The 72,089-nt window shown below is 35.4% G+C and overlaps 1 protein-coding gene across 1 annotated transcript; it reads right to left on the bottom strand.

Annotated features, from left to right (window-relative positions):
* Positions 1–37,303: 37,303 nt before the first annotated feature.
* Positions 37,304–39,751, bottom strand: LOC145043834 (large ribosomal subunit protein uL23y-like). The gene is made up of 2 exons (XM_078992597.1): positions 39,463–39,751; positions 37,304–37,956 (listed from the first exon to the last, which is right to left on the bottom strand). The coding sequence occupies exons 1-2, from the start codon at positions 39,649–39,651 to the stop codon at positions 37,552–37,554; spliced, it is 594 nt and encodes a 197-aa protein (XP_078848723.1). The 5' UTR covers positions 39,652–39,751; the 3' UTR covers positions 37,304–37,551.
* Positions 39,752–72,089: the final 32,338 nt, after the last annotated feature.

The raw sequence follows: 72,089 nt of genomic DNA, 5'->3' as shown, positions 1-72,089 counted from the left end.
CTTAGCTTTTCACAGCCAAAAGTCCTTTTTGGAAAAGAAAAAAAAAGCAAAAGATGTTTGGCAAATTAGGTTTAAAAGCTACGTTTGAAGTTTTTACATAAGGTAAATGAACTTTTTGGAAAAGTCAGGAAATCCTGACTTTTTGTAACGTTTCCAAAAAGGACTTTTGGGGTTTGAAAAGCTAAGCCAAACAACCTGTAACTAAACTCATAAAGTAAGATAATATCAAATCAACAATTTACAAGTAACTTTGTTTATCATATAAACCAACAATTATCTTAAAACGTTGACAATTATCTTTTGATTGGATGAGTATAATCACTACCATATCAGAAAAACACATTTAATGATACAAAATAGTTTGTGGTTGTGATACTAATCCAATCTAGGCCAAAAAAACCCAAAAATCTTCCATCTGACAATGCAATCGTCGAGCCAGGCTTTGGACTCGTCGAGTTCATCATTAACTCATCCTGTTAATCTATGGACTCAACGAGCTCAATCTGGCAGAAATCCTTTTTTCAGTTTGCTTCAACTTTGAACAATGAACAATGAAACAATATAACTGAAAACTACCATAAACTCTGATACCACTCTTGGGTTTTGAGCACTATAACACCCCTATGGTGCACATGCAACCTTAAATGCTTTGGATCTAAGTTTTCTATATTATACATGCAATATTTTTTCCAAAGCATGAAGCCTATACTAGCATACAAAACTTTGAGATATATAACATAAAGCCAAAGTAGATGAATACCTCTTAGTGTAGCTTAGCGTTCTTGGCCTTTAAAAGCTTTAGCACCTCAAATGTGATGCCTCAAATGTGTCATAAACACCAAGTGCAAAAGGAGGCTTATGGGAAGTGGTTAGGAAGCTCAATATCGATTATGTTCTTTTTGGAAATGCTTGGGGGCCGATTTTGGTGACTATGGGGATCATTTTATAGTGTGGGAAAGTCTAGGGTTACATCCATGCAAACCCTAATTCACATTACTCTTCATATCGTAACCAACCATGGATCATTAGCCCAACTATAAGTATCATTGATTTACATAATCAGTACCCATATATTTAATCAGTCTCTTTTGATCACTAAATTAATTCCAAATTAATTCTTGATCAATACTAATTAAAAAATATGATTTCTCAATTAATGTATTATACTTATAATATATTAATAAACCATAAATAACCTCTCCTCAAAATTTCCATCATATCAAATTGCATTGGTGAAGGAAACCCAAAAGGACAATGCTACAATCGGGTCAAGTACATACCAATTATAGTTTTGGGCTTAGACACTTAATCCAACATAAAAGGTCATACCATTGAAAAATGTTACAAACTTGTTGGTTTTCTAGGAGATTTTAAATCAAGAAATTATTCTTCTAAGTATTTTCTAGTTCTCATGTTGTTGTTTCTCATGTTAGTGATACTTCTAGTTCTCCTTCTGTGTTTGTTGAAAAACTAATCAACAATATCTTACAAGTGAAGAATATTCAAAGCTTCTTTCTCTTCTTGGTGATAAAATTGTTTCTAAGGAAATATGGCATGTATTATTTGTAGTTTTGTATCTAGTAATAATGATAAATGGGTTGTTGATTTGGAGGCAAGTCAACACATGACAACTAATGAATCACAACTTCATGACATTTTTAATGATTCCAAGTTACACCATAAAGTTGATCATCCAAATGGGTCAGATGCGAAGATTCACAAAATTAGGAACATGAACTTATCTAATTATATTTCTCTTATTGATGTGTTTGTTGTTCCTGAATTTCATGTTAATTTGTTTTCTATGCATAAAATTTGTGGAGATAGAAATTGTGAAGTGGTGTTTAATGAAAATAATTGTGTTATTCAAGATTCCTTGTCCATGTTGACTGTGGAGACCGGTAATGAGTTAGGTGGGTTATACTACCTTAATGATAATATAGGTAGGGCATCTCTTGTGTCTAATTCTTCTACTTGCTTTGTAACTAAGTTGACATGGCATAATAGACTTGGACATCCAGATGATCAAGCTTTAAATATTCTAACAACTTCTTTTAGCTTTATGTATGAGTCTATTCATCCATGTGAACTCTATCACACACCTAAGCAGACTAGGGAACCTTTTCCTTTAAGTGAACATAAAACTAAACAATTTGGTCAATTACTACACTTCGATGTTTGGGGTCCATATAGAGTGATTGCTTCAGGATGGTTTAGATATTTTTTGACTACTATGGATGATTTCACAAGGGCTACTTGGGTTTATTTATTGAAAACTAAAGAAGAAGTTTTTTCATGCTTTAATGGTTTTTTGTGTTTTTTGGAAAAACATTTTAATGTTAAACTTAAAATTGTAAGGTTTGATAATGGATCTGAGTTTGTTAGTCAAAGAATGAAGACTCTTTTTTTAATACAAAGGAATTGTTCACCAAACCTTATTTCTATATAGTCCACAACAGAATAGTGATGTGGAGAGAAAACGTAGACATTTATTAAATGTTTCAAGATCTCTTTTATTTCAATTTGGTCTTCCTAAAAGGTTTTGGGGTGAAATTGTTTTAACTGTTGTTTTTTAATAAATAAACTTTCCTCTTTTGTTTTGAATGGTAACAGTCCTTTTGAGCTTGTTTATAAACATTCCCCTTGTTTTTATAACATAAGAGTTTTTGGTTATCTTTGCTTTGCAACTAAACGCAATATTTCTAATAAGTTGTCTGAAAGATATAAAAAATGTGTTCTACTTGGGTATTTTAGTGTTAAAAAGGTTACAAATTATTTAGCCTTGATAATTGTACTATTTTCTTTTCCAGGGATGTGCAGTTCTATGATTCTTTGTTTCCTTTCAAGCTTTCTTCCAGTTCTAAAGATGATACTTTGTTCTCTAATGCTTCCTTATCAAACAAAAATGAACCTTGGGATCCCTTTTCCTATGATGAATTAGATAATACTAATAGTCGTGTTAATAATACTAACATTAGAGAGTCTAATATTAGCAATCAGGATGGTAAGGATGGTGCAAACCCTCCTTCTGTTGTGACTGACACTAATTAGGATGGTAACAATGACTTTGGTGCAACTGATATGGGTCAGGTGGTAATAAGGTGTATGTAACCTGATATGGCTGAGTAAGACTCTGAATTCTCTTCTAAGCAAAATAGTCGTTTATCTTTCAATCATGAGCACCACTCCATAGGAACTAGGATATCTAGTCATGAATCTAGGTTTCTAAAAAGGCTCAATGACTATATAATTGAAGGCAAGTATAAATATGGTATTGAAAAATCTATGAATTATTTTTTTAATACTGAAAGTGAATGTTTTATTTTTAATCTTAATAAAATCATTGAGCCTCAATCTTATTATGAGGTTGCTTTTTTTATCCTAATTAGGTTAAGGACATTAATGAGGAAATGGAGGCTTTGTATAGAAATGAAACCTGTGTAATTACCTCTTAACCACCTAATAGAAAACTTATTAGGTCTAAATGGGTGTATAAAATAGAATATAAATCTAGTGGTGAAGTAGAAAGGTATAAAGCAAGATTAGTGGCTAAACGTTATAATTAGAGGGAAGGAATTGATTATGAGGAGACTTTCTCTCCAGTTGCAAAAATGGACACTGCTCGGATTTTTATTACCTTATCTATTAGTTTTAATTGGAATTTTTTTCAGCTTGATATTAATAATACTTTACTATATGGTGAGTTGAATGAAAGTGTTTATATGGATCTCCCTCCTGGTTATCATACTAAGAGTGACACTAGGGTATGCAAGTTGTTAAAATCTATTGATGGCCTTAAATAGATGCCTAGGATGTGGAATGAGAATCTTTGTGCTTCACTTCTTGAATTTCGGTTTGTACAAAGTTTAAATTGTTTTTCCTTGTTTTTGAAATTTAAAAAAGAATCTATTGTTATGTTATTGGTTTATGTGGATGACATTATTTTAACTTGTAACAACCCAAAAATAAGACCATAAAATTTTCTTTTTTAAATTAATAAACCGTTAATTAATATCATTTTCATAAAACCAAGGTAATCAAGTTTTATGAATACATCTTTATTATTAAAGTGAATCATACAATCATCCCGAGCTCTTCCCTTTGAAAATAGAAATACCTGAAACATAAACTAAAAACCGTAAGCACAAAGCTTATTGAGTTCCCCAAAATACCACATATCATACATACATAAATAAACACATAATGGGCTTTGTGCAATGAGTATAATGGACCCCACCCTAACTCGTGTAACGGGCCCCATCAACTGAGTATAATGGGCCCCACCCAATGAGTACAATGGGCCCCACCCTAACTCGTATAATGGGCCCTACCCAATGAGTATAATGGGCCCCACCCAATGAGTATAACGGACCCTGCCCAATAAGCATATAAGCACATACACATACAAGTGTCACACAGACAACGAGTATTAGTACCTTTGACCCACTAAACATAGTGAGGAAAATCACCTCGGATAACCTCGCACCGACTAACAATAAATACAATCTTAATCAATAATTAACCCACTAACCTAAAATACACATAGATCAAACTTGGTCAACCCTGGTCAAAGTCAAAGTCAATGGTCAATGTCCAAAAGTCAATATTTCTTCCCAGCAGAGTATGCCCTGTGTACCAAGACAGTACGTCCAACGTACTCTGATGTTGACCAAAAGTTAGGCGCTGACTGCATACACGCAACATACCACTAGGTATGCCTATCGTACTCAACCAAGTCCCAAAACTCCATGAAGAGCTTATTCCTTTAAGTTCTTATATCCAAAACACAGATTTAAGCCCAAAATGATGTCCTAAGTTGTAACACCCGTGTTTCTAGTCTAAGAATTATTATAATGATGTATAGTTAGGGTCAATAGTTGTAACCTATTTTGAAGTAATGAAGCATAATTATTTGAGTATTATGTGATTTGGGTGATTTATGTGCAACATAAGTGCTTATAACGATGTAATAAAATAATAATAAAAATATGCATAAAAAATAGAATGAATATTTGACCCAATATATTTAAATAAAGTTGAAGTAGTTGTACCAAGGATTTCGGGGATATAAGGAACGTTGAAATCCGACTTATAATGAAGTAGTTATGACTCGTCGAAGTTTTGTGACAAAACCGGCACGATACTATGTATCGTAAAAAGTGAGTTTGCGATAAAATACATTTTAGCCTTAGCAATCTAATATAAAGTCATGGGATACGTTAAACTGAGAAAATGCATATAGAGAACGTCCAAATCTAAATTCGTTAGAGGAAGTTATGGCTTTTCTAACATTTGGCATATTAGTATGCAGCCCGGAAATCGAAATTTACATGGATCAATTTTTAGCTGAAAAAATCTTAATGAAAAATAGAAGATCTTGTTAATATGATCTCAACGATATAAAGACAGACAAGAACGGACGTCGAATGACAAAATTATGAATTTTTAACGGACTTTATTTGTCTAAGCCTGGTAAATATAACTTTAAAATAAATTAAATATTAGTTAATGGAGTCTCCACAAAAGTTATAGATCACGTTGATACCTACGCGTGTATATAAAGAACATCAAAAATGGAGCTCGTATGCAAAAGTTACGGAATTGAGAAGATATATAATTTTTGGGTTAAGCTCCGAAGCTGACACGTGGCAAGATCTGGATCGTTGCTTCCTCCCCATGCCTTGCCACCGGATTGCAACACCTATCCCGCGTATGCCCATCGTAGGGCTTCACACGCCCAGAATATCGAGTATGTCAAATTTACTCCGAAGTTACATCCCACGTACTCCGAGTTTCCAGCCTATAAATAGACATGCAAATCATTCATTTTTTTCACACCTTTCCCATTCTTCCTCTCTCAAATACATTCCTGAGTCCCTCCCATTCCCTAGCACTTCCCAAGTGCTAGAGACGAAGCCCAGAGCACCAGAAGGTTCCGAGAAGAAGAGTTTTCGACTCAGAAGTTCTGCCCCACAGAGCCCGGCTCCAAGATAAAAACCTCGTGTAAGTGAGTTATGCTTACCCTACTTTAAGTATAACTTATGTTTAAGTTCATTATCATTATTATGAACCTATAAAAAAATACATGTGCTAAGTATTATAAATTATAGAAAATGGTATTATAATACCTTTTAACTGCTCACGGTATGGGGAATCTGGTTTGAAGGGCCGCATATGGTTGTTGGATTTCAGAATAGCTTAAATGCTAAAATGGTCCTGCCCTCCCGTGTTTCATGTCTGGCCTCTGTCTGTACATAGTAGTTTATAAGTATCGTTTAACACTTATATAATACAAGAAAAACAATATCACTCGTAGACCTTGAGTTAATGATAAATCTAGACTAATAATTAGTTGCAATAAATATTAGACTAAAATCTAGTGGTAATGATACTAGGTTTCGTCGAATGTAAATAAAATTGTTACAAGAGAAGCACTACCCAAGTTTAGAATCATCATTTTAGCAAGTGAGTGCATAGTTAGTTTCATCTTACACATAGATATGAAGTATTTAATATAAATTACGTGTTATGTGTGCATATTATCTGTGTTCTTGATATCTATGTTGGATGAACAAAATATACATGTTCTATTCGATTTAAACTGTATATGTATTATATACCTATATTTATGATGGGTAAAGATGGGTAGATGATATAGATGCTGAAATAAATGATGAGAGGCCTCAACGTTTAAGTTGATTCAGTCATCTAGCGGAGTATAGATGACAGCCACAGGCTATTGTAGACAGTCCAGTAGGACGATGACAGGCTCGCAACCTGTAGGTGTTTTTGAACTACATGTTCTCCAGGTGTACTCCATCCCCCTCATGGTTTCCTTTTTGTAAAATATTTCTACGGAATCCCCTAAGCAGTGTTGTCCATCCTGATGATAATCCTTAGGCTAGGTCCCTTAAATTAGATGTTTTAGGTACAAAAAGTGAGGATAACAGGAATGGGTAATCAGGTTGAATGATTTGATGAAATTAATAAACTTAATTATTGTGGGTTGAAAACCCTATGTGCTCACCAAGATCCCAAGCCTAACCCACTTAGTTTCTTGTATTACATGTAGTGGCAATAGAGCACAGGAGTGATAATCTGATGAGATATAAATGGATTATAAGCCATTAGAATAATAGATGTTGTAAGGCCTGTACTATTTATGTTTATGCTTATGTACTGTATTGACAATGACATTCCAACGTTTTTAACAAAATGAAAACACATTTATTTGGAAATACTTTGACAATTTAATTATCATGTTTTTGGGAATAAATTCTGCAGCATATTTCTTCAAAAGGATACTCTGATTTTCAAATAAAGCATAAACAAATTAGTCTTTTTTGGCAGTGAAATTGGGGATGTGACATACGTCATAAAGTTTCCAACTTTATGATTTTGCATGGCTATAAAATGCATAATGTCCAAAACCCTAAGTTCTTAACCCAATAAGACATCACAACTCTTGCATGGAAGGGACAAAAGGGCCAAGATCACATTTTTATAATTTATAATAGCTTTATAATGGATAAAGTTTCCAACTTTATCCATTAGAATGGTCCCACCAAACAAGATCTAGTCTTTAAGTCTCAAAGGGATCCAAAAGTTCATCTTTTTCAACTTAATCCATTAAGTACAAGTCTCCAACTTTCAAATTTGAATCAAAATGATGTTTATATGGATAAAGTTTCCAAATTTATCCATAACAAGGTCACAAACTTTCAAGATATATACTTTATGCACTCAAGTGACCAAAATCTCATAACATCCAAAAACTAGTTAGATCTAACAAATGCATCATCAGTTTCAAACTTTATACCTCTAGAAGATAGATCAAGGTGAACAAAGTCCAGATCTACAAGCTCCAATGCAGCTAACACTTCTCCAAGAAGTTCATTCTTCTCCACTGTGTACCATGCATACTCCATAGCACTCAAAAACACCTTCTTTTAGCACACAAGGCTCAACTAGGGTTAGGGTTTCATGGAAGGGGTGTTGGAGGGGTGAACAATGAGAATGGAGTGGGTTTTGGGGAGTTAACGAGCTTAAATAGGGATCAAACCACGAAAATAGGGTTTGAACACTGATTGCGTATGCCCAACAAACTCAAGGTGCCTCATTACGGCCAATGTACTCCCATATGTATGCCTAACGTACTCAGCATAACCCAAAACCGACCAAACTTCAAACGGGCATAACTTATTCGTTCTAACTCCGATTTAGACATTCTTTATATCCATGGAAAGGTAAAGAAAATTTCTACACTTCTATCAACTCATCCTTACCTTAAAACTTTTCGAAAAAATTCCATAATTCATAAAACCCCAAACTGACACTTTACCAAAATACCCCTTGGCGCCAAAACACAGACCAAACTCCCGAATCATCCAAATTACATTACCCACACCCAAATGGGTCTAAATCTCTTTTCCTCAAAGTCCTTAAGCCTGATGATACTCGGTCTTTGGGTCACCACCCCCACATATGAAATGATTTGGAATAGGGCGTTACATAACTGGAAATAATTTGACTGAAATTAAAAGTGTTAAAGCTTTTTTAAAATCAAAGTTTCTTATTGAAGACTTAGGAAAACTAAAGTTTTTTTTATTGGAATTGAGGTCATTGATATTGATAATGATGTATTGCTCAAACTTCTACATGATTTTGGAATGTTAGGTTGTAAAGCTATAAAGACTCCTCTTGATCCTAATGTTGTTATTAGGAGCAATGTAGTACATAAAAATGATTCTTTGTTGCCAAATGTAACTGAATTTCAAAAACTTATTTGGAAGTTAATATATCTTACAATTACTAGACCTAATATTCATATCGTGTTCAAGTCTTGAGAGAATTCATCCACACTCCTATAAAATCTCATTTAAACAGTGTTATGCATGGTCCTAGAAAATCTAATCCTGGTATGGGAATTAATATTAGTAAATCAAATTGTTTTCCTTTGAAAGCATTTTTTGATGTTAATTGGGAAAATGTTTGGTCACCAAGAGGTCCATTACTGGTTTTCTGTTTTTTGGGGAATTATCTCATTTCCTGGAAAAGCAAGAAACAAGAGACAGTTTGAAGGTCTGCTAGTGAGTTTGTGTATCGTGGTATTGGTACTTTTAGTTGTGATATTATTTGGATTTTAAAGAGTCTATGTATGGTGCCCTCTGATACAAATTTGCAACATCTGAAAATCCAAGGTCAAATTTTCATTTTTAAAACAATAATTCATACATGAATTTGTTCCCAAACAATTCAAGTGAAAAAAAAATAGTATTTAAACATCAAAGTAAAAATCATCAAGATGGAATAAACTCTGGGGGATATTGTGTAGTCACCTCGGGCCCTTCCCTTTAAAATTGGTAGTACCTAAAACCATAAATATTAAACCGTAAGCACAAAACTTAGTGAGTCCCCCAAAATATCACATACCATGCATAAGATAGTGAATGTTATGGGTCAAATCATAGTCTTACTGTCACTTTCTTCCATAGTCCATATCATGGTCTTTCCTTGTAATGTCGAGGGCCAAATCCCCATTTTACATACAAATTATCAGGGGCCAGATCATGGTCTTTCCTTGCAATGGCAAGGGCCAAATCCCGGTCTTAGATACAAATTGACAAGGGACAAATCCTGGTTTTCATAAAAGTATCACAAAGACAACTAGCATCCTACATAACATATCCTAGTGGACTGGAACTAGAGCCTTCGACCTACGGGTACAATGAGGATACTCACATAAATTGATGAACTCTGAAACATTGCGATACGATCCCTTTTACACTACTTGCTCCCGCGAACCAGCTAACTATCACAACCAGGTAAAACCTTAATCAACAGTCCTAAGTCCTTTAGTTTAACCCAACGTTAAACTTGGTAAAAAAGTCAACGGTCAATGGAAGTCAACAAAATTCAAAGTCCAAGGTTGTTGAGTACGCCCAGCGTACATGGCCTATTCTCACTCCTTCATTATGCAATTTATCCATTGAAGCCTTTTGTCCAAAGCTCAGATCTAGACTCAGAATATCAACTTAAATCATAAAGTTTCCAACTTTATGATAATAAAATTGTTAGCTTGAATATATAAGTATTACCTATCCATGCTATTCTAGATTAATTGTCATGATCATTGATAATAAATCTTTAGATCTATTCATTCATAATTCGAGTATTTAATTGAATATTAGGTTAGCTAAACGCATGATTATTGTGTTAGTTGTTTTATAATGAATTGTATTAGTTTATTGGAAATACTTTAAATCACTTGTGTTACATCAAGTTATTTGCTTCCATTTGTATTTGTTTATGTTTACTTAGTTGTTAATTAAGTTTAATCTAATTTAAACACCCCCTACCCACTTTACTTTCCTATTTTTAGGATAATTAATTGCTTTTATATCTAAATTAAATCATAATTGTTCCCCAAGAGTTTGACACAATAAAGTTATACTATAATTAATTGAGTCCACTGCCTGTTAGTGTGTTACTATGTGGTTAGGTTAAATAAGGATTTATAAATTTAATATCAGATTATATATATATATATATATATATATATATATATATATATATATATATATATATATAACATCATAGTGTGTAACTCAACAACTCTGTTACAAATAGTGATGACTCTTATATAGCTTGATATAGAACTTCAGAAGAGTTAGTTAATCCTTGCTTTGTTAAGGTAGAGGAAAGATCCTAAATTGTGTTAAGTTATTCTACGCAGAATATGGTCCAAAAGCTTTGGTAGAAAAAAGGTATATTGATTTCTTTTTCTTTCCGTGTGATGTTAAGTGAGCTCCAACGTTTGTTGTTTTAAAGCTAAGTATGAGTAATGGTGAGGTGGTATTTAGAGAGTGATTGTTTGTAAGTGTGGGTTGAATGGTTAGTGTTGTTTCCATATATCGAAATATTGGTAATGTAGGTGTTATGGGTGTTAATCTTAAAATGGGTAGCCTTGAAAGTTAATATTAAGTAGATGGGGGCTATCATTAAAACCACCCTTTTTTTACACCTAGGATTCATGATTTTATTATTACTAAATTGAAGAATCATGGAATAATTGAAGATTTGAAGTTCATTTTAAAATGTGTCACCTTTGAGGCTTGAATCACGTAGTTGCTCGATTTTGGAAGATTTGAATTAGGTAATCCATTCCTAACTTTGAGGGGGAGAATGTTAGGGTGCAAAGTTATCCATGTATGACTTTATAATGATTTGACTTTTGTAAGACCCACTTGCATGTGGTGCTTAAGCCTTTTGAATCATGAGATAGAGAGTGAGATAGAGACATTTAAACACCTCTATATAAGTTGGGTTTAGTCCACTTGTAAAGGTGTGATTGAGAGGTGTAAAAGTTGAGTGTGTAAGTGTGTGTTATTTATGTAGATGTAGACCTATGTCCCTTTTTGTAACACCATACATATTCAATACATCTCTTAAACACCGAAATCACCGTGTTCATTATGCAATCTTTAATTCCGCATGCCAAACCATGTTCTTTATAATCACTACAAGTAACACAACCAAATCATGGAGGGAAGGGTTTGATATGAGATGAGATGATAACTAAACTCTTCTTGCTTGAGTTTGGTGCTCTAGGGCATGTTGATAACAAAGAATGGATGGGGTCAGTCATAATCAGAGGGTGTGTCCTAGGATTACGCTTCAATGCGCAAGTTATAGGAATCCTAATCGAGATAGTATATAAAAGCTTTAGAGAGAATATGGTAGTGAAATGTTACTTGCTGATACCTCATATAAATGAAGTATTTATAATGATAGGGGACAATGTATATCACTGTGTACGGTTTATATGCCTTCACCGTGTATGCTTTTCTGTAGGTGATCATAGGTGACACACGATCCTCAGTTAGAATTAGGTGGTATGTTTTTTGGCATTTCAGACATTAATTTGGGTTCAAGTGTGTCTTCACTAGATATGACCTTTGTTTTAGCTACTAATGCATCACTACTCAACTTGTTTATGGGTATATGTTAGTTGAGTTAATGATCAGTTTTCAAACCTAATGGGTGGTACATTACTAGAAATATATTATTTTTCATAACTTACTTGTATATTTAAAAATACTCTTTTATTTTCAAATTTTTACAAATGTATCTTATACTTTTTGTTACAATACTTTAGAAATTAATTTATTAGAAAAATAGAACCAAATAATAAATTTGTATATAACTAATTCAAACTAATTATTAAAATAAATGTTTTATTAAACTAATAAAATTACATAAGTAATTAAAAACCATATATTTATTTAAAATAACACATATTTGAAGAAATATGCCTACATATTTAAAGAAGAAAAAACATCATAAATGGTCCATGCGGTTTATCCATATATGACGTATAGTCCTCATGATTTAAAAACATCATAGATGATCGTTCTACTTTCAAAACTTTTGATGATTGATCCTTATTGCTACCTCCATTAAGTTTAGTCCATTAACTAGTGGGCATTTTCATCATTTCACTACCACATGTAACACTGTAAATTTCCAAACAAAATTTTCAATTTAAAATTTTACCAACATCACATATAATAATTTTCAACATCTCAAGTGTCGATGTCATAACATATTTTAAAATAGTTTTCAAAAGTAATTATAAAAATCCAAGATCCCCATTCGTGACTCTTTTCTCTTGTGTGTACAATCGAATCACTGCCTTCCCGTGATCCTGATAAGAACCTGAAACACATAACACATAACACGGTAAGCACGAAGCTTAGTGAGTTCCCCAAAATACCACATACACATATTAGTCACTCAAGGCTATAACTCTGTAAGACCTTCCAGTCGATGTGTCTCAGTGGGACCTTCCGGTTCCATAACTCTGGTAGACCTTTCGGTCCTACCATGATTTGCCTTCCGGCCCCAAACTCTGACAACCTTCCGGCCACAACTATGATTGCCTTACGTCCACAATGCTGACTGCCTTCCATCCATAACTATGATTGCCTTCTGGCTACAACTTTGATTGCCTTATGGTCTTAACTCTGTTGACCTTCCGGTCCCAAACATACAACATATACATATCACATAAAGTCACATAACTCATATCAATACATTGGACCTTTCGGTCACATATAAATACCATTCTAGATAACGTATAGTGAGAAGACTCACCTCGTATGATGAACAACCTCTAGTAATGTTGCTGCTATACACTAGCCTCTAACTCTGTGCCAAAGCCCACAATTATCCCAATTACGAATTAAGTCCAACTCTCACTCCTTAGGTCTAGAGATATCCTACTGACCATCCCATTAATGATCTAAAACCCATTGGGCCCATCAAGGCCCAATTCTCAATCTAAATGGCAGACCCAACATTAGATAAACTCCTAAAGCCCACTAAATACCCACTTTGCTAAACTGGGCCCACTCCCTCCAATGGGCCTCACCCCAAGCATAAAATATATCCTTGGCCCATAACTTCAAACTATTGATGGCCCAATACCCCAAAGCATGGCCCAAAACACAAAGTCCAACACAAACAAGTTACGCGGGGAGTTCACTTATGTACGCTAAGTGTACCAACTCGATGGCGAGTATGTTGGGCATACCTGCACATACGCTCAGCGTAACCTTCCTGATAAGCCCTTTTTCCATTAAGTGCTTATTACTTCATTCCTAAGACTACAAATTCAGATCCAGGTCCTTATCATCCTCTTAATCATTAAAGTCATAATATTGGTGACTTGCAATCCACCAAATAAGCTGAAACTCAAAAGGCAACAACATATTTTCATAACAAGGGCTAGATATCATGCATGAACTCATTAGGACCATCAAGATTGAAACTTTACTGCTTATGGGACCATTTTAGCTCTGAGGGTGGCAACCCTAAGCTCAAAAATGAGATTCCAACATAAAGGTCCAAACTTGGGACCAAAATAACTCGAAAACTTCACTAAACAAGATTTATGCATTCTTAAATAAAGTTATGAACTTTATACCTCAAAAAAGCTCCAAATGATGATGTTATTCTAGATCCATGAGCTCCAAACTCCCAAGTTCTTCCTAGCCAACTTCCTCTTTTTCAAATCCCAATCTTACACCACCAAATGAAATTCTTGAAGACAAATTTTCCCAAAGGAAGAAGATATGAGGCTTTCAAGGGCTTCTCTGAGGTTGGGGAATAAACATTGAGGCTAGGTTTCGAACCATAGGGTTCTATATATAGTGGTACACCCTAAATTTAGGGTTTTTGGACTCTAGACACACGCTTGGCATACATCCTGTATGTTGGGCGTACGCTAAAAAGCATCCGCGATCATTTCCCATCATATGTTGGGTGTAATCCAAGCAAAGTTGGGCGTACCCAGCTGCTCACACGCCTGCATTCCATGCATGGATAGGACCCACTTGTCAACCATTTACATTAGGGCCAATATTGCCAAAACTTGAAAGTGCTATCACTTTTCATTCTAAGTCCGATTCTGATGAGCTTTACATCTGAGAAACTCTACACTTCTATCAACCTTATTCTTCCTGATGCCCACTCGAACTCAAATCCCAAAATTCATAAAAAGCCCGCACCAACGCCTTTAAAAATACATGTGGGCTCTAAATCACACACTGAACTCTTTTGTCACACAAACTACCTTACCCATATCCCAATAAGGCTTAAACCTTCATCCTTCAGAGCCTCAAAGCCTTCTCATACTCAGATTAAGGCCCACGGGGCTTAAATCAGAACACAATCTGGAACAGGATGTTACAATTCTCTCCCACTTAATTAGTTTTCTCCCTCGAAATCGTTCTTTCTCTGTGTATAGATCGAAACAAATAACCCGGGTAGCACAACCTGGAATATCTCTTAACATTCAATGATCCTCCCCAAGGACATCTGAAACCAAATAGAAATTCCTAAGCTGAAGAAGGACGAAACCCTTTTTCTGTGAAGGTACCTGCTCTAACTCTCCAGAACTAGAAACTATAGTGGTCGGTCTCTTCGACAGACCACCCATGCAGAATATCACCCTGATAATTGCTCATCGCATAACAGGCTCGGATGAAACACTCTCAACTCGGAGTACCAGATCAGCTCCCAACCCAATGGTCGAACCTCCAAGGCTACCCCTTGCACACCCAATAAAATGACTTCACGACCCTCCTACTCACAATAGCTATCTCAGCTCATCGCGACACACCAGTCATGCATTTCGCTTTACCCCAATAGAATACTACAACTTATCTGATGTGGTCTCACCTTCAACCTCTGTCGTCTACTAACCATTGATTCCATGCGTTTCGTGGTTCTTCCTATACCGAAGAACTAACTCACCCTGGTCTAGTATATATAATGGAGAACAATACTTCTCAAAACGAACCCATCTATGAATATGAAACCTCATCTTGCCTACTAACATATAAACGAATCCAGACTCAAGCTGGAGAGTCAGATTCAACAATATAATTGGAACCACGTAATTCTAATATGGTACCCAACTCATGACCCAAGATTCACAATCACCACTTCTCCAATTCTCTTTGGTTGCGATAACCACGACTCAACTCAGAATATAACGATCCCTGAAAAATATGGAAACCTCGGTCTCTCCCTTGGTTCAACCACCAAGATCCTATAGACTCAATTAATGAGGCTACACAAGCCTAAGAACTCTTCTGCATCATGCTCTGGCTGGTGAAAACTACGGCTCCCCGTAATTCTACAGCGCTCTCCCTCTGACCAGTGAAAGCTACAGCTCCCCACAGTACCATAATGCTCCCTCACTGTTTGGCGAGTACCACAGCTCCTCGCAGTATCGCCACCCCATCTTGCTTACTAGTGAATACTACAACTCCCCGCAGTATCACCACACCCTCTTACTAACTGGTGAATACTACGGCTCCCCGTAGTATCACCACACCCTCTCATAGCAACTCATGGATTATGCAGCTCCCTGAAGCCTTATAGTACTTTCCCTTATCATCCCACGGTCTCATCCTCAAGTCGACGCTACACTCTGCATCCATTAACCCATGTTCCGCGGCTAATCATAGACAGGTGATCACACACCCATCCAGAAATAAACACCACTACTCCTGACGGCCATCGCCATGACAAACCTCCTTCTCTTACTACAATTCACCTTCTCAAATAATCTCATATCTAATCTTCATTTCCCCACAGCACACAACTTTGGAATATTCCAACTCTTACGGATGAATCGTCAACGACTCAGAACAAGTTGACAAACATCTAAATCTTCCTCCTCTATTTCTCTAAACCCATGCAAGTATACACATACCGGACCTGGATTTGGTTGCCCAATCCACTTCTACCCTTTCCAAAATGTACATAACAACCCATACACTAAGCCCGAAGTTCTTCATCGCCGAAGTTATTCTTTGACCCAACCGCCTCAAATTTTACCATTACAACCTTGAAGAATTTCTAATCACCACATGGTATCTATCCAACGGCCACCTTCCATGGGGACACTCGTCCTTTTTTGATCATGTACCACATGCATTATCTCATTCTGCACCTCGCCTCGACCATCAATAACCCTGGTCTCATGAATCCGTACTGTAGGTTTCTATATCCAATCCTCTAACCGCTCTTGAACAAATCTCAGATCCCCTCAGTAAAATACCCGATTCTCCCCCGACTTAGGGTTCGAACCATCACCAATTAGCGCACTAACAATCTATCCCACAGACTGTTTCCATCAGTAAATCGCACCCACCCTTCGAATGTGCTACGCAATGCTCGATGATCTCCCCGATAGAGATCAAGCAATACCAAATACTCTGAAACACAGATAAAACCCTCAGAACTCCTCATCATGATTGCCTCTAGTCATCCTAACTGTCCAATATTAACCATGAATCTCAGTCTAGAAATAATGAGATATCCTACTCCTCATACTCAACTCTTCAACAACGTTTCATCACATGAATTATCGTAAGAGTAGAGACCTCATTTCCACACTCGATACCCAACATAGATCACGAGGACCACTGCCCTGATATACCCCTTCTATCCTCCGAAATTGCTAATAAAAGTACTTTTCCCCCAACAAGGCACCTCATTTTCCTCATCCATCTTAGTTCCACTGTTGAGTCTTTCCTGGTATAAGGATACCTCGTAGCAAACATATTGCCCAAATACTCTGGTGAAAAGGTCACCACACTTGCTACCCACAGGGTTTACCTCCAACTCAAACTCATATCCCTTCTGTTCCTCACAGAAAATAGCACCCTACGGTCACAAGAAGTAGCATCCCCACTATCGGCTGATTCCTCAATTCAGACCGTACTCCTCCATAGCTCACCATTAACTAGTCATCCCTGAGTCTTAAGAATCCAAATGATATCTCACCAAAAATCCCTCAAAAACTAACTCGATTCCCCTCTCAAGGTATGCTCCATTGAAACTCATTCAACATGTCCCTTTGGCCCCATACTCTTTCATATCTGATCTCAGTCTGGCCAACCACATCAAAATAACTGGTAAACCAGAAGCACTAACCATCACAAGTCTTGGTACTCAAACCATGTGACCACCTCTCGATTTGCTATGAATCATGGTACCCGAACCATGTTATCTCCCCTTAATCTGATATGGATCATCGTACTCGAACCATGTTTTCTCTTCTCAATGCCTCAAGTCATGGTACTCGAACCATGACATCACCTCACAATTTGCTACAACCCATGGTACTTGAACCATGACATCACATCTCAATCTGCTACTTAGATCCTCCAGAATACTCCCTGCATCAAGTATGGGTCCTCTGCTTTTAGTAGTACGGGCCCATACTACCTACCACATCTACCCATACTTTCCACACGGACAATCCCATATTTCCTAACTAGCTGCTCAAACTTCTTGTTCGTCCATCCCGTTACACGTGTTCGCTCCCCAGCAAAATTCTCTACCCTGTCAGCGCACTCATCTGACCACAGTCACCGCCTAGGCTCTTCCTAGGTGCTCACACTTCTCTGCTATCAGCTGCTAAAGAACTCCTAATGATGCTACCCATCTACCTCTTGAATATCATCATATTCACTTAATAGCTGACTCCCATCACCGAGAGTTCCAAAAATCACGAAGCAATCAGCATTTGGATATCGATTAACCTCTATGTCACACCCCTGAACCAGACAGTGGAAACGTCCGAGGGCTCACGTGACTTAAATTGAATAGCATCACAATGAATATACATGAATCATAACATAAACATCACAATGCATCAATATATTACAACTGGAAATTGTTCACATCAAGTACATTGTTTTAACATTACATATCCATACATAAATTGTTTGATAAATATCATAAACAAAACACCCTAACATTTAACGCCCGTAGATCCGGACTAGTCAATTTAGAGGCAATAGGGGTCGAAAACGACTTTTCCAAAAAATATTATTAAGAATAAATAATCTCAACCAAGTTTTATTATATGTTACAAGGTTTCCGTACATATAAAGAGCGTCGAAATCCGAGTTATAACGAAGAAGTTATGGCCCATCGAAGTTTTACAGCAAAACCGGCACGGCACCGGGAGACGTAAATAGTGAATTTATGATAGAGCTTCTTTTAGCCTTAGTAATCTAAATGGAAGTCATAGAATATGTTAACCTGAGAGCGTCCATAAAAAGAACGCCAAAATCTGACTTATTATGAGGAGGTTATGATTTTTCGAAGTTTCGGCTTAGCGGTGTACAGCCCAAAGTTCGAGTATTAGATCGAGCGGTTTTTAGCCGACACAACCTATACGAGAATCGAAGATCTAGTTATTAGTAGTGTAATGATAAAAAGATAGACGAAAATGGACATCGGATAAAGAAGTTATGAGATTTTAACGGACCAATCCTGTCCCGACCTGTTAAAAATATAACTTTAAAAATAAAGTCAAAATTAGCCGATGGAGTCTAAACGAAAGTTGTAGAGTACGTCTCCACCTACGTTTGGATATAAATAACGTCAAAAACGGAGTTCGTATGAACAAGTTACAAATTATAATAACATATTTACGTATTAAAATAAAGTATAAATTCATAAATACGTACACATATATATATACATATGTATAGATCATTAGAAAGGTATCGACGATGCGGTCATTATAAGACTAATGTTGAGTTATTTCGACATTAGTTTAGTGCAAATATCGTTAAATCTATTTAAAATAGTATTATGAATGGGTGTTTAGTTGTTTATATAACTATAAGGTCATTAAGTAATTATGGAGGATAGTTTTTGTAAATTCAATTACTATAAATAAGAGGTTTGTGCTCTCATATTTCTTGCACCATTGTCTTGATTCAAGAGTCTTTCTCTCCTTATCCCCCGAGCATTTCGGACCCTCGTGATTCGACTTCTCTTTCTGTAGTTTTAGTATAGTAAGGTGAGCGCTGAAGCGCTGCACGAATCTTTCTTAAAAAGATTCAGCGACAAAGTTCTGCCCTTGCAGAGCCCGACTCCTAGCTAAAATCCCCTTGTAAGTAAGTTATGCTTACCCTATTTTAAATATAGTTTATATTTAAAATTAGTATTGTTATTATAAATTTATAATAAATATTTGAGCTATTATTATGACTTATATAAGTGTCGTTGTAATATCTTTTAACTACACGCGGTACAGAGAATCTGGTTTAAAGGGCCGCATAGGGTTGTTGGATTTCAGAAGTGCCATACGCCAAATGGTCATGCCCTCCGGTGTTTTATGTCTGGCCCCTGTCTGTACATAGTGCTTGGAAAGTATTGTTTAAACGCTTATATAATAATAATAATAATAATAATAATAATAATAATAATAATAATAATAATAATAATAATAATTAGTCACGGTAATATTAAACTAAAATCTAGTGGTGATAATACTAGATTTCGTCGAAAGAAATTATTTTAAAGTAAGCGAAGCGTTGTCTGAGTACCGAGTTACCACCTTCTCAGGTGAGTGCATAGTTACTTTCAGCTTACACATAGATATGAAGTATTTTATATAAATTACATGCTACGTGTGCATATTATCCGAATACTTGCTATCTATGCTGGGTGAACGATTTTATACATGTTTTAAATGATTTAAACTGTATATGTATTTTATATCTACAAATATGTTGGGATAAAACATGGGTAGATGAAATAGTTTCTGTGTGACAAAAATAAAATGAGGAAGAGGTAATATAGACCATGAGGTAAGGGCGAGAGGTGAACCATGAGAGAAGCCTTTTTCCCAATTGATGGCCCCATCATCCAACAGAGTATGGATGATAACCACGGACTATTCTAGACAGTCCAGTGGACACTAGCAGGCTCGCAACCTGTAGGTGTTTTGAACTGTGTATTCACCAGGTGTACTCTAAAAACCCATCGACATGTATTGCGAGTAGAGTCTCAGAAACGATAACGTCGATAAACGAGATAAAACCCATTGACCTGTACTGCGAGAGGAGTCTCGGAAATGATACTGTCAATAAACGAGATAAACCTTGGGAACTATGGATTTAGTGCCTGTTGAGTAAACCTTGGCAACAATGGATTTTGTGCCTATTCCTTAGGATAACCCTTAGGAATAAATAAATGAGGAATAACTGAATTCTTAGAGTAGAATAAAGAAGAGAATGGTGATGGATAATTGGATTGACTGCTTAAATATTTAAACATAATAATTTATATTATTGTGGGTTGAAAACCCTATGTACTCACCAGGTTTCCCAACCTAGCCCACTCAGTTTATTTACATCACATGTATTGATATGAAGTCACATTACACTGAGAGATTAAAGAGATGTAGATCACTAGTGTAAATAAATGTGAGTTCCATTTATGCTTATGTTTCTATATTGACGATGACATCCCAAACGTTTTAACATAAATAAAAATATGTTTCTTCGAAAATGTTTTGATAACGTGTTTATCGTATTTTTCTGGGAACAAATTCCGCAACATTTTTATGAAAAGAAGTACTCTGATTTTTATAAAGCATAAACGAAATCGGTCTTTTCTGGCCGTGAAAATGGGGATGTCACATAACATACTTGGTACTTATTCTTGGCTTACCTGTTACCTGAGAATACAAGTTATTTTGAAAAACGGTCAACATATGAAATGTTGGTGAGTTCATAAGTATGTTGTGATAAAATGTTTCTGTGTAGTTTGTAAAACCCATAAAATCTGATATTTTCTGAAAAGACCATTGTTTATAAGAAAAAAAGTGTGAAGATCCGTACAACATGCAATGATGATTTCAAAATGTGTATAGTTGAAGAACTTAGAATTATACGTACAAGTGAAACTGTTGAACTTCCTCGGAAAACCCGACGTTTTCCAAATACATAAAATACAGTGATTTCTCAAATTGTTATACCACCACAATGTATGATTTTTGAATACTCTTCCTTAATTACTCAGGTAGTGTTGGATTAATTAATGTTTGTGAGTTGTTATAAGCATGCATTAGAAATGCCTAGTTTATAACTATAATTTTCAAACGATCCTTAGAGGTGTCGCTCGTTATAGCTCACTTAACCCAACCACCTTGATTACTCTTGATTATTGCCTATATCTGTTTACGCTAATTACTCATAAGCCTAGCAAACGAGGAAAAGGAGGGGTACAATCCTGCTACTTCCGTGAGTTTACTTTAGGCCATCGGGAATGTGAAAGACTCGTTGGCCCACCTCGCATTTGTCTACCTTGACCTTACTGACAATACTATTGGACCACTAAGACCCAAAAGCATTTGAGAGCCAATTAAGGTCCTTTTATATGGAATTGGACCATAGGAGGCCCAATAACACATAAGCGTTATCCCTTTGGGCCCAAAGATCGTGATAATGGACTTACAAGGTCTAACAAGCATGATTTGAAACTTCTAAGCCCAAAGTTTGAATAATTACTCATCTTAGATTTCACATATCTATTGGAGGGTTCGGTTTTTATGGTTGTTGTAATGGTATCGATTCAAGACCGATCGATTCATTTGTAACGATATTTGGAGTTAAGGATGTATTCGTCTTTTGATTTTTCGGCAGTCATGGTTTTTTCATTTTGACAAGATGAAACAATTTGTTTAAAAGTAGAGGTTTGCCCCTTTTTACCTTTCTTTTTATAAAAATAACAAATTTTTATATAAAAGAAAGGACATTTTTAGCCCTTTAAACTTTTTCTTGACGCTTTTGCATCATAAATTTGTTGAAATGATGGTTTTAACTCAAAATTTACTTTGTTAACTGTTTTAGTCCCTTTTAGGATAGAAATTTTCGGTTAAAACCCAACGTTTCACAATTTTTTACAATTTTGGCCCGAAATCCAAAAACTTTACATTTTTTATCCTTTTGGGAATAAAAAGCATTTTTGACCCTTGAAATAGTTTTATTACACTTATTATCCCCTGATTTGCAGAAAGTTTCATGTCAGCCCCTTTAAATGACATTTTTCACAATTTTTGGGCTTATTGGGTCGAAAAAGCCCAAAATTAGCCCATTAAGCCAAAAATTTACATTTTTAGTCCCTTTAAAATTTTAATAATCAGAAAAATAATTATTGAAACTATTTTGACTATTTTGACCCTTAAGAAACCGTGACTTCGCAACTTTTAAGCAAAGTTTGGTATTTTTGACAGTTTAAGCCCAAAAATGGGTTTTATGTTGGAAATATGTTCATCATAATCTTATAAGTTATCATTCTTGACTAGTTAAGTGTAACGTAACTTAAATCATGTTTGTTTCCTTTCCCATGTTCTAGATCTCGAGTTTTACCCCTTATTGGTTGCATGTTCATCATAGAAACACATAAAAACACACATACATGCATGAAATAACACATAGCATACACATACACATAGATCTACACATTTTTCTTGTATTCTCCCCCCATAAAACACATAAAAACCAAAAAGAGAGGGGTATGAAGCTCACCTTGAGTTGTGAGTTCGGTTTTGAAGAAGATTGGGGAAGTTTGATGTTATTTTCAGCCCTAGCAAGTCTTCTTGGGTTGATTTCGAACTTAGAGGGTTTCTAAGATGGTGATAAAGAGTTTAAATGAGTAGAGAAGAGATTTTTGAGGAAATGAAGTAAGTAGATCATAGATCTAAGCATGATCTTACCTTAGATGATGAATTTGTGGGGTAATCTCCTTGAAAAGCTTCCTAATCTCGAAAACTTGGTGAAGAAAGGAGAGAGTTTCTTTGAAAGTGTTTAAGTGAGATGTGTGTGTGTGTATTTGTGTTGTTTCGGCCGAGAGAAGAAAAGAGAGGGGAAGAGAGATTAAATGAAGTGATGGTTGCATGGAAATATGAGTTACATGCATGGAAATCCAAGAGAAAATAATGAGGTGGCATAGCAAAAGTCAACTTCCATTTCTTTTATCTTTTTTATATATATAGATATAGATGGGTCGAGAGAAAGGAAGAAATAAAAGAATTGTTGGGCCTTTGGAGCTTAAATCCAAATCATGGTCCCATGTTGATTGGGCTCCTAGGGTGCCTCGCGGCCCAATTTGTCAAAGAGAATAAATTTTATGGCCCATTTAGGTTAATTGGATTTGTTATGGTCCAGTAAGGCCCATTAAAGTATTTTATTTCATTATAGGCCCAATATGGCCCAAAATGTTAAAATAAATGAAAGTGGGTCCAATTAGAGCCCATTTAAGAGTTCTAAGCCCAAGATAGTCAAATAGGAAGCTTATTGGCCCATTGGGCCCAATAAAGAAATCCTAGTCCAAAATGGACTTAAACCAGGATTTCTAGGGTTTCCAATTCTTGTTGACTATTTGCAGTGCTTTAATGAAGTGTTTGATGGAAGTTTTGTTGTTATTAAATAAGCATCATACATGCTTTCACATTGTTGGTTCACATTTGTTATCATTGTTCAATGTTTACAAGGCACCAAATTCCTAGTTGTGACACTCTATCAACATGTATAACCACTCTACGTTACAACTCTGCTTTCTATACTCGTACTTAAAAGATATCACTGAGCTCAAGCAACTCCACTCCTCACGGGTATCTAACTACTCTCTCAGTAGGCTACTCAAATGCTCATCTATGGTATTTTTGGAAATCACCGTTCAGGCACTACCTGATTGTACGCATTGCTCGTTCCCTCTTTCTCTTAACATTCTCTTACTCATTTTTAGAAAAAAAAATTGTTCCTTTTGAAAACTTTTCTTAAATCCTCAGTTTGAGTCCAGACATACCCAAAGGTGTATCCGAATCCGTCAAACCAAGGCTCTGATACCAACTTGTAACACCGTAAATTTCCAAACAAATTTTTCAATTTTAAATTTTACCAACATCACATATAATAATTTTCAAAATCTTAAGTGTCGATGTCGTAACATATTTTAAAATAGTTTTCAGAAGTAATTATAAAAATCCAGGATCCCCATTCGTGACTCTTTTCTCTTGTGTGTACAATCGAGTCGTCGCCTTCCCACGATCATTATAAGAACTTGAAACACATAACGCATAACACGGTAATCACAAAGCTTAGTGAGTTTCCCAAAATACCACATACACATATAAGCCACTCGAGGCTATAACTCCGTAAGACCTTCCAATCGATGTGTCTCAGTGGGACCTTCCGGTCCCACAACTCTGGTAGACCTTCCGACCCTACCATGATTTGCCTTCCAGTCTAAACTTTGACTACCTTCTGGCCATAACTATGATTGCCTTCCAGCCACAACTTTGAATGCCTTCCGACTACAACTCTGATTTCCTTCCGGCCTTAACCTTGTTGACCTTCCGGTCCCAAACATACGACATATACATATCACATAACTCATATCAATACATAAGACCTTTTGGTCACATATAAATACCACTCTAGGTAACGTATAGTGATAATACTCACATCGTATGATGACCAACCTCTAGTAATGCTGCTGCTATACACTAGCCTCTAACTCTATGCCAAAGCCCACAATTATCCCAATTAGGAACTAAGTCCAACTCTCACTCTTTAGGTCTAAAGGTCTCCCGCTGACCAACCCATTAATGATCTAAAACCCATTGGACCCATCTAGGCCTAATTCTCAATCTAAATGGCAGGCCCAACATTAAATAAACTCCCCAAGCCCACTAAAGGCCCACTTTGCTAAAATGGGCTCACTCCCTCCAATGGGCCTCACCTTAAGCCTAAAATAGATCCTTGGCCCATAACTTCATTCTATTGATGGCCCAACATGCCAAAGCATGACCCAAAGCATGGCCTAAAACACAAAGTCCAACACATACAAGTTATGCGGGGTGTTCATTTATGTACACTAAGCGTACCGACTCGATGGCAAGTAAGTTGGGCGTACCTGCACGTACGCTCAGCATAACCTTCCCGATAAGCCGTTTTTCCATTAAGTGCTTATTACTTCATTCCAGAGACTATAAATTCAGATCCAGGTCCTTATCATCCTCTTAATCCTTTAAGTCAAAATCTTGGTGACGTGCAATCCACCAAATAAGCTCAAACTCAAAAGGCAATAACATACTTCCATAACAAGGGCTAGATATCATGCATGAACTCATTAGGACCATCAAGATTGAAACTTTACTACTTATGGGACCCTTTTAGCTCTAAGGGTGGTAACCCTAAGCTCAAAAATGAGATTCCAACATAAAGGTCCAAACTTGGGAACAAAACAACTCCAAAACTTCACTACACGAGATCTATGCATTCTTAAATAAAGTTATGAACTTTATACCTCAAAAGAGCTCTAAATGATGATGTTATTCCAATTCCATGAGCTCCAAACTCCCAAGTTCTTCCTAGCCAACTTCCTCTTTTGCAAATCCCAAGCTTACACCACCATCTGAAACTCTTGAAGACGAATTTCCCCAAGGAAGAAGATATGAGGCGTTCAAGGACTTCTCTGAGGTTGGGGAACAAACATGGAGGCTAGGGTTTGAACCATAATGTTCTATATATAGTGGCACACCCTAAATTTAGGGTTTTGTACTCTGTACGTATGCTTGGCATACACCAAAAAGCATTCGCGATCATTTCCCATCATACGTTGGGCGTAACCCAAGCTACATTGGGCGTACCCAGCTGCTCAAACGCATGCATTCCATGCATGCATAGGACCCACTTGTCAACCATTTACATTAGGGGCCAATATTGCCACAACTTTAAAGTGTTATCACTTTTCGTTATAAGTCCGCTTCCGACGAGTTTTACATCCGAGAATCTCTACACTTCTATAAACCTTATTCTTCCTGACACCCACTCGAACTCAGATCCTAAAATTCATAAAAAGCCCGCACCAGCGCCTTTAACAATACATTTGGGTTCTAAAGCACACACTAACTCTTTTGTCACACAAAACCTTCTCATATTAGATTTCAGTATTTGGAATTTAGAAACAATTGAGTTTTCGGTTCTAGTATCTAGGAAACAAGTGGTTTTCGGCAGGGATGAGCATAGGCGGGTACCCGCCTCATTTGGAGAGAACCGAAACCGGCGGTTCCTAGAAATTTAGAACCGGAACCGCTCTAGGCAGTTCTTAAATTTTGGAACCAATCCCAGAACCGGCGGTTCCGGTTCCGGGAGTGGGTAACCCGGTTACATTAACTTTGTAAACTTTCGTCGATAAAGCCACAACTTAATTCGATCCAAATCGAATCAATTCGGACCAAAGAGGGACAAAATCAGACCAATATATTCTAAACTGGTCTAAGTAACACACACATATAAATATGAAATACTAATATATATATATATATATATATATATATATATATATATATATATATATATATATATATATATATATATATATATATATATATATAAACCGTTTTCGGCGGGTACCCAGCGGGTAGCGGTTCCGAAGAAATGAGAATTGGAACAAAAACTGCTTAAGGCGGTTCCATAAATTTAGGAACTGGAACCGGAACCGCTTAAGGCGGTTCCAGTTCTAGAACCTGCAGTTCGGAGGTGGTTCTGGTTCCAAAAGAGGGTACCCGGTTTCCGATGCTCATCCCTAGTTTCGGCCTTTGGAATCTCAATTCAATTAGGGTTTTCGGTTTTGAGTGCTCCCCTAGGACCGAAAACTACCTTGTGTGATACACATTAGACGATTTCGATCATGCTAGGACCAAAATCTACTTGTTTATGGCCGGAATCTCATCCTTAGGCGGTGGCACACAGTCCAACGTGATAAAATACACCTCCCAATGCACATATCAAATCAATTCTATTCGTATATATATATATATATATATATATATATATATATATATATATATATATATATATATATATCAATCGAAATCATACCTCATTCTTACATTCTCATCTAGGAAAACTCTTTACATTTGCTCTCAAAAGTCATACACAAACCTTCATATCTTCAAGCAGTTTCCCAGAGAACCTCTAAATCTTAAGAACATCCTCAAACATCCAAATAAATTCCCAAGAACTCTTTCACATGTAGAAAGTATTTTATACAAACTAATGATATTTACTACTTTAAATTATTAGACTATCTAATTTATACCTGATATTATGTGTTATATATATATATATATATATATATATATATATATATATATATATATATATATATATATAAGGATACAGTTAATCTATAAGTGTTCTAACCCGAGGATTATCACAACCTAGTCGTTCCCAACCAAGAACACACACTTAAGGTGAGTTCATACCCCTATGTACACGATTTTTCATTGTTTTAGTGGGGAATACAAGTAAAACACAATAAATCTTGTGTTAATATCTAAACAATTTCAAATTGTTTCAACTATCGTTTTTACCTATATATATATATATATATATATATATATATATATATATATATATATATATATATATTACAGGCTTAGATTTGGTAATTCCGTCTTATTTCCTGTTCCTTGTTTGGTTGTAGGCTTAAAGTATAATTATTTATTTGACTGTCTTTTCAATCTTAATTAAATATGCCTTATATATATATATATATATATATATATATATATATATATATATATATATATATATATATATATATATATATATATGTAAGTATAAAAATGATTTCAAAATGTTAAACAAACAAAATATTTATGTAACTTATTTCATTTCCATTCGTACAAAAACGTTAAATTTCATGAAATATCTTTATCACAGATTTTGGTGTCAAGTATACATTGATTTGAACACTGATGTAAAAACTATACATTATCAATATCATAGTTGTTGTACTTTGATTACTATTATGCAAATGTTGTGATATTGTACATGACATCATCTGCCCCCCGAACGTTTCCCTTGTTCTGGTTTGAGGGTGTGACGGTTTCTTGAGTATTTCAGGTTTCTTACGGGTGTGGTGAGGGATTTATTTGTTTCCCTCATGGAAATCTTGGCGGCAGCCACCGTGTCTACTCAAGCGACGACTCTTGCACCTTCCCTTGACACTGGAGCTGCCTTTCCATCTTGGTTTCTGGAGTAATGATTTAGCCGTTTTCTAGAGTAATGATCGAAACCTCTCTACTTCTTTATTTAGTTGCTTTCTTCCAAAATTAATCAGAACATCACTAGAGATTTCTGGAATATTAATTTTACCATTGATTCCCCTATTTGCTCTCTTGATTCCAATGGTTGGAATGACGGACTCGAGGTTACCTTTTGAATCGGAGGGAATGGAGAAGACGAGTCTTGTTGCTAGTGATGAAAGTTGACCCAATAACCTTCATTCTCAATTTCACCAACTTGAAATATTGTCCCCTCCTATTCCACTATTGTAAACCACCATTGATGGAACCCTAAACGTCATTTTCACCATTGATTCCTTACCATCACTCGACTGAGTGATTTCATCTGTTCCCATCACAATTTAGCCATCTTTTAATAGTGATAACAACTGCAATTTGTCAAGAAAAAAGTTTCAATAAGTAAGACACATGCAGAGCGGTGGTGGTGGTGGCTTTAGGGCGGCGGTAGTCGTGGCTTCAAGGCAGTAGCGATCCTTTGGTGGTGGACTGAGGTCTGTGTTTTAAGATTTCTTCAATTCTTACACTGAAATGAGAAATCGTTGTATTATTTTATTCATTTTGTTTTTGATGGTGTTAGTTTAGAGAGAGAGAGAGAGAGAGCTTTTATATATTATATAATTAAATTAAATTAAAAAAACAAGAGAAAACATCATAAATGATCCCTATAATACTAAAATGAAAAAAATGTCATTCAGTTAACGGTCAAAACTTATCAGAGTTAACAATAATGACCAATCGTCAAAAGTTTTGAAAACACAGAGATCATCTATGATGTTTTTAATCTATGAGGACTAAATTTTAGATATGAGAAAACCACAATGATCATTTATAATGTTTTTTCTTTAAAGAAAATTTAGGTTCTTATGTATAAATGATCCATTACTAAAAATATTTAAACTTTTGAATATTTTGTGAAACAATTATTACGTCTAAAATATAATTAAACAATCAAATTAACTCGAAATATATGAAGTCTAAGTGCGGAGGGCTATAGAGGCTTAGGGGGGCCATGGCCCCCCATCTTTTTCCTACTTTTACTATACGATATAGAAATCAAATTAAGTAATTAAATGTAAAAACTAAAAGTCTCTTCTTTGTAGTCTCTCAAAGCCACATCTATAAATATATAGAATAATAATATATTCTATCCCAATGCATATTATAAATGTGTATCTATATTATTTATTTATTCTTAACGTCAATATTTACTTTTTTTAATGATGATAAACTGTTATTATCTACATCAAATAATTGGGATATATTATTTATAATGAGAAAGGTTAAAATATGTGTCACTTTTAAATATAACAAAACATACTGTAAAAATTAAAACTTAATAATGTTATTATATTTTTGAATATGTTGACATAAGATATTTTAAATTATTTTGTAATATTAATTTTAGTGACAAATTTTTTTGTTTAAATTTTTGACCCAAAACTGTATATATCAACATACTAAATTTTAATTAACTTTATAATACATACAAATTTAACTTTAATGCACATGTAAATTCCCAATAGATTATAGATGTATTAAAAAAAAAAAAAAACAGTTAATTCTTTTTGTCAAAATAAGCTAATTCAAAGGAGCAAAAAACTATTTTTTGAAAAACAAAATTCTGTAAAATATCAATATAACACCATAAAATCATGCAAGATTTAAAAAAAAAAAAAAAAAAAAAAAAAAAAAAAAAAAAAAAAAAAGAATCGACGAGACCTATGTTTACCAACGATCTAAGAATATTTCATGTTAATGGTTTTATTTAGATCTTTGATATGTCTTAATTGTGAATCAAATTAAACTTGTTTATATTGTTTTGTTTCCAAGTTTGATCCGGCCCCCGTAAATCTAATGCTCGTATTGCCCCTGAATCTAACTTGAAACAATTATAAAGCTAGATATTTATAAACTCAAACTCGAAATACAATGAATGACACATGAAACTTTAGCATCAAATTTGATGTTAATGAAAGATATAACATCAAATTTCTTGTTTTCATTATGACGACTTAATATAAAAAATGACGTTGGGTTATAGTGATTTTATAATATTTTTTTACATAAAAATGATGTAAACACCAAATATGTCATTTTCTCGAAGGGCACGTTATTGGTATAACATCGACATACAAAGCCATTGAAACTCGTGTATGTGAGTGTTTTGTCAATGCATACCAAAATACAACCACCACTAGACATACAAAGGCATTTATAACATCGACATACAAAGGCATTTATAGCATCAAAAGTTTGTTTCTACTGTTTAATCCTGAATGCTAATATGTATATATTCAACCCTTATTGCAAAAAGGCATACAAAAGATTGAATACTGAAACATAAACCATAATTATGGTCAAAAAACCCAGCTTCTTTTAAGAAAAAAAAAAAAAAAAGTGAAAAAGAACTCCAACTTCATTGCAAAGTGATAATGTAGGAGCCACAGTTCACTTTGAAATAAATATAATATAACTAAATCATTCAACACCATAAACATACTATGTAATATTATAAAATAAACTAAAACTGCAAAAATCACAAAGAAAATGGTTTCTGAACGTTAAATTCAAGGATAATCACAAAAATGATATGGGAAATTTGGTAATACGAGGAAATAATTCTCATTTTATGGATTTAATTATATGACCACATGGTTTGAAATCAATTTTGTTTCATACTAATTTCATATCAACTCATAATACATTTTTTTTTAACAAAACAGATAAATTTTGGATTAAAATTTCAAATTTCGGATATCAGACTAAACATCGTGGACAGGAAAAAAAAAAATGTATTCGGACACTTCAAGTATGTTCTCAAAATCTGAAATATCAAGAAACTGTTTTGTTTATAAAAAAGAGTTGAGTATAACAAAGTGAGATAGATTTGCAATATAATGACATACAATATGTCATATAGTTGAAAAACAATGATAGTAAATGTTTTAAGGGTAAATATGTAAAAGGCTGATAATTTACCTATATTTTCCATAATTTAATGGTCATTTTTGTGATTATTTTATTTAAAGTATGATGATTATTTACAATTTAAAATAGTTGATTGCTCCACGTTTTATGTTTCAGAAGGCAAGTTCCAAGAAATGAGCCTAAAAAGAAAGATGATGAAAGAAAAAAGAACAAAGATCACTTCTATCATTTAAGATCTTCTTTTAGTAAATTTTGGATTCTTGAAAATCTACTTTCCCAACAACCAAAAGCACTTGTGTTCCTTTTCTTTTGTTCTTATCTACTTTGTTATTTCTCTTTAAATTTTAGTAAAACTATTTTTTTTTAACAGATAAAGTTTATTACTAAAACCTTAACATCATTAAAAAAAATTATAAAAAATAAAATAAAATAAATAAGAAAAAAAAAACCATAAGATTTTGCTACACAATTCATGGAGAGCATCTTTTGTTCTATATTCTTAATTAAAAAGGAAAATATCATTACATCATAATGTTGTTACCTTTTATCCTACCAAATGTAAAGTAACACTAACAATCCTAATGGAAACTTTTACGAACAAATACCAACAGCACACATTACAACTGACAATCTATGGTCCCAAAATAAAAATAAATAAATAAATAAAAGATTATTGAAACATTCTGATAATAGAACAATATGGTTTATATTCCTTTCTCATCAGCTAATCCTTAAGATTATAGTTAGCCCAAATGTCAAACTCTAGAAATCATTTTTGCAAGTGATTGTAGTCGATTCTTGATGTAAATAAGAATGTCATCAACAAAAACAAGCTTTATCAAGTATTGTTTGGATATAAAATTAATGAGATTTTGAAATTTTGTAGGCATTAAGGGGTTTTTTCTCCATCAAATGGTAGACAAATCTCCAGAAACATCATAATATTTTGGGTCGGTTTATGCAAAAGTCCTATATTTTATTTTGTTAACAAATAAGTCCTGATAATTGGATAAAAATTTTAAATCAGCAAATTTTTACCGATAATTATTTTTTAACCGGATACCTCCAGAAAAGTCATATTATTTGATTCAGTTTGTGAAAAAAAATAATAACTCTTTATTATTTCAACTTTTTTACCCTTTTACTAAAAATCTGAAAATTTCTTGGTTGAAGTTATAAATAAAAATAAGGTGTTATTTGGTTCGCAGAATATAGCTGAATGAATTTGAATTGGAATTGAAAAAAATGAATATGTCAGGTTTTTGAATCTAATTCCATATGATGTTTGGTTGGTAGGAAACGGAATTTGAATTGATTCTAGAATCTGTTTGGTTGGTAGCAAATTGAATTCATGTAAAATGACATAATTACCCTTTTTGCCTGTTTTGCTTAATTTTACATTGTTTTCTAACTTATATGTAAAAATGCATTATGAAAAATATAAAAGCAGTAGAATTTCGGTGGTGGTGGTAGTGGTGGCGGAGACAGTGGTGGGTGGTGGTGATGGTGGTTGCGACGGTGGTGATGATAGTGGCAGTGGCATTGATTGTGGTGGCGGAAGTGGTAGTGATAGTGGCAATTTTTGCTGGTAGCAGTGGTGGTGGTGGTGGTGATAACATTGGTAGTGGTGTTGAGTAATGGTCGTGGTGGTGATGACGGCAATGGTGGTGGTAGTGGCAACGATGGTAACGACGATGATGGTAGTTGGTGGTGGCATCGCAAGCATTGGCAGTGGGTGGCAGCGGCGGCAGTGGTGGTGGGTTGTGGTCATGGCGGTGGTAGTGGTGGTTGGTGGCAGGGGAGGCGGTGGCGGCAATGATGACGGTGGTAGTGGTTGTGGCGGCAACGATGGTGGTGGTGGTCGGTGGGGCGACATCGTTGGTGGTGATGGTGGCGGTGGTGGCGGCGGCGGTGGTGGTGGTGGTAGCAGCGATAGTGGTGGTGGTTAGTGATAGTGGTGGTAGTGGTGGTGGGTGTTCTGATAAGTACAAGGGGTATTTTTGTAATTTGTCACTTTCCTTGAGAATTAATGTTTTCCATCTAACTTTGGAAGGAATTCACTTTCCTCCATATGGTGGAAAGTTTATTTTTTTTAGGAATCATTTTCCCCCCTCTAAGTCTAACCAAACGCATGAATTTGACAGAATTCGAATCATTTTCCCTCGAATTTCATTCATTTCCTACCAACTAAACGCACCTTAAATGTGATTAAGTTCCATAAAACTAATGATTAAAGACCTCTATAGCCAATTATTTACCACAACACAATAACATTAGCATCATTTTGAACTCATCATCGTCCAAATAATCTATTTCTCTTACAACTTTATGCTACAAGTATTATAATGTATTCAAATTATGTGTTGAATATTTTAGTACAATCTACTTAAAAGTAGATTAAAGGAAAACCAACTCTTATGTTTATATAAGAAACCATTGAGTGATGACAAACCAATCAATATAATAATAGGTTATGTGGGGTTTTACGGATTATAGAGAATTTTATCCTTAAATCTTAAGCATATATGAACAATTCCTCCATGGATTAATTATTGTATAAATATAACAGTTCCTCCATTGATCAAGTACTTACAATTCCTCTATGAGTAATTGTTCATAAAATAATTGATCCATGAGTAATTACTTTATAATTCTTCCAGGAATAATTCCTCCGTAGAGGGATTGTTATGTTCATAAAATAATTGATCAATGGAGGAATTGTTCATATATGTTTAAGAGTTAAGAATAAAAGTCATATTCTTCTCTATAATCCGTACAACCTCACATAACCTACTATTGTATTGATTGGTTTGTCATTAATTAATAGTTTTTTATATTAACATAACAGTTGGTTTTCCTTTAACCTATTTTTAAGTAGATTGTAATAAGGTGTTTACCACACACCTTACCTCATAATTTGAATATTTTATAATACTTATAACATAAATTTGTAAAGGAAATTGAATATCTGGACGATAATGAGTTAAAAAGGATGCTAGCGTCATTGTTTTGTGGAAAACAATTGGTTATATAGGTCTTTAATTATTAGGTTTATGGATCTTAGTGACGTTTATTGTTATATATAATTTCAACCAAGAAGTTTTTAGATTTTTAGTGAAAGGGTAAAAAAGTGTTTTTTAAAGGAATTTTTCATAAACTTTGCCAAATAATGAGACTTTTCTAGAGGTAATCGTGTAAAAAATAATCTATTGGTAAAAAAGGATTGATTTTGAATTTTTTATCCGGTAATCGGGATTTTTTTGTAAACAAAATAAAATTTAGGATTTTTGCATAAACTGACCCCAAATATTGGGATTTTTCTGCAGAGTTTCCTTAAATCATACATAAGTGAAGTGGCTAAATTATTGTATAAATTATTTGGATATCAAATGTATGACACCATAAATTGTTGTAAACACAAGAAATATAATCTTCTAGACGAATAAATTGTCTAAACTAAATCTAAATGACTATTTTACATGTACACTCTTAAAAATAAATTTCACAATATTTAGAAATTTTAACAACGCTTGATCAATTTAAATGTAGAGTAGTTTGGGAAGGAAAAGAAATAAGTAATTAATTAGAATCTTATCCCATTCAACAAGGTTTTAACTAATACATCAAGCAATACAGTACAAACATACTTCACCTAATAATATTTAAACATAATACAACCAACATGATTAACAAAACGGTCAAAGCCAAATCAAGATCCAAAACTAAGTTTGATAGTAAACAAAATACCAAACAAATGTCAACCCACGTGCTCATCATTTAGATCTTCGTTCTTCATCTTCATATATTTGCTTCCCTTGGTTATATAAAACACTAAAATCCTCAAAAATCAAAACCTAAGCTAAGATTTTCATTTTCTTAGCAACAGTTGTCGCCTGATTCTCAGACGAAAATTTTATATAAGCTTTTGTGTTACATCATGTTGAAGAGTGTGTTAATCTTCTTTGTCTTGATCTTAAGCATGTTTTCAAATGCATTTCTAATGTCTTTCTTATGAGCACGAACATCCACCATAAAAACTAATGTATTTTCTTTTATGATTTTTTGTATTGCGGCTTCGGTTACAAGTGGATACTTGAGAACTAGTTGATAGTCCAATGATGTTTGTGTGGTTGTGCTTTCTTTTGGAGATTGCTTTGAATCGACAAATGTTACGAATTGTTTTTCCGGAATTCATTCCTTGACATTGTCAAGTTTAGGCTTACTAGTGTTGATACATTTCTCTTGGGTAAGTTTCTGATATAACAATGTAAAAGAAATACAAAACAAATGTAAAATAATCAATTACATTTATAGCATAAATAGAGCATTTAAATATTGTCATACAAAAAAAAAAAAAAAAAAAAAAGAATACCATTGTTAATGATCCTAAAGTGTATTTTGTTGAGAATTTAGAAGTAGTGGAACTAACTTGACATTTGTTCAAGAAAAGTTGTTATAAGAATGATGGTAGTGGTGGAATCGATAAAGTAATGAATTGTTCACTCCATTGGAATGATGGAAAAAAAATATTTTTGTTTTGCGAGATGGAATGGAATTGGCAAATCTTGAAGGAATGTGATTCCTTATGTTGTCCTGATTTATTTTTGTTAAATAACTAAAAATATATTATTCTTATTATAATCATTTTAGGGTTTTAATGATTTTTATTATGTCTAATCTTTTTTTTGGTTAATCTCATAAAAAACTTTATATTTTATGTTTTTTCTAGATGAAACCTCAAACTTATTTTTTTTCTTGAAAAAGTTCTAGTGTTTTTTCATTTTTTTTTGATCGGACCCTTTCAGTTATTTTTTTCCAAAAAAAAAAAGTTGTTAAATGTTAGGGGTTTTTCGAGAAATATTAAAAGAGTCGGGCTTTATTTGAAAGCAATTAGAAGGTTCAAATTTTTTTGAAAAAAATACAAAGTTGATGGTTTTTTCGGTAAAAACGAAAAAATACAAGGTCTTTTTAGGCAAAAAATAAAATTGAGGCTTTACCTAGAAAAAAACATAAAATATAAGGTTTTTTATGAGAATAACCAAGTAAAAGTTCATTATAATTTAAATTATATACATTATAATTGAAATTATACATTGTACTTGATATAGTATTTATACTTCATATAAGATTTCACTCCACTCATACATGACAACCAAACATCATCATGGAATGCAATCACTCATTCCATTACTACGTTGTCCATTCCATTCATTCCTCATTCCATTCCATTCCATCCAACCAAAAAACCGAAAAGCGAACCTACGCACACGAGATAACATATGAAACTACGAATCAACTTCTTTGTGCAAAAAAATTGCTAACTTCAACCCGTTGCATCACTAATTTCCATTTTCAATAATTAAGAAAATGCATTAAACACATCACTTGATTTTAATCCTTTACAATTTAATGTTAATCTAGAATAAATCATATACCACATGAAATAACCAACCCTCACTTCCACATTCCATTTTTGAAGGCTTAAAAGTAACTTCAAGAATAAAACTAGTGGAATAACAATATGTTTCGTTTTCTCCCTACAAGTCCCAAGTAGTTACCTTTTTTAGGTGTTAAAAGTGGCCACTACTACATAAACCCGAAAGGGATTACATGTTGACACCAAAGAAACACATCAACACGACTTCTTGTAAAACAAGATTTAACTTTTTAACCATTCTTTAGAACTTATATTTTCTCACCATAGTTTTTTTTGTTCATTAAATGATATATAAGTAAAATGGCTAAATTAATGTATGTCTAGATAAATTGTTTGGATATCAAATGACCATTTTATATATACATCCTTAAAAACAAATTTCACAATATCTATAGTTTTTAACAACACTTAATCAATTTAAATGCAAGAGTTGTTGTGAGGGAAAAAAGGGCAAATAAGTAATTAATTTGTGTCTTAACCAATTAAACAAGGTAATATTTAAACATAATACAACCAACATGATTAACAAAAGGGACAAAACCAAAATCAAGATCCAAAACTAAGTTTGGTAGTTTAAACAAAATACCAAACAAAAGTCATATTGTCAACCTACATGCTCCTCATTTTCATTTTCATCTTCATATCTTTGCTTCCCTTGGTTATATACAACATCAAAATTAAAATCCTCAACAAAAATCAAAATCTAAGCTAAGATTTTCATTTTCTTAGCAACAGTTGTCGCCTGATTCTCAGGCGACAACTGTATGAAAGCTTTTTTAGTCCCATCATAGTTGATGAGCGTGTTGATTTTCTTTGTCTTGATCTTAAGCATGTTTTCAAACGCGTTTCGAATATCTTTTTTGTTGGCACGTACATCGACCATAAAAACCAAAGTATTTTCTTTTATGATTTTTTGTATTGCGGCTTCGGTAACAAGTGGATACTTGAGAACTAGTTGATAGTCCAATGATGTTTGTGTGGTTGTTCTTTCTTTTGGAGATTGCTTTGAATCGACAAATGTTAAGGATTGTTTTTCGAGAACTGGTTCCTTGAAATTGGCAACTTTAGGCTTTGTTGGTGTCGATATGCTTCTTTTGGGTTCGAGTTTCTGATATAACAAAGTTAAAAAATACAACACAATTATATTAATAGAATAAATAGAGCATTTAATATTGTTATATTAAAAAAACATGTAGTGGAACTAACTAATATTTGTTCAAGAAAAGGAATGGAATGGTTCGTTCCATTGGAATGACGGACGGAAAAAAATGTATTGGTTTTGTGAGATGGAATGGAATGGGTGAATCTTGAAGGAATGTGATTCCTTATGTTGTCTTGATTTATTTTTGATGAATAACTAAAAATATATATTATTCTTATTATAATCATTTTGGGGTTTTAATGAGTTTTTATTATGTTTAATCTTTTGTTCTTGGGTTAATCTCATAAAAGACCTTATATTTTGTGTTTTTTCCGGATTAAACCACATCTTTATTTTTTTCATAAAAAAGACCTTATATTTTTTCTTTTTTTCCGAAAATACTCTGAACTTTTGTCTTTATTCCGAAAAAAAACCTCAATCTTCTAAATGTTTCCAAATAAATCCTAATCTTTTTTAGTTTTTCCTAAAGAACCCTCACATTTCACAATTTGGTGAAAAATGACTAAAAGGGTCAGATCGGAAAAAATGAAAAAATGCAAAGTCTTTTTCTTGAAAAAGATAAAATTGAGGGTTTAATCCAGAAAAAACACAAAATATAAGGTCTTTTCTGCGATTAACCCTTTGTTTTCTAAGTAAAAGTTCATTATAATTCAAATTATGTACATTATAATTGAAACTATACATTGTACGAGATATACAATTTATGTTTCATATAAGATTTCATTCCATTCAAAGAGGCAAACGAAACATGATCATGGAATGCAATCACTCATTCCATTACTACTTTGTCCATTCCATTCATTCCTCATTCCATTCCATCCAACCAAAAAACCTTAAAGTGAACCTAGACACACGAGATAACATATGAAATTAATGAATCAATTTCTTCGATATTTAAGAAAATGCATTAAACACATCCCTTATTCACTTGAGTTTAATCCTTTACAATTTAATGTTAATTTAGGCTTAAAAAGAACATCAATAACAAAACTAAAGGAATATGTTTCGTTTTCTCCCTATAAGTCCTAAGTAGCTACCTTATTTAGGTGTTAAAAGTGGCCACTACTACATAAACTACAAAGGGATTACATGTTGACACCAAAGAAGCACATCAACACGACTTCTTGTAAAGCAATACTTTTTCACCATTGTGTTTTCATAACCACAATCAAAACACATTTCAAGGTTTTACATCTTATTTGACTATTTTGCAACCCTCCATAAATGTCAGATAACAATCTGCAACCATAAACACATGTGGCTTCGATAACTAGTTTGCAGATTCTGAATTCTTACGCTCTTCTTACTTCCAATTACTTTGCACTCAGGTTAATTACATAATCATACTGGATTTGTTCGTAGAAACACACATACGAAAGAAATTGAACTCAGAATTTAAAATTTCACATAAGCATAGAAATGTAATATGCGAAAAAATGGATAAGAAGTTACCGGTTCATCCTGGTAGGCTTTGATTGCGAAAGAAGATGGGTTATGCGTGAAATTTGAAGGAATCTTGAAGTTGATAGGGTTTACGAAACCCCCTTTTGAAGAAGCAAAAGCTTTTACCGATGGCGGAGATGCTGATGAATGATTTCTGATCTGGACAATCATGTTTGAAGAAGAAAATATGACTGCCATGGATTTGCTGTTTTCTTGAATTACTGATAAAAATAGAATTACGAATTTTGGAAGATATGAAAGGGTTTAATGGATGAAGAGGGTCTGTGGCTTTGGAGTCTGGATTGTTTCACGGATAAAAGATTATAACGTTATTGCAAGATAACCCCTGATGTTTTGTTTTTTTCAAAGTCGTACCCAATATTTTCATTCTCATCACAATCTTTCCCTGAATAAAACATCGGTTAAAACATCGGTGAATGGAGTCGTTCTGGACTACATGCGGTTCAAAGACGGTATCACTGTCGACACGGGACCACTAAGGTGTGGTACTGGAGATTCGTCAAAAGAGTTGTAGTGGTGTTGCCAGGATTTTATTATATATTTTATAAAAATATGAACGAGTAGCAAAATACTTTAAATGATAATAAAATGTAACAATGTGCACATTTTAAAGTAAATTATTCATTTATGTTGCGTACAATGCTATCTTACATATTTGAAATCATCTAAAATGGAATTTAAACTGGAAATTTTAGCGATATCTTTTTCGAAGGAACGAACCAGACTATCAACCATAAAATCATCATCATCCATTTTATTATACGGTCTATTATGCTTTTTTTGGTTTGTTTCCATTGTTCGGCGAAATTTACTAATCACAGAAAACTTCAATACAAACATAATATTATAATTTTATACAAAATGATTTTTATATGTAATAAAATAATTAAAATAATTAATTCGTAGAAAAAAGTAACAACCGAATTTATATAAAACATGCCATAAAACATAAAATCAATACAAACCTAAATGGCTAAACTAGAAAGAAATAAATCAACTAAAAATTATCGAACATGAAAAAATAAAACAATTAATTGATTAATTAAGATAATTAAAATTAATTTACGAATACGATGAATGATTATGTGATCTACTCAAAAACTTACAACAATTATTTAATTAGCATGTCGCAGATACAAGTATGTAACAACAAAAAGTATTATCTACATATAGAAATTTTGAAGTTTTTAATAGATTGGCCATATAGAAATTAGCTTGTCACAATTCACACAACACCACAACTCTTGGAATAACTTTGAGAGAAGTACAATATCACTCAAAATCGGTTAGCCCTCCTTGTTCTAGTTTTAGTGCCAATTTTTCTAGCCTATGAGGTCTTTATATAGTGTGTCACAAGTAGGGTTACACCATGTAAACCCTAATTGACATGGCTTTTCATTTCCTCCATGATCCATGGGTTTTAACCTTCATGGAGCACCCAGTGAGTTTTAGCCCAATTCAATAAACCATGGATCATTAGCCCACTATATACGAATAAATGATTTACGTAATCAACCCCATATATTTAATTAGTCTCTTTTTTATCACAAAATTAATTCAAAATTAATTCTTGATCAATACTAATTAAATAATATGATTTCATATTAATATATTATAACTTATAGTATATTAACAAATCATAAGTGTTCTTCTTCTCAATTTGTCTATCCAATCATCATGATGCCATGCAACCCAAATAGACCATGCCAACCGGGTCAAGTACATATCAAAAATAGTTATGGACTTAGACACATTATCCAACAGTCTTCCACTTGGATAAGTCTAATAACTATAGGTGTAAGTATGAATTCAGGAACTAATCATCAATCGTAGCTCTTTCAAAGTCTCGCGGAACTAAGATGACCAGCCATTTAAGATAAGTGATCATATAATCCTCTGCTCTCAAGATATCAGCCGGAAAAATACATGGAACAATGTCGTACTTATTGTCCAACAGTTTGTTTCTCGATTTCCGATTTGTTTGACATCAATTTAGTTCTGACCGGGCCCGATACATAGGTCAAAGCAAAATCATCGAGGGGCCCAGATATCGCTTCTAATCCTCCAAGGACTAGAAGGAACAAATAAACTTCGCCTCATATGCTTATTCTACTACTTGTTGAATCATACACAAAGGCACATTTTATAACATCGAGTTACCAATGTGTTTTCATACAATCAATGTACAACCAACTCATAGTCAACAACTCATATCTCTAGGTTTGAAGACTTATATGATAAAACCGTCTCACGATCACTCGAGATAAATTCCATGAAGTGATACAAGTAAGTGTGGGTTGAATCCAATACTCGAATCACTATTCCAGGAGTACTCATGAACACTACAGCCCCTTTGTCCCAGACAAATTGCAGACCCATTCATGACAGTCTTTCCTCATTACCTACTTCCAAAGTCTGATTGACTGTGGATGGTTTGAATAATATAATATACCATAACATAATTATTCTGGAAGTCAAAACATGCAAAAATGAAATGATAGTAAACGATTGACAAAAGATAACAACACTTTACTTATAAATAAATAACAACTTTTATTTATCATCAAATGTCAATTACACTTTACAAATTTAAAAAACTATCTAATTTCTAAAACTGATATCATCCTTTAGCCCAATGTGCCTCACATGCTGAAGATGTTTAACCCTACCCAATCCCTTCGTGAGGGGATCTGCTGGGTTCTCATCCGATGATACCCTATTTGCCACGAGGAGTCCTTCTTCTATTCGATGTCTAATGAAATGGTATTTTCTATCAATGTGTCTGGATCTCCCATGATCCTTTGATTCCTTGGCTAAGGCAACTACACTTTCACTATCACAGAAAATCCCCATAGGCTCCTTTATAGTTGGTACTACTCCAAGGTCTCCAATGAAGGTCTTCAGCCATATCGCCTCCTTTGCTACCTCGCTTGCTACTGTGTACTATGATTCGCAAGTTGAATAAGCTATTGTCTCCTGCTTGGAACTTTTCCAACTAATTGCTCCTCCGTTTAAGGTAAAGACCTAGCCTAACTGAGAGTGGAAATTATCCCTGTCAGTCTGGAAGCTAGCATCACTATACCCTACTACTCTCAAGTCATCACTTCCACCGAGGGTAAGGACCCAATCCTTAGTCCTCCGCAGGTACTTGAGAATGTTCTTTACCGCAGTCCAGTGAGCCTTGTCAGGGTTTCCCTGTTATCTGCTGACCATGCTCAAAGAAAAGGCTATATCTAGACGAGTACATGTCATAACATACATGATCAAGCCTACAGTGGAAGCAAACGATGCTCGACTTATGTCATATATCTCATCCTCTGTACTCGGGCTCTGATTCTTACTCAGTTTGGCGTTGCTTAGGGTCGGTAACTCTCTTTTCTTAGAATCCGGCATTTTGAACCTATGCAACACCTTATCTGAGTAGGTACTTTGACTAAGTCCAATTAGTCTCTTACTCCTGTCTCTCAAAATCCTTATCCTTAGGACATAGGCAACTTCTCCAAGGTCCTTCATAGTGAAACACTTCCCAAGCCACGACTTCACCTCCTAGAGAGTTGGGATGTCATATCCAATGAGTGGTATGTCATCCACATACAATACCAAAAAGCTAACTATACTCCTACTAGCCTTGACATATACAGGACTCATCTTCGCTCCTCGAAAAACCAAACTCTTTGACTTTCTCATCGAAACAAAGATTCCATCTTCGAGGTGCTTGTTTCAATCCATAGATGGATTTCTCAAGCTTACATACTCTATTAGGGTACTCTATGCTGAAAAAAAAATCCTCCAGTTGACTCATGTAAACATCCTCAGCCAACTTTCCATTAAGTAAAGCGGTTTTAACATCCATTTTCCATATTTCATAATCATGAAATGCAACAATGGCTAGCATACCCCTAATAAAATTAATATTCGCTACCGGTGAAAAGGCATCATCATAATCAACTCCTGGAGTTTGAGAAAAGCCCTTTGCAACCAGTTGCGCCTTATAAGTGTGTACATTACCATCCATGTGGTTCTTCTTTTTGAAGATCGATTTGCACCCAACTGTCTTACGACTTGGTACGTTGTCAACCAAGTTCGAAACTTGATTGTTATACATGGACTGTATCTCGTTGTCCACAACCTCTTTCCATTTAGCAGACTCGGGGCCTGCCATGGCTTCCGTGTAGTTGTTAGGTTCATCCAAACTTACCAGTGTACTATCATTAATAAGTGTATCACCTTCCACAATAATATAGAAACCATAGTAATGCTCATGTGCATTCCTAACTCTCGTGGAACGCCTTAGAGGTACAGACTTTTCAGTTAGATCAACAGGAATTTCCTCCTCAGGTTGACTGCTAGGCTTTGAGGTTCCTTCACCACTTAACTCTTGAATTTCTTCAAGGTCAATTTGCCTCCCACTGTTCCCTTGGCTTATGAACCCTCTCTCGCGAAAGACTGATCTCCTTGCCACAAAGACCACATTATCAATGGGTCTATAGAACAGGTAACCAAAGGATTTTTGTGGGTAGCCGATGAAAATACACCACTTATATCGAGGTTCGAGCTTATCTTAAGTCTCGCGCCTCACGAAAACCTCACAACCCCAAATCTTAATGTGGTCCAAATTGGGAACTTTCCCAGTACACATCTTGTGAGGTGTTTTGGCAACCTTTTTGGTAGGGACTAGATTAAGAATATGGGAGGCAGTCTCTAAGGCATACCCCCAAAATGAGATTGGTAGTGAAGCCCAACTCATCATGGAACGAACCATGTCCAACAAGGTTTGATTACGCCTCACAGCTACACCATTAAGTTGTGGTGTTCTGGGAGATGTCAATTGTGAGACAATCCAACATTCCTTAAGATAGTCAAGGAACTCTATACTAAGATACTCACCAACTCGATTGGATCGAAGCATCTTAATGTTCCTGTCCAGCTGATTCTTCACTTCCTGTTTAAACTCTTTGAACTTTTCAAAGGTTTCTGACTTATGCTTGATTAAGTAGACATTGCCATATCTACTATAATCATCAGTAAAAGTCACATAGAAGCGGTTAGCATCTCTTGTGGCGATTCTAAAGGGTCCATACACATCTGTGTGTATGAGATCCAACAAACCTTCACCCCTAGCACAGGTACCAATGAAGGGTGATTTTGTCATTTTTCCAAGTAAACAAGATTCACAACTATCATCTGACTTTAGGTCAAATGACTCAAAGACTCCATCCTTTTGGAGTTGGCCTATGCGTTTCTTGCTAACATGTCCAAGACGATAATGCCATAATGATGCTTTATCCAAGCTAGTGGAAGAATCGATACACAATACATTATTTCTTAGGTTATCTACAACCGACACAATTTCATATACACCATCACAAGGTAATGCTTTAAAATAAAGAACATTATTATAGAAAGCATTAATTCCACCACATTCATTATCAAATGAAAAAGTAAATCCTTGTTTGTACAAACCGTGAAAGGAAATAATATATCTCGCCATTTCAGATGAGTAACAACATTTATTCAAATCGAATCTTAACCCATTACTTAGCAAGAAAGAATAAACTCCAATCTTGGTGACAGGTGAAGCTTTCATATTCCCCATGATCAAGTTTATCTTCCCATGCTCCACATTCTCACTTCTTAGTCCCTGCAAATCAGAACATATGTGAATACCACAACCTGTATCAAGGACCCAAGAATTAGAATATGGTGAGTTATTAGACAATATAGTGTAAATACCTGCATGGTTGGGTTTCACTTTCCTATCCTTAACATCTTACAAGTACTTTAGGCAGTTTCGCTTCCAGTGCACCTTTTCATGGAAATAGAAGCTTTCAGGCTCTTTAGGGTTGGCAGAAGGAGTGACAAAAGCACCTTTGGTTCTACTTGAAGAGGATCCATCAAGAGTATTTCCTTTGGCACCCTTTGAAGGGCTCTTCCTCTTCTTCCCTTTACCTTGCCCAGTAGCCAGAACAGGGGAGGTGGTAGGAGTAGGAGTAGTGACAACTGATTTACCTTTAAAACCACTTTTGGCGGTCTTTAGAAGTCCTTGAATTTTGTTAAGTGTGACCTCCTCCCTTTTCATGTGATAGGCCATTCAGAACTGATCATAACAAGAAGGTAAGGAGTGCAATATGATGACAATTTCCAACTCTGTGGGAAAGTTCAAAACCCAAAAATTGGCTACTGATCACTCATACCGGACATACCAGACGATCCATATCATACTCCAAGGAATGAAAGGGTCACATCACACCAGGGACCCATCCACTGTACTACAATCAAAACCCATATGAACAATGAACTCCCAACAACCTGTCCACAGACATAAGAAAATGATCAGGCTTGCTCAGAAGTATTCTCGGACCTCTATGAGCATAAGTCCCGGCTCCCTCTCACATATCACTTTCAACACTGAGCACCAGGTCAAATCTCGAACCAATAGTTGAACCTCCAAAGGTTACCCACTGAACATCTAATAAAATAACTTACCGTCTTCCTTCTCACGATGACTATCTCGGCCCATCGTGAGACACAAGTCACGAAGTTCTCTTTACCCCAACCGAATACTACAACCCCATCTGAATTTGTCTCACCTCTAACCTCTGTCTTCTATTACTTACTAGTTGTATGCATCTTGCGGTCCTTCCCAACCTAACGAATTAAACCACTCAAGTCTACAATATCAGACGGAAACACATTCCTCTCAGAATGAGGTCCACCCGAAATCTTATCCTACTCGTCCTCCATATAGATAGAGCCAAACTCATCCGCCAGATTCTGGTCCGACATAGAATTGGGACCACTCGTCCCAATCTAGCGCTCACTCATAACCCATGTTCCACGATCATACGCATGCGTTACACCTTGATTCGTCTGAATCACGAAAACCTCGCTCTAACTTAAAACACAACAGTTTCTGACCACTGTCGAGATCCCAGTCTTGTCCTTGGTTCGGCCACCAGGTTCTCACAGACTCCTCTGGGAAGGCTACCCAGGCCTACGAGCCGCTCTGCGTCACACCCTGACTAGTAAGGTTGTGGCTCCCCGCAGTTATACAACACTCTCTCTCACTGACTATCAAGTGATACGGCTCCCCGTAGTCCCATGGAACTCTCTCATTGCCTCGTGAATGCCATGGCTCCCCCGTAGTCTTATGATACTCTATCTCTAACTCACGTATGTTACGACTCCTCCTAATCATACGATACTCTCTCTTTGACTCAAGTATGTTACGGCTCCCCGTAATCATATGATATTCTCTCTCTGACTCATGCTCCATAACCCAACATATATAGGTGCACACACCCACTTAGCTCATGCACTGCTACTCCTGATATAAATTCTCATAAGCAAGACACTTTTCTCAGTACGATACACCCTTAGGCAGTCTCGATCTTGCGACAACTGACTGAGGGGTTCCCACTAGAGCAATAATCACCCAGTTCTCCACTTGCAACTCAAGTCTCAAAATAATCCAAAATTCAGGGCGCTATACTCAGATACCCAAGTATACCATCACCTCTCGCTCTGCTACTTAGAACCTCTAGAATTCTCCCTGCTTCGAGTACAGTTCCTCTGCTTTCAATAGTACGGGTGCATACTACCTTCCACATTTACGCATACTTTCCACACAGATCATCCTAGATCTCCTAAGTAGCTACTCGACCTTCTCAATCACCAATCCCGTAAAACCTAGTCACTCCTTAGCGAATACTCTCCTCTATCAGCGTGCTCATCTGAATAAAGTCATTCCCTAGGCTCTTCTTAGGTTCTCTCACTTCCCTGCCATTAGCTGCTGAAGAACTCCTTATGACGCTAGCCATCTACCTCCTGAATATCATCATATTCACTTAGTAGCTGACTCCCATCATCAAGGGTTCCATAAAGCAAGAAGCAAGCAACATTCAGGCATCAAATAATCTCTTCCAACATGTAAAACCACTCTAGGTTATTACTCCACTTGCCCTACTCACACTCAAAGGTATCACTGAACTCAAGAAACTCTTCCTCACGCGGGTATCTAATTCCTCTATCCGTAGTCTCCTCCAATACTCATCAAGGTATCTCCTCCTAGATTACTCCTCTACTCAAAGGTCTCCCCCTCTCTCTCTAAAGGATTCCCGCTGGATACTCTTACTCCGCACATACTCTAAAGGTAATTCACAGATAACAACAACTCCTAGGCTGAGGCATCACAATTCAGGCCACTCTAGTCCTAAAATATGAAATACCTAGCCTATTCTCTAGCATGCATCACTAATGTCTCAATAATAACTCATAACAAAATAAATAAGGGTATTTTGGGAGATCACCGCTCGGGCTCTGGCTAATTGTACACACTCCTCCAACTCGTTTTCTCTTAAACTCTTTCTCAATAATTCTCTCAAATCCTCAGTTTGAGTTCGAACACACCTGGAAGTGCATCCGAATCCCTTAAACCAAGGCTCTGATACCAACTTGTAACACCGTAAATTTTCAAATAAAATTTTTATTTAAAATCGCATAATTCTCATAACATATTTCACGAAAATCTCATTTATTAAATGTACAAATTGCAACTCCGAAATTATTTGATTCAAATCCAGGATCCTCAAAACATAACTCTTTCACTGATGTGTACAACCGAGCCAGTGCCTTCCCCCAATCCTGAGAAAACCTGAAACACATAACACATAACACGATAAGCACGAAGCTTTGTGAGTTCCCCAAAATACCACATACAACATATTAGCCACTCGGGGCTATAACTTTGTAAGTATCTCTAGTCAATGTGTCTCAGTGGGACCCTCCAGTCCGATAACGCTGATGGACCCTCTGGTCCTAACTTTGTGGACCGTCCGGTCCTAACTCTGTAAGCTCTGAGTAATCCACAACATAAATCACAAAGAAATAATGGAGGATATCACAATACACAGATAAGCACATAAGACATCTCAATCATAGACAAATACCACTCATGGTAAAGTATAGTGAGAAAGACTCACCTCACCAGAAAGCAAATGAATAACCTCGTGTATGAATCTCAAATTAGTCTCTACCTATCACATAGGATAATTGTCTCTAATTAATACTCTATTCACAACTCTAAATAACCAAAGGTTATTCTTTCTCTCTCAAACCCTTGAAATGGGTAAAAGACCATTTTACCCCTCCATGGTCTTAATTACTCCCATTTGACCAACCCTAAAGTCAACAGAGGTAAAACTCGAGTTAACAGCCTATGTTGACCCCAACTCGTCAAGTGCATGCATGCAACTCATCGAGTCCCTTCATTTCCTTAGAAGCCCCGTGAAGGTCCAACTCAGCTCGTCAAGTTGACCCCTAACTCACCGAGTTATCGCATGATCAAGCTCATCGGGACAAACCCTAGCCAACTCGTCGAGTCAGCTCATTGACTCGGTGAGTTTATTCAGTTCACTTCCTCTTCCAAACATTTTAAGTTAGATCTATGGTCCCAAATCCTATATCTAACCTCCCTAAGCTCAAAAGTCACATAAAGCATGCAACATCACGTTCATGCATGGTACTTTGGCTCAGAATGCCAAATCAAGACTCTAGCAAGGTTTAGATGCACAAGATCTTGCCTCTAGCTCAATAAAGTTTGGGTCTTTGGACTCACAAAGTCTCCTATAGTCCAGATCTGAGGTTTCCAACCTTAAACCATGCTCATTTAACTCAAAGGTACAAAAGAGTGTGAAAAAGCCTTAAAACTCTTAAGATGAGATCTAGCAAAAGAAATGAACAGGATGAGAACTTTATACCTCCACCCGGCAGCTAATGCAATCAAAACCACAAATCCACAGCCCTCCTTTGATCCAAATCACGTAGCTCTTCTATCTCCTTCAAAGAAGTTCCCAAGAATGCACCAAAATGGCCACTCATTTTCTTTACAATGGATGGAACGGGTTTAGGGTTTCTCTCAGGCTCTCAAATGACAAATGGTGGCAGAAGTGAGGGCTTAGGGCCCCTTAAATAGGTCACAAACCCGGGAATTTAAGGTTTCCACACAAAGCACCAACTCGACGAATCGGCACACTGACTCGGCGAGTCAGTTCATTAATCCATGCGGCCAAACTCGACTCTACTCGACGAGTTGGACTCACGACTCATCGAGTCACTCTATAAATCTCAAAAGTTAGCTATACAATAATATACCTGAAAGTTTGGATGTTACAAAATCATTCTTAGAACCCTGTATTCTCTCTGGACAACCTCCTAAATCCGTAAGCATCAAAAATATTTATAGTTTTCAAAATTTCCCTTCTCACATCATGAGAAAAGGCTTCTCTCATCGTGAACCCAGTCCTAATCCGTATCGAACACGGATTCTGGCCTCCGAATGCTTATCTACTAGAACTTAGCACTCACGTTGTAGGATGTGATTCCCCACGACGTGAAATCGTCTTTTAGCTGAAAAATTTATCTTCTAAGCTTTAAACCTCCAAAGCTCCACTATTTGTCGCTTTTGGTTCTTATTCTTCAATATTGCCTCTTTTGCCTGCACATTACAATTAAATCTTATAAGTACCATTTGTCTATGCAAATAACCAAAATATTAATCAAAATATATTCAAATATTGCCTAAAAATATGTATAAATTTGGCAATATCAAATACCACATTTATCTTTTCCTTTTATTTTGATTGTAAATCAATGGAGTTTAATCCATAAACTTAGGTGGTTGTTTGGGTTTGATTGTTTGAACATAAATCATGGTTGTTTGGGTTTCTTATCTGACAGATGAATGGGGACGAACAGTGGTGAAAAGAGAAAGAAGAACAATGGTGATGATCTTTTCTTTGATTGGGTGCATTTCATTTGATTGAGTTTGTTAGTTAAATAGATAAAAAAAAAAACAATCTCTTGATAGATATGTAGTACATTGTGATCTATTTTGAGTGTATTTCTTTCTCATGTTTGAGTTTCACTAGATGGAGTGATGCAGATAGATTGTTGTAAGGGAAAGCTAGAAAACACAAATGTTTAGTTGTGTTGTTTGAGTTTGACAGGAAGAAGATGGAGGAAAATTGTGTTTTTGGGTTTGACTGCAGTATCAATTTAGAAGAGGGGACACGTTTTGTTTTCCATTAAGTGCGTAGTTATTCAAAGTAGAACTTAGAAGCAATTTGGGTGTCTTTATTTATTTATTTATTTATTCATTTATTTGTATTTGGTAGATTAAGTAGATGTATTTATGTATGTATTGTTGAGAAATTTTTATTGGTTTTGTTCATGCTATATATATATATATATATATATATATATATATATATATATATATATATATATATATATATATATATAACTTATAAGTTTGGAATTGTAAAATTGTTAATTATTAAAATTGGTTTCTTAATTTTAAAATTGACATGTATCTAATATATATTTATGAAAATTTAATCATGTATCTAATATATATTTATGAAAATTTAATCAACCACATATAACGATTATGACACATATCCATACCCATATAGACATACTTGTATATAGTTATTTTTTTAAAAAAAGTATTCAATATTGGGCTATTTCGATCGTTAAATCCACCACAACTGGTTTGGATTCCTATATATATTCCAAAAGTCATTCACGAAATTATTTAGTTTAAGGTTTCACGATTAATAATTTGAAAACATCTTATTTTTTTACTTTTATAAATAAGTTTATTAAAAATATTTCAAATAAATATTAGGCCATAACATGAGTCAAAAATACTTTTGGAATTTCATTATGGGGTGTGCAAGTCCCTTAACGGATAGAAACGATTTTAGCGATTTTAAGAAAATCAGTATTATACTGGTTTTGGATTTTTAAAATGGTCGTATATTTTGCATATGAACTCTGTTTTCGACGTTCTTGATATTTTCAAAATCATTGAAACGCATACTACGAGGCTAGAGTGTTTGTATTTCTCACAAATGCTTAATACAAAATTTTAGTTTTTCAAACGCGTAAACTAAGGTTGCAGTTTGAGTTGTTTGTTTCGTTTGTAAATTTACACATTCGGAAGTAAGATACCATCTGGTATTTTATAATAGTTGAAATAACTCATTTGTTTTACATTTAATGCACAAAATTTCAATGATTCAGCGACTTATTATGAACTTGACCGTTCACAGTTTTTGACCTAAATTCTTGGATGTTAGAATTGGTCCTTTTTGGAGTGGTTTGAGTAATATTAAGATATAAAGTTTGTAGCTTTACGGTTTCTCTATTTCCCTTGAATGTCATATCTCAGAGATCTGGACATTTGTAGTAAGAAGGGAACCATGCATGGATTTTCGGTCATTTTGTTCCCTTTTGACCTAGTTTGAAGAAGGACATGCATGGTCATGCATATCCATAATGTTTGGATTGTTATGGACCATTAGGAGTCCTAGAAGCATTATGGAATAGTTTAACTAATGACTATTAGGATTTAGTATTTAATAATTGAGTTCTTTCCATTTTTAGCCTTTTGGACCTTCGACTTGAGATTTATACCTCTTAGTTGATCTCAAGGGATAAAGGTGGAAACTTTATCCATTTAGACTGTATAAATGATCAGATTTGGACTTTGGAACCTGTGATATTTGAGGATTCTACATAATCCATTAATATGTTTTGAACCCCGTGCCCACAACGAGGCCTTGGTTGCCACAATGTGGCGATTGGGGAAAATGTGACTATCTTGTTGTTAGAAGGCCACGACATGGCCAAGGATGACCACAACATGGAGGGTCAACTTTGACTTTTTGACTTGTGTTGACTTTTGGTCAAATCCCTAGTTTTGGAAGGGAAGCTAAGTTTGTACTTTGTATGGCTAAATATTTGGGTTGTAGCATCTGTATTCATGGCAGTAGGAGCAATAGCAGTTGATCGTCATTTGTTAGGTGAGTTTCTTCATTGTACTCGTGGTTTGAAGGCAACAATGTTGGCCCACTGGATTATGTTTGTAGGAAGATTTGTGTTTGTGACACATACTGTTATGCTTGTTTATGCCTGTTGTCTTTATGAATCTTACTGATATGATTGTATGCTTAGTTGTAGGGGTGAAATAGACAATACCAGTTGAAAGAGACTAAAGGGGTGAAATAGACCCAATACCATTTGAAAGATATCGAAGGGGTTGAAATAGACCCAATATCAGTTAGAAGAGACCGAAGGGGGTGAAATTGACCCAGTACTTGCTGAAAGATACCGAAAGGTATGAAATAGACCCAGTTTAGTTTGAACTGTTATGTATAGTATGGTATGGGTTATTTTGGGGGAACTCACTAAGCTTATTGCTTATAGTTTTATGTTTTTGGTTTCATGTACTTCCAGATCGAAAGGGAATGGTCCGACATGATCACACCGCAACCACTAGCATTCTGCATTTTATGACATGCTTTGTACTCTAATAACTACTTTATACATTATCACATTTTGGTGATTTTCTAAAATGAATGAATGATTTTTTTTGTTGGTTTTAAAAATGAAAATTTTTACATACAAAATTTTGGGACGTTACAACGACTCAGTAGACATTTAATGACCACAACATGGTTAGCTCCTTGCCTCGATGTGGTGGCGGCTGTGCTCAAAACCCTAGATCTCAGGCCTTGGGCCATTTAAGAGAAGTGATGGCTAGAGTTTATCCCACCTTAGCCTGCATCACCTCTAATATTAGAGAACCAAACCCTAGCCTCATATTGTTGTCTTTGAACTCATTTTTCTTGTTTGGTGGACACTTAAGGAAAAAGGAAGTCATTGTAGTGAAATGAATCATCTAGCAAGCACAAGCATCTACTCTTGAGCATCTCTTGGAATAATATAAGTCATCTATGATTCCATCTTTGTGTTTTAAATCTTATAGATCTAGTAGTTTATCTTGTTTGGTTCATTTCTTAAAACTTGAATGGATGGTTTCAATAAAATTTGCAAATTTATTGATCATTGAAGTCCTAAAAGTATTATATGTCTCAAATCTAGACTTCCATGATGGTTTTGGTCCCATGCATGAGGTTTTGGCCCATTTCTTACTTTTTGACCTAATTTGGAGTATGACATGCATTGGATATGCATGTCCATAAAGTTGGAATTTTTAAGGACCATTATGCTAGAACAATAAACTAAAGATCGCATGATTTTAAACAGAATATTGAATCAAACAATAAGAACAATGATTGAATAAGTGTCGAAAGTTTAATATAGTCAAAGCCATAGAAGAGTTCTATGATAACTTTTCAGTAAAAGCAATGTAGGGTAATACAATCGATTAAACCTAGAACGAAACATGTATGAACTATATATAGTCTGACCCTAGCATCATAATAACATATGGAAGGGCCCAATCCATTAATAAAGACTAAACATATACATAATAAATTTTACATAACACAATAAATAACCCAATAGTCTCCCCTTTATGTCAAATAAAGAAAGGAGATTCTTCATTATTCAACCTTTTAGACTATAAGGACCCGATTGAGTGAATAAAACCAGTGATAAAAACAAACAACAATAAGAAAGAGTAGAAGAACAAGATAATCAAGCAATGCACATGTTCATTCAGCAAAATGTCTGGTACACCTCGATGAACACACACACTGACCGTAAACTCTATTGATGCGTCTACTTCAACATCTGAGAGATGAACATCAAGTTTACCTATCAACACATCCTTCTCAATGGTCGTTTGTCTCAATACGCCAATCTTAACCATGAGCTCTATGTTGGAAGGTTTCTTTTCCTCTGAGTTGCCTTCCGCGATTGATATGCCTTTACCATGAAGAGGAATACATGTTGCTTCTTGTGCTGCCAAGGCCCTTGCAAGCCTTACAGATGTGATATCATGCAAAGGCCTTGGTGGGGAGGAACCTCCAGGAGCTGAAGAACATCCGACTTCAAAAATGGTTCTTGGTCCTTCAAGATCAGGAGCAATTGAAACGGTTGGAGAAGTAGCTGATGTAGTGATTGCAGTCTGAATGGGTAAGGTATGTTCCTGAATTAGTACCCCCAGCCTCAAATCATTTCTTCTTTTCTTCAATAGAGGATGGGAGGTATGTGTCACAAGTAGATCACTCACAAATGGCGTAGAAGTTAGAATATCAACATTAAAGGAAGGAGTCCTTGATGTTGTATGCATATCAATTGGAGTACTGGCCATCTGTGCGGAGGAAGGAGGTATAGCTTCTTGAACATTATCCACTTCCCGTGTCTCTGTTGATGGTTGATCATCTTCATTGACATCGTCAAAGAAGGAGTCAAGGTCCTCATTTGTGGGGCAATAGTTATCGATAAAATTCAAATCAAAATCCATATCGTCATGTCTGGACAAGTTACCACCAAAAATTAAATCATCATCTTCAAATCCTTCTTCTTCACCATCATTTTCACCATCATAACCCGTATCTACACTATCATGAAAATCACTCTGCACTTCCATATTGATCGCATTATCATGTTCCTCTGCTACAGTTACAACAGGAGGAACTTTCTCATCTTCATGTTCAGGGACAGTTATCACATCATTATCAGGATCCAGGTTTTCAGAGGACTCTTCATACTCAGATGACTCACTTAACTCTACAAAAGCTCCAAACTTCACCAAAGGATATTTTCCTTGGAATGTGAATTTACCCTTACGGTTCTGTTTGATTAGACCAACAGTGTTTGACCCAAGAGACTTCATATCAAGTGTTTCTCCTGCTTTCTTAATCTCTGGGTATTACATATTTATGATCACTTGGAGGAATCTTGGATACATTAGAAATTTGTCTCTCTTCTTTCCTTCAATGTTCTCGATAAGTTCGTCTAAGATGAACTTAAAGAAGCTGAAATCAAGTCCTCCCGCCAGAGCAGCAATTGCATCCGTATTCCTTAGAGAGATTTCATCTGCCCTAGATTTCCTTCCCGATATACAGTTCACAAAAACATGAGCTAGAAACCTCTAGTATGGTGGTAACTACTTCTTGAGAGTAGGAGGGAATTTTCCTTTATATCCTATTTGATCTATGATTTCATATGCCTTATCCATTGCAATCTAAGTGGAGAAACCTGGTTGATCTTCAATTCTCAGCACCTCCCGAATGAGTTGCTCTGTTGCAATGACTTTGCATCCTTTGATAGTAGCTTCAACAGACTTTGAACCATCATCCCCCTTTTTCACTGCTGCAGTCGACCAGAAATCTTGAATCAATCTTTGATAGATCACTGATTTGAGAGTCAGAGAAGTAGCTAAGCAACATTCTTCAAGCCATGGAACATAGACTTGAAATTAGCATAAGTAGTAGGAGGGTCAACCAAAAACATCGCCAAATTTTGACTATCAGCAAACATAAGTCCATCCACTTTTGATCCGCACTTAACCAAGCCAAGTGAGCAAACAACTTATTTAATCATTTAAGACTAAGGTTTTACTCATGTAACAATTTAATTAGGCTTTAATGGAGATTAAGTGTTAAAAAATATTTAATGTTAAAAAATTTGGGTTTACGGTTAGAGACGGTGTGTACGGCCGTAAATGGGTTTATGGTTAGAGAGGGTGTGTACGGCCGTAAATGGGTTTACGGTCGTAAACCCTTCAATGGCTGTAAACGCCAAACAGTTCGTTTTCTTTGATTTCACCCTCGATTCAAGGTTTATTTTATGTTAGATTAGCATCTTGGTGATCGCAATGAGCATACCTACACGATTAACCAAACAATTTCGAGTAAAAACATGGATTTAGGATGGATCGATGAACATCAGTGAGAGGATTCTTGGGTGAGTTTACGACTGGAGTAATGAATAGTGAGCAAAAGAAGATTACAGTCGGACACATTGGGTTTTATACCTGTACCCAAAACCCGATCCATTTTCCATGGGATGCAACCCCAGAAGCTTCAAAAATTAAGCCCAATGCCCGAAATTTAAATATAAAACATTTTGAGGACTAGAAAATAGAATAAATAAAATAAATTCTAAAAATTAAACTAAAAAAATTTTAATTTTATTAATTTTTAATTTTTTCATTTTTATCAAGATAAAAATAAAAATAAACATAAAATAAAATTTGAAATTAAAATGAATTACCACTAATTTCACCTCAACTAATGCTAATAATATTTTTGTGATATTGGGATCTGACTGATATTTTTGTGTAAGGATCTGGAAAACTTGATTGATACAATCCAAGCTCTAATACCACTTGTAAGTCCCAAATATGCTTGTGTATCAACTAGATCCATTTAATGGTGCAAAATCCCGATCAAACCGTTGATGCCAAATCAAAAATAGAAGAGAAGGAGAAGAAAAATAAGTGAATCTATGATGTATTCAATGAACAGAATGATGCTCCATACACATAGTACATACACACACACACTAGTTCTTCTCTTTCTAAAACACACCTTGAGTTTCACACACTTAAGCTCCTCTAGCTGTACACTCTTCACCCACCATACATCTATATATATGACACATGGGCCGTGAATGGGTTCACGACCGTAAATACCACCTGGGCCGTGAACAGAAATGCAAACACATATTACATTACAGAAAAATAAATTTTTCTAGAAAAGTAAAGTATAAACCATAATTTAGACCCAACAATCCCCCCCTTGTTTTATAGCTTTATTTTCTAATTGACCCAACAAGCTCCCCCTAAAAATGTAGCTGGCTTTTCTTGTCAATCTTCATTTGGAGTTTGGATTCACCTTTAATCTTCGATATCTTCACGACTTCAAGATGAACATATGAATCTTCAATAAATGGCTTCATCTATTGCAGTTGGGCTTTTCTTCAGAATTTGACATTGAACACACATTGAGTGAGGAGAATTCTGGTACTGATTCTTGAAAGATAGCGCATTCAGCTTGCGAATCTTCAGAGAAAATGACAGAGAGACCTAATCTTCTGGATCACTTCAGCAGGTACATAGATAGTAGCAAATTGATTGAGGAGGGTTCAATGCAATCTGTCACATAAAATTCAAGTGTAACTGCACATTGCTTCTGGGGTTAAAGGATTGAATGTTAAAAGAATAGTCTTTATTTGTTGCTCCTTCGAATGAGAATTCTTCGATGATCACGAACGAAGTCTTGTCTCAGAAGATCTCGATATAGCCTCCGTGAGTCTCATATACATCTGAATTCACTTTTCAAGACAAAGAAAAAACTAAAAGAAAACTTGGCACACATTATTTTTGGATTTTTCAAATTTTTTGGAAAAATAAAAACAGTAACAAGAATATTTTTGGAATTTTTATTTTTCTGCACAAGAAATAAAACAAAAATAACACTATTTTTGGATTTTTTTAATTTTTGTTTGATTTTTGAATTTTTTTTAACTCTCCCCCTAAATTTGTGCATAGAGGAATCCTATGAACAAATTTAAGAAAAACAAAAATATTTAGGATCAAAGTTGGGAGACAGTGTTAACTTTGCTTATCAGTACCTTCACCTTCATGAATAGATCTGGTTAATTGTTGGTATTGTGGTCCACTTAAACACGAAGGATATCGACATTTTTTTTTCAAATAAACCATTTAGTTGACGATGACCATGGGTATTGTTGTCCACTTAATTTAAGCAGCGAGATCTACAGGCAACCTCTTAAATGGTTCAATTTTAGGTGCACTCGAACACATTCCCCACTTCCTGATATACCCTGGTTATCAAGAACTTCCTAAGGAGTCCTTACTTTAGGTGAGTAGACAATTATTAAGGAGGAAGACAGATTTAGAGATAGGTGCATATGTTGTGTCGCAGGTCGGATCTATTTCAATCACGTAGAGGGGCAACATATGACTAACAGAGATAGAGGGTTATAGAGATAGTAGGGTGCATATGTTGTGTCCCAGGTCGGATCTTCCGATCACACACAGGGGACAACATATGGCTAACAGATAGAAAGAATTTCATAGATAAGGAGGTGCGTAGAAATAGAGTTGCATATGTTGCATTCCAGGTCGGATCTCTTCCAATCAAGCAGAGGAAGCAACATATAACTGACAGATATAAAGCAAGAAAATAATTTCCTACAGACCTACTTTATCAGAACCCCAATTACCCTATCAGAACTAGAATTAAGGACATAAGTCCGTACATCAAGGAAAAGTTAAGCCATAGTTCTATATGCGTATTAATTTAGTGTATCCCATGGGTTCCCGTGTTTATCTCACTACTCAATCTACCCGAGCGTCGTACGGTCAGTCCAAACGATTCTATCTAAATCCACATTGTCAAATCCTTCGTGCCTACCAGCACATTGGACACAGAGTGTAGACAATTCAGATTCAATCCCTTACACATGTTTTAGACTGCCCGTTATCATTTTATCTTGATATCACTTCCCAAACAATACCTACTAACGAAAAACTAAAAAGTAGTCTTTGAAATGAATCAGTGTAAGAGAAAACTTAGGAGTATCAAAAAGAAAACTCAAACTGAAAGTCACTGATTGAATTTGCATCCAGGAGGTCTGAGAATAGCACGCAAAATCTTAGAACAGATCCGAAAATTCTTGACATAGTTAAGCACAAAACCCCATGAGTGATCCATTCCTTTCTTCTTTTCCCTTAAAGGACACATACTCTCACTTTAAGTTCTGAGTGTTTCATAGTTGAGAGATGTCCTCTATCATGTGCATGGAACAGCCACTATCAACAAACCGAAGTCTGACGATATGCTTCCATAGCTGCTCCGACACAGAGCGGGATTAGTTGGTCTTTGGAACCCAGTCTATTTTAAAACTGGGTTGACCTTTGTCATCTTTGCAAGGTACTGTCTCCCATGACATGTCCAACTTATCACAAACAGAAGATGTAGAAATATTATAATCATTAGAAGATTTGGGAGAGGGAACCTTTGGTACCCATCTGTAGTAGGGTTTAGCCCATTTCTTGTTGGATCGGATAGGTGCCTCGGCACTTGATTTTGAACTTGTAGTCGGCTGTTGAGATGACTTTGACCTAATCGGTCTTGGCTTCACAGGAGCATCTCTGGAACTTGACTTCTAGGCTGACATTCCCTTCTTGCCCTTGGGAGTTGATTTGTTGGCCGTGGGAGTTTAACCCTTTCCATTCGTGGCATTCCAATCACCATTGTCTGAACATGACCTTGAGGAGTTTCTTTTGGAAATTCTCCCTCTTCGCGAGTTCTGCCACACTTGTACACAGTGGGGAACATGTGCATAATTTGGACAGTTTCAAGCAATGTGTCCAAGTGTTCCATAGTGAAAACATGTCTTTTTCTTCACTGGGAATTTGTTTCTTCCTGCCCCTGGTGGCATGTCCTTGCCCCGTTTCTTACTGTTCTCATAAGCACACTTGCAGCAGGTCGTCAGTTTCTCTTGTTTTGGTGGCTTGTATTTCCAGCAGCAGGTTTAGAAGTAACTGAGCTAGAAGTAGCAAATTCAGAGTTCAAGGAGTCATTGGTTTGACAGTCAACAGAATTTACAGAACCAAAATTAGTTCTATTCTCCTTTTCCTCATCCTCTACTACTTTACCTGCACATGAAGTAGAAGCATCAGAAACATTCACCTCAATATTCTTAGTTGGTCCAGATTGTTCAGTCTTACCTTAAGTTGGTTCAGGGAGTGGTCCAGACTGAGCATGAATTTTTTCCTCATTGGTCTCAAAGGGTGGGTTATAATTGTCATTGAAGGGAGGTGGTATACTGTGGTACCCTAGACCCTTGGTTTGATTAACTTTAAATTTTAAACAATTATCAATCATGGACATAACTACTTCACTTGACACATCAAACTTTTTAAAGTTGAATTCAACATCTTTATATTTGGTTTTCATTACATCAAGTTCGGTAGTCACAACATCAAAATCTTTCTTAAGATATCTATAATGGACACACTTGTCACTGTACTCTGCCTGTAATTTCCTAAAGTCCTTAATCTTGGCCTCTAGTTGTTCTTTCAATGGTTTCTAGCCTTTCCTAAGTTGGTACCCCTCATATTTAAGTTCCTCGTTTTCTCTTTTTAATAAATCGATTTGTTCACGAATAAACTTAATAGTAGTTTCACAAGATGGATTACATGAAACGTCATTGACCGGGAGTGATGCGGAACTCATTTTTATCAAAAATGTCCTTTGACTAAAAACTCAAAAGTCAACTTAAAACTCAAATTTAGAAAATCAAACTTAAAAGTCAAACTTGAAAAAGTCAAACATAAAAAGTTAAACTTAAAAGTCAAACCAAAAAGCTAAATTTGAGAATTTGAAAATTAAATGAGAAAGTCAAAGGTCAAACTTTAAAGTCAAAGTCAATTTTTAAGATCAAAAGTCAAAAATAAAAGTAAAAAATTAAAAACTAAAAATTTTGGGTTGAAAATGAAATTTAAAAATAAAAGAAATTGATTTTTGAGCTGAAAGTGTTAAAATTGCGAAAATAGGTCGAAATAGGGACAAATTTTGAGTTAAATATAGAAGGTTTATACCATCTAGCAAGCTAGATCAGTTGGAAAGGTGCCTTGTTGATGAATCAGGGGACTAGGGTTGGATCCTTGGAAACCCCCAAAACATTTTTGAATTAAATCTGAAGCGAGGACGCAGCATTTGCGTGTGCGAGGATGTTGGCCGTACACGTGACCGAACACGTGCGAGGCTAGCCATACACCGAGGACCGTGAACTAAACGCTTCTTCGGTCGAGAACCCTCCTTCGGCCGTAAACCCTTCAATGGCCGTGAACACTTCGCAGATACGAAAAAAATGATTTTTGCCCCTTTTTGCTTCGAAACTTGATTAAAAACTTGTTTTTATGAAAAACGCAAAGAACAAACCCCCTTATTTTGCCAAGAGCTATCCAAAAACGCAAAAAGCCTTCAAAAATAACATCAAATATGCTCTAGATCTGGAAAAACTGATTGATACAATCTAAGCTCTGATCCCACTTGTAAGTCCCAAATCTGCTTGTGTATCAATCAGATCCGTTTGATGGTGCGGAATCCCGATCAAACTTATACTGCCAGATCAAAAATAGAAGAGAAGGAGAAGAATAATAAGTGAATCTATGATGTATTAAATGAATAGAATGATGCTCCATACACATAATACACACACACACACACACTAGTTGTTCTCTCTCTAAAACACACCTTAAGTTTCACACACTTAAGCTCCTCTAGCCATACACTCCTCACCCACCTTACATCTATATATATGACACATGGGCTGTGAATGGGTTCACGATCGTGAACTCGTTGACGGCCGTAAACACCACCGGGGCCGTGAACAGAAATGCAAACACATATTACATTACAGAAAAATACATTTTCCTAGAAAAGTAAAGTAATAACCATAACTTAGACCCAACATGGATTTTAAACAACCTGGTCATCTTATTCAGAAGTTTGTTCTGAATGACGATATACAACTTGATCATTTCTCCGAATCATTTCAGACCTCCTTCATCATTTAATTTGTGTGCGGCGGTTAAGTCCATAATATGGGTCAATGCGGTAGTGGAGTACATATGTTTGTCTAATAAAAAGAACAAACTCTTCTTAACTTTATCACCTTCTCTTGTCTGATCGACCACACTCCAATCCTTTTGCTTTATCTTACCCAGTCTTCTCTTCTGAAAGTCTGTTGTTTCTTCTTTTGGATCCACAACATGCCTTTTATTTAATATTGAAGCGATTTCTACATCCACTTTTGCAACTTTATGGATGTAGCACATCATCATTCTTTTTAAGAGAGAAATAATCGACTCAAATTTCACTTCATCTTTTAACAAAATCAAAAATAATGAAATCCAATCATTCGGATTCATACTGGGCAGATTAGTAAGTGTGAATTTTTCTTCGGTGTGATTGCTCCACAAAAACCTTTAAGCTTGATGTTTGTGAAGTACTTAGTAAGAAAAGGGGCATAGACTTTCACGACAACAAGCTTCTTCAAGTTCCAAATCTTGTACTGAGGTTAACCATACTTGAGATAAAAATTGAAAAGCATGTTGTTAACATCGTCATCCGAAAGAGAAGACTGCTCAATATAAGCAAATCCTCAGAATAGGAAAGCTCTCAGAGTGAGTGGGAAGTCAATTTGAGAGTCAGCAGTATTATTCGGATCAAAAGATACCGAAGACTCTAACCAATGAGCGCATAGATCTTCCATTGCTTCTTTTTGAATTCACTCTAAGGTCCATGGAAGAAAGAGAGTCTGCTGAGTTGCAAGAGTGACTTTCACAACTTCTTCTTCAACTTCTTTAGCTTCTATAACTAGGCGAAGAGTCTCAGGATCATAAGCACCTTGTCATATTTCTTTCTTGTCGGCTTTTCACCTTCAGACAATTCTTCTTCATTTTCATCATCATGATTTACCAACTTTTCTTTTTTCCTTTAGATCCCGAAGCTTGATTAACCTTTGGATCTATCTTCGGTTTATCCTCATGTTGTTCATCAGTAGGCTTCTTAACCTGAGGCTTAGGTTGATCTTTTTCCTTAACAGCTTCTCCCCCTTGTTTCAGAAAAACATTTCTTTTCGAAACACTTTGTAGTTGATTAAGCATGAAGAAGATAGGATAGAGTTTTTCCGAGAGGTTCTGGTGAATCGAAACCATAAGCAATGGATCATGAGTTTCAAAAAGATTGTTCAAGTACTGATTTATGTCGGGGACACAGCTTCGGAAGACTGCTTTCTCGGATTCCATGTGTTCTAGATGCTTAGCTGTGTGACTGAGCTTGACAGAGAGAACATTAACATTTTCAATTTTCTAAGCTAACGTATCCATGAGTGTATTTTCAGTAGCTAGATTTTTTAGAAGCTACTCTATCTTGTAGACAACAAAAGCTACCATTTATGCGGAATCGGTTCGTAGTTCACCACATACACGAGAAAAAGCTTTTCTTTCAGTTTGAAGATTTGGGCCAAGACTCATAATGATCTTGTTTGCTGCTTCGGTGTTCTTATTAGTAGAGGCTTAGAAATCTACCTTAAACTGTGTGACTTTAGATTGTAGTTTTTCGACTTTTTCGGTCGTGTCAGCAATAAGCTTCTCAGATGCTTGGATTTCCTTCGTTGAGTCATCATGTACTTTTGCATTTTCTTTAGTGAGTTTTTCAACCGTTTCTCAATGAGATTTAAGCATAAATTCATAATTATAAGAGGCAAGAGACGACTCCAAAAGTGAATCTAATTTAGAATTGAGTTGTTTGAACTGCGCTTGCATCATAAGGGCTTCATCATCATCGCTTGTTGGACGGACTGTGAATGGACTAAAGACAAAATTTTGAAGTCCGTCTTGATCATATCCACACATAACATCCGGATCATCTTCCCTCAAAGGTGAAAATGGAGAGGCGTTAGAACCAACTGTAACACCAAAAGTACCTGCCCCCGTATCAAATACGTTGATAGTCACTTGAGGTGATCTCAAAGTAGAAGTTGTTGTGGTTGTTGAATCGGTATAGAATGGAGTTGAAAGTACAATATAGAATTGTGATTGAGTGACACCAACAGATACATGTGGTAGTGGAGCAATGGTTATGTGAACAATTGTGGTCATAGGAGATGAAGTGGTAGTTGGAGATGGAGGTGGGGTATTCATCATGAAAGAATCAGAAAATGGCATGGAAGTAGTGAGTGGAGAAGATAACTTTAGAATATATTCGTAGGAGTTGGTTATGAGATCAATGGTTCCATAGTGGCAGTAGTATCTTCAACTTCCTTCTGAACTTGTTTAATCCTCCGAATATCCGAAACAGTATGGGAATCCGAATCCTCCTCGACGACTGGAGAAGGTGACTTTGGTTTGCGAGCTTGCTTTTTGATCTTCTTCTTCAGAGTCTTAACCACTTATGAAGGACCACCTTTACCATTTCACTTTGTTCCCCTCTTTGGTCTGTTGGCCTCTTCAATTCCTGTTCGCAATTCATCAGTCATTGGACAAGGACCCGATGAAGGCAACTTTCGATAAGCATTGACAATAGCATTGTCCTGAGGCACCTTTGCGAGTATGACCTCTAGAATCAATCCAATGAAACTAAACTTGGTTGGATCGGTCAACATAAACGTTGATTTCTGCAGTATCAGAATCATGGAGACAACGACATCATCAACAGATTCAAAATTGAAATGAACCAAAGCTCTTTTGACGATGATAGACCAGAACCGAGCTCACGATATTTCAGCATTACGAGTAGCAGATGATGTTCTTTGGATGAGTTGTGCCCAAAGAATAATGTCGTAATCTAAGTTTATTCCGTGATACAACCCATAAAGGATGGTTGCGAAAAGCTTACTGGCACTGTCGGATACGACAACGCGTTCCGAGAAGCTTTTGAACAGGAAGGTGAAAAGACCATTCCATACGAGAGGAAGGTTAGATTTCTTGAACATGGATAGTAGAGTAAGCTCACCCTTATAACCCATTTGATAAAACATATGAATGAGATCAACTAAAGAAATCGAATCCGAATCAACCAAGCCCTTAGTGGTACCAAACCCTAGCATTCTGCAAAATCAGGCGTTGGTAATGGAAGTTCTTCGAGAAGCAACCTCAAAATTGATTGTGTCATTAGCCAGAACGCAAGATGTAGTAGATAATGCCCTTAAAATCTGAACATGAGGAATGGATTCTGCCATGGTTAGGGCTTGAGCCAGTGTCGAGAAACGCAAACACTTAATCATTCATTGTAAAACATCACTGTAGCGGGAAGCAGTAATATCGAGTATCAAGTTCTGACCCGGTTTCACGTTTAAGATAACCACAGAGGTTTATTGTTCTCTAACAAACCAGCCATGGAATCAACAAAGAAGATGATGAATAGTAATGGAGAGAGAACATGGTTTTGCTTTGATAGCATTTTGAGAGCGGTGAGAGAAATAAACCGTCAAAATACTTTATATACTCCTCTGATAAGTTGAGAGAGAAAATCTCGCCGATTGATGTTCCCCAAATCCCATAAAAGTAGCCTGAGATGGTGTGACAGTTGTTGTGTGTCAGGCAACGTTTGAACTGACACACATGATGTTAGGGATTTGAAAAGTCGACACGCCTGATTGAAATCTTATCCCTAATATACCGTCGGTTCCATTATGTTCTTTTGGAATCAAGAACCAATCACCATAACATGTATCGAAATAACCAGTAACCAATCAGAATTATAACAAGACTTTAGAAAAATCATAAAGATTTTTTTGCAAGAGTGTGCCAAAGAAAAAGAAATAAAACAAAGTTTATTTGTAGGATTGTTGTGATGATAATTAAAAATTGACACAAAAGGAGTTGGATCTCAGGAAATGATCTCTTCTTTCAGAATCAAGAGAAATTCAGAAGTGCTTGTGTGGCATCCCATTGAGTTACGATAATCTATTTAATGAGAAATAGTGAAAGGCTTCTTTTCGTACGCTTATATGGGTGGATTGAGCCTCAATCAAATTCTGAAACTCAACATAAGTTCAAAAATCTGAATGAAGTACTTGTTTGACCGGTGTAGCCATACAAACAAGTAAGCTTTGGACATATTTAGAGTAACAAGATAAATTTTGAAAATCTCAAAAAAATAAAAATCACACAAAAATAAAAAAATGAGCTTTCATGCTTTTGAAGGTACTAACCAAAAGGTTATTTGCGACAATTCATTGCTGAAAAATAAAAACTGCTTTTGGATTTTGGGTTTCACTCAAATCGTGCTTATAACAATTTTAAGATCATAAACACAAAAGTTGTGAAACCATAAACGTCAGTGGTAATTGCTAAGAGTCTCGAGGGTTACAATTGTGAAAGCGAATATGATGGAGAAATCGTAAGATGGTTCCGAAGAAGGTGCAACTCTACTATAAATAAATGACTAAGAATTCAACTCTTAACTCATTATGAGAAGAGTAAGGTAGCTCAATGACTTATGTGAATAATTAGCCTGATTGGGAAGAAACAATCGGAATGAAAGTTTCATTAAGGCTTCAACATAGACTCTAAGAGGCTTGGGTCAACATACAACAATATGCTTTTAAGGAAACTTAGCTAGTACAGAGATTCAAAATTTCATTTCGGCCCCATCCTTCTGAATTATGAAAACAAGAAATTGTACCTGAATCAGAAACGTATTCTCAAAGCAATACTAAAATTAGGAAAAATAAATAAAGAAAAATATTTTTGTAATTATTGATTTTATGAAAAATATAAAACAAAAATAAAGAAAATATTATTTTGATTTTGCATTTTCTGAAAAAGATAAATAAAAATAGAAAACATGAAAAAAATATTAAAAAAAGAAAATTCAAAAACACAACTGAATAGTGGTTTACGAATCGTTCCGAAGCTCGGAATCAATTGGAAAACACATAATATACAAAGTAAACAAAGTTGTTCTAAAACACAGATAAACAATACACTCTGAACCATTCGAAATCTCGGATCGTGAACAGTAAAATCCGAATGATTACGAATGCTCGAAGTTGAATAGTAAAAACCGAATGATTGCGAACGCTCGAAGCTGAATAGTAACATCCAATTAAGAATGGGATTTCGAAACCAACTCAGCTTCTATCAATTTGAGACCTTGCAAAATAAGATTGAAAGTTGCTTTAGGTAAGGCCTTCGTGAAAATATAGCCAATTCATCAGAGGATCAAATGAAATGCACTTCAACATTTCTATTTTCAACATGATCCTTAATGAAGTGATATCGCAATGCAATATGTTTAGTTTTTTAGTGTTGCACTGGGTTATGGCAAATCCGAATTGCGCTTTCGGAATCACAGTATAATGGGATCCTCTTCATATTAATTCCATAATCTCTAAGCTGCCATTGAATCCATACTATTTGTGAAGTACACGATGCAGTTGCTATATACTCAGCTTCAACAGTGGATAAGGAGATGCATGTTTGCTTCTTGGATTGCCAAATAATAGTTTGCCATCCAGATGCTGACATCCTTCGATTGTACTTTTTCGATCAAGACAACATCCACCAAGATCAACATCAGAGAACACTTGCACAAAGAACCCTGAGTTTGAAGGATACCAGATTCCGAGAGAGGTAGTTCTTTTTAGGTATAGGAAAATGTTCTTCACGACAGTCATATGAGGCTCATGAGGATTTTCCTGAAACCTGGCACAATAGCAAACATAATTGTTAGAGACATTAATGAACCAATAATTTGATGATGAAGAGTCATGTTAGCTACTGGCTTGTCCATGGATGGTCTAAGCTTCATTTCGAACACCATGGAACCTTGACCTTTGAATCTCCCACCATTTTAAATTTCTCAAGTAAGGTCTTCATGTATCCTTCCTGGTTGATGAATATACCCTCATAACTCTATCTAATATTTAAACTAAGGAAAAGTTTAATAGGACCCATTGAGCTCATTTCAAATTTAGTTTCCATCAAATTTCGAAATTCAGTTGTTAATTTTGGATTACCGGATCGGAAAATGATATCATCAACATAAATTTAGACGATCATCAGATGGTCACCATCTTTCTTGCGAAAGAAGATTGGGTCGACCGAGCCTTGTTTAAACTTAGATTGCTTTAAGAAACGAGTAAGAGTTTCATACCATGCACATGGTGCTTGTTTGAAACCATACACAACCTTATCCAAGATGTAGCATTGATTCAGATATTTCTCATTTACGAAACACAATCGAAATGATCAAGATCAATCTTTAAGGTTTTAGGATCAATTTTGGAGATGAACGAATTAAACATGCAAAACTCCATTTTTGAAAATAATGTAGTTTGATTCGCTTTTTGTTGAGCTCTAGTGTGAACTCCTGAAGTTGTCGCTTTTATAACTTGAGATTGAGGATGATCCTTGGTCTATTTCGCCAATGGAGGGTAGTTCAGATCATAGGTTGGATCCAATTATGCATTCACGTCTTTGAATTTTGATTAAACATCGGAGTCATTATTTTCATTCTCATCCTCCCCTTGGAAATTTGCATGTGACTCTACATTCAGAATCAGATTCTCCCCTTCGACTGGAATGTCAGTGTTGACTTTGGGATTTGAATTCTCCCCCCCTGAATAGGTGTATCGTTTGTGGAGGTTGATGTAGAGCCCTTCCCCTGAACTAGATCATTAGAAGCTTGTAGTGAAGGTGGAATTTCAGAATCTTTAAGAATATCATAACCCTTCGGACTAGGTGGTTCATTTCCAAGATCCTTGACAGTATCATCAATGATTTTCTTCAATTCATCTTCATTATTATCTGGAGCATTTGATTGTGAAGAAATATCCTTTTCGGACTCATCAAACAAATTCATGAATTCCTCATAAATATTTGAAAGAGGAATCGTCATTGGATTTGTTGAAGGAAAGATTTCTTCAACTTGACAATTAGTCTTCTAATACCTCTTACCATAGTTATCGTTAAACATGACATAATAGGTTTCTTCTATCCTATTAGATTTATTATTAAGAATCCTATATGCCTTAGAAATAATTGAGTACCCCAGAAAGATTACTTCGTCAACCTTTACATCAAATTTGTAACGTTGCTCTTTTGAATTAAATACGAAACACTTGGAACCAAAAACATGAAAGAACTTAACATTAGGTTTTTGTTTATTTTGAATCTCATAAGGAGTGATAAGGAATCTGTTATTGATAAGAGAGTGATTATGAGTGAAACAGGAAGTTCTGATAGCATCAGTCTACAAATATAGTGGAAGGTTCACAAATGATAGCATAGTCCTTGCAGCATCGCAAAGAGATCGTTTTTGTCTTTCAACGACATCATTTTGCTGAGGAGTGTAAGGAGCATAGAAGTTGTGAGAGATTACTCTTTCAGTCAAGAATTCTTCAAACATTTGGTTTTTGAATTAGAAATGTTATCACTGCATACGTTCCGAAGATGCTTTCACAATTTGAGCTCGATCAACTTGATGAAGTCCTTAAGTTTCAAAGTTGCATTTGATTTTTTTCTAAGAAAATAAACCCAAGTGAATATGGAAAAATCATCAACTATCACTAGAATATATTTATTACCACTAATGCTCTCGATGGCATATGGGCCACAAAGGTCAATGTGTAGTAGTTCTAGCAGCTCGATTATTTTGGTGTTTACAATAGTCGAGTGACTTTTACGACTTTTCTTTCCCAGCTCGTAAGCAAAATACAAATGTTCCTTTTCAAACTTTAGAAAAGGAAGTCCTCGCACAAGATCGCCAAGTATGAGTTTGTTGATGACCTTGAAATTCAGATGTGAGAGCCTTCGGTGCCATACCAACTGTCATCCGAAGATGCTTTTAGAAGTAGGCAAATGGAAGGCTTTCCGGTGATCGGTTTTATGTTCAAAGGAAACATCTCTCCCTTTCTTTTGGATTTTTGAAGCACCGCCTTTGTTTTCTTCTCAATGATTTCTGATCCCTCATCATCGAATGATACTTCAGCCCAGTACCTACAACCAATTTGAGAAACACTTAGCAAATTATGTTGCAAGCCTTTCACATATGCTAGCTTCCGAATGGAAAATTCTCAATTTGTTCTCATGCCACATCCTCTGACTCTAATGTGGCATTATTTCCGAACTTTACTTTGTCTCCGTCATTCAGTGATCGGAATTCCCTCAGCTCTTCTCTTCTTCCTGTCATGTGACGCAAACAACCACTGTCGATGTACAATTTAGTGTCGTATTGTTTGTCACGTATCACCTACAAAATTCAGAAAGATTTAGGAACCCAAACTTTCTTGGGTCCTTGTGAGGTTTTCTTATAAACTGGAAAACTTATATTCATATCAACCCAAAAGGTTTTTTTAGAGCAATACACTATTCTCTCCTCTGAATATTTTGAAAACCTTCATTTTATTATCGAAAAGATTAATTTCAACATGAATTGTTTTTGTTTGAATCAAATCCTTGTGATTTTCATCCATCTTCTTTTCAAAAGCCTTTTTCTCCTTTTTCAAGTTTGCTTCGAATTCCTCTGGAGAAATCTCATGTTCCGAAACAACTTTATTTTTGCCCTTAACATCTTTTGTTGCCTTGACAGATTTCGAAACATTTGTTTTCAGAGAAAAATTGGGTCTAAACTTTTCCAAAGGTTTCGTTTGTTTTGAAAATGATGGTTTCGGAAAACCATTAGATTTTGAAACCTGTGGACTTGAAGAATGTGGCTTTGAAAATGATTTAGGTTTCAGATTTAGAGATGATTTCACATTTTGATTTGCAGATCTTTCTTGGTTAACAGAATTGGAATTTTTAGATTTCCAGAAACACTTTCTTTCTTTTAAGTTTTTCTGATATCTAGCATTCAACTACTTTTTCTTAGTAATAAATTCCTCAGCTAACTTATGAATGTTAGCTCTAGGTTTCTTTTTTCTAATGGGTGTGGCTGTTTGCTCAGATGACATCTTACTGGGGAGATCCTTGGTGCCACTTGGTCCTGCCTGATCGTAACGAAAGTCAACATGGTTTAGTGGTTCCGAAACATATTTTCCTTTTTTTTTTTCCAAAAGGTCTTATCAGAAAGACCTTTTGTTTCATCCGAATTGTCTATTGGTCTAAACCAGATAAATTCGACACAACCATCATCATTATCTTCATTAACAATGGACGTTAGTTCAGATGTGTTGTTTTTGTTCAGTCCGGTTTTTACGAAAACTTGATTAGGGACTGTCTGAACTTTCGAAAATATTGTGGATTTTGCTTTCAAAACTTCTAAACCTTTATTTTTAACAATGTGGATATATTCAATTAAATATTCAGAAATCAGCTTTTTCTTAGGTTGGGCCTCATTTTGTATAAATGTCGAATAATCAATCTCATCATCTACATAAATCTCACTCATGTTACTTTCATCAAATTCTGAAACGTTTTCAGCGTCATAAGTATTTTCTCAACTCAATTTTGTGCACAATGAGTCAAAATTTTGCACAATATTAGATTTAATCCGTTCTTTATCATTTTCATCCAACATTTGTTTCAACATATATTCTTATGTTCGTTGGACTGAATATAAGCTTCAATTTTGTCAAGTCTGATTCTGTATGATCCAAAAACATCATCAGAGGACACAGTGGATTCACACTTATAACACTCTACATCAATTTCATTCTCTTTCAATTCGAGAAAGGGTAAAATCATTTTATGTATATTTTTACCTATTTCACAATCATGATGCAGTTGAGTAATATTAAAATATAAGCATTTCACAATTAACCATAAAATATTCCTATGTTTTAAAAGTGCTAAATTGTCTCTCTTAAGATAAATAACATCGCCTTTGACCTATTAAGCTCTAACTCCAAATTCTCTATCCATATTCTCCTCTGTTTACTTTTATTTGTTACCCTGCTGATTTGATCATTTAGGTTAAAATTACTTTGACGAGTTCTCCTTAGACTATCACTAAAATTAGAGACAATATAATTTAAATAATCTAATTCAGATTTGTAATGAGTAACAGGAATATTAAGAGACTGAAGTATGGAGTGTACCTTGTCGATGACCTTCTCACATTCACTCACCTGTTCAGAAACTAGTTTCGCAGCAAAATAGTTTTTAGAGGCCAGCTCACCATCAATTGCGTATCCCCTCTGTTCTGAGACTTCGCTCTGAACCATCAAAATATTCCATCATACTCTGGGGCTCCAGAGTTAACCACAAAGCTTCCACCATGTGTGGGCTTCTGAACCTTCTCATCCTCAGAATCTGTTGACCATACATCAACACGTCCAAACTTATCGTCACCTTTCTGCACAATCAA

Source organism: Lactuca saligna, chromosome 4, assembly GCF_052625555.1.
Source record: "Lactuca saligna cultivar CGN05327 chromosome 4, ASM5262555v1, whole genome shotgun sequence".
NCBI classification, from domain to species: domain Eukaryota; kingdom Viridiplantae; phylum Streptophyta; class Magnoliopsida; order Asterales; family Asteraceae; genus Lactuca; species Lactuca saligna.
The sequence above is the reverse complement of the archived record's forward strand: the minus strand, read 5'-3'. Positions and strand labels throughout refer to the sequence as shown.

What these genes read in the sequence shown, in the direction of transcription:
- LOC145043834 (XM_078992597.1), bottom strand. Translation starts at nt 39,651, where the DNA reads ATGGCAGTCATATTTTCTTCTTCAAACATGATTGTCCAGATCAGAAAT. An exon ending in AAGCCTACCAGGATGAACCG is followed by an intron (nt 37,957 to 39,462) that starts GTAACTTCTTAT and finishes TTGTTATATCAG; the next exon opens with AAACTCGAACCCAAAAGAAG.